Raw genomic sequence first — 72,089 nt, 5'->3', positions numbered from 1 at the left:
ACACTTATGGCTTATTCCTCCTAACTCGATCATACGGACCATGAACTAATGCCTCGAGACCCATCCTAGGATGCTATGACACTTATTCAAACTCAAACAAACGCCCCAAAACAACTAGCATCATAAACAACGCAACCCAATCCATGAACTCGACATTTGACACCAAAATGCATCTTTCGACTTCTATTGCAACCAAGTGCCTATCAATGCGATCCGACACACCAAAAACCATACCAACATCATAATCAACATACTTAAATGCAACAGCGATCACCCATTGATCTCCAAAGAAGCCTGCAACAATAAAACTTCAAGAACACATCAAGAACGCATTTTCAGAAAATCGCAGTTTGAGCAGTCCCACGAAAACAATCATAACTCACTCATTTCTTATCCAAATATTTCACATTTACTGGCAAATCGAAGGTATCAAAAAGTTCTACGTTTTATATGTTGAAATCTTTTCCATAAAATCGACCGAAAAGTCGCAGTATTTAAAATGACAGCAAATTTTGAGTTTTCAGATCTAAAATCGTTTCAAAACCGATCCAACAAATTTTTGCTCAAACTTTTTACAACATATATGGATTTTTATGCATAATAAACATAAAAACATATAATATAACAAGATCGATGCAGAAACAAAAGATTATACATGCCTTTTAATATTTAAAGTTACCGAAACGACGACACCGAAGCGGGAAAGATGCGAAGGTTGATCCGGGACGAACGTGGCACGATTTTCTTGAAGAAAACTCAATGAGAATTTCTTGAAAAATTCAGAGGATAGGGGCGGCTGCTAGAACTCCAAGAACCCTAGGTTTTTTGCTCTCAAAAAATTTGAATTGATGGAATAAAAATGTGTGTGTATGATGTCGTGTGAGTGTGTGTGTTAGGAAATAAATTAGGGAAATGATTTGCTAATTACTCAATTAACAATGCTAATTAATGTGCTGATTAAAATATTAATAAAAATTTTAATTCCCACTACTAAGCAAAGTCCCCTAATTTAAAATAAAATACACATGTGCTAGACTTTAAACGTTTAAAATCTTAAAATCACTTAATAAATTAAATTAGGCTTTTAAAACGCTAAAAATTAAATAAACCTTTTATAATGCCCGAAACCAACTTGAAATAAAATACCACATTTTAAAAATTGCCAAAATCGTCGCCGGTCTCTTTTCCTCGATCCCGCATCGAATAATCTCCTAAAACATGAAACTCAAGAAACATTTTAACGTGTATCACATAAACATAAATAATTAAAATAATGTAATTTAATAAATCACGCATCGCTAAAAATCATTTTAAATTTAAATAAATAATTTAACAATTAAATAAATGTATGTGTTTTATGTGCACTGAATTTGGGCTCTACAAGATCTCTTAACTACTTGTTGGTTGAAAGAGACTTCTACAAAAAAAAGGGATGGATGACTTATTGTTACGATGCATTGGGTTTTTTGAAGCAATGGAAATTATGAAGCAAGTTCATGAAGGAGTGTGTGGTGCTCACCAATCGGGTATCAAAATGTGATGACTTGTTATGAGACATTGATATTATAGGCCATCATTGTTGAAGGATTGTATCAAATACTCCAAAGGGTGTCAACCATGACAAAAACATGGCAACATTCAAAGAGTTACTGCATATGAAATGCATTCAATCATTAAACCATGACAATTTCGAGGGTGGTCTATGGACTTAATCGGTAGATCTACCCATCATTATCAAAGGTTCATAGTTTTATAGTTGTGGGCACCTAATTCTTCACTAAATGAGAGAGACATACCATTAAAGAGAGTGAAACAAAAGGACGTGATTGGTTTCATCAAGGAACACATTATACATCGGTTGGGATCCCGCAGTCCGTAACCACAGATCAAAGAACTATGTTCGTGGGATCCAAAGTGAAAGATTTTGCAGCAGACTATGTCATCAGATTAATCAGTTCCTCGCCTTATTATCCCCAAGCTAATGGTCAAGCAGAGGCTTCTAACAAAGTGTTGATCAAGATCTTGCAGAAAATGATAGAGGAGATTCTAAGAGATCGGCCTCGATTGTTATTCGAGACCCTATGGGCAAATAGAACTTTGAAAATGAGCGCTACAGGAGTAAGTCCTTTTACATTGGCTTTTGGGCACGAGGCTGTATCACCAATGGAAATCATGGTTCAATCTCTGAGGGTAGCCATGCAAAGCTAGTTAATTCCAGAGGTATACAATGAGTCTATTGGGTAGCCATGCAAAGCTAGTTAATTCCAGTGGTATACAACGAGTCTATTATCACAGAGTTGGAGGACCTAGATGACCAAAAGGTACAAGTGCTCAACAGACTCTTGATTCAAAAGTAGAAGGCGGCTCGAAGTTACAAGAAGAGAGTAAAGAGAAATTCGTTTCATGAATGAGAATTGGTGTGGATGGTTATATTGTCTCTAGAAACCAAAGACAGGGAGCTCGGGAAATTGTCTCCCAATTAGGAAGGACCATCAAAGTTCATCACGTGTTGGAAGAAAATGCATATTGATTGGCAAATATCGACGGGAAACCCCACAGAAGGTACATAAATGACATGTACTTAAAAAAGTATGTTCCCAGCTTGCAAGAAGGAACATGGCGGGGAACTATGGGGTATTTGTCTGAATTCATGTATTTTTTTTACTCAATGCTAATATAATGACCTTGTAAGAGATTTTCTAGGCTTTTTCTAAGTTATGACAATGTTGTTTCAGGAATATGTCCATGCATATTGGCCCGTTTGGTCAACAGCCTGCAGGCAGAATTTGTTTGGCCTAAACATATATTATTTAATTAATTTCGAGACCAAATAATTAATGTCTAATTTGTTTATCTGAATGATAGTATTCAGCAGTTCGATTCTTATTTCAAGTCGAAAAAGTCAAGGAACTAGCTCGGAGAACCTTGGGTACTCGAGGAACCAACCGGAGACAAAGCAGAATACCAAATCAAAGCAGTTGCAAGTTAGTGGAGTAGGACACTTGCGGAACCATCTTGAGGAACCAAATCGAGAAAGAGAAATAATCTTTTCCAGATTTCAGCACTATTTTCAACTTATATTTCTTAGTTCCCTTAAATTTCCAGCAACTTATTTCAATTCTTCTTATTGTAAATTTTATGCATATTTCCTTTCTAATTAATGACGAAGCCAATTCAATTGTCATTATTGATATTTTCAATTTTATTTTCATCACTTTTACAAATTAGTTTCCTTAGTTTTTGACGCCTAACCGGAGAGATTACAATTGACGGTTGATCTGGGGCTCCCAATTGCTTGAATTCGAAGTTAGATTTTCAATTTTTACTGATTTTGGCACGTCGCGTGCCGGGTACGATACGCCCGCAACACTCACTCGCCAATTTTGTGTGCAAACACGGACCAAAAAACCATTTTGATCTCTCCAATATGCAAAATGTACCTTTCTTTTCGTTAATATTAATTTGGTGACCAAAAACTTCTAAAAATCGAAAGTGTATTTTTTCTATGTCGTAAAATAAGATAAGCCGGAACGATTTTGACATGCTCTTCAAAAATATAATTCGAGGCTTTTTTCCTTTTTTTTTTTTTTTGAAAATTATGTTTCACAATTTTAGATGTAATGGCGCAAGAAAAAAATAAAAATAAACTGTACGCTATTTAAGCCTAACCATGATTCTAAAATCTACGGTTACATTTCCTAATTCTGAAACTGAATCCGCTTGAATATTCTTTTAATTCCGGTACCTAATTAGCAGTTTCGGTTTCGATTTAATCATATTTGAATTGAAATTTATTTATTTATTTTAGTTTTGTAGATCAGGAAAAAACAACAGTAAGGTTTGTTTTTAAATAAATAAAAGTTAATCATTTAATAGTTTTATCATGAAAAAGTAAAAATATTCAACTTTTTGTTAAAAAAAATACAAATAGGTGTTAAATACCCTTCCTTCTCTGATCCATTCGACACGTGCAATTTCTTTTCCATTGATACGTCCTGCAATTTGTACTTGGATCCCTTTTATATCTGCTTGTTCAGTTAATTCAATAGCTTTTTTAATTACTTTTCGAAATGAAACTCTATATATATTATCTATGTATATTATAAGATTTAAAATTTAAGATTAATATATAGTTTTGGTCAAGGTTTTCACATTTTGAGAGACAATTTTGATTTCAGTTCACGGTTCCAAATAAATCATTAGTTTTACCACGAAATTGGGGTGAGTTGAAAACATATCAAATCGTTGGTTTTTAGTCGATCACGATTTGAATTTATTTTAAAGAAAAAGTTTGATTAAAAATCTAAATCAAACCGATTTTATGAATATATATATATATAATTTTTTTAATCATATATATTATTTCATTTTTAGTTTATATCATATCATTAGTATTATGAAAAATTGATAATATATGTTAGTTTTATAAATTTTTGGCTTTTCAATAATTTAAAATGAAGTTGAATGGACATAGAAGATAAATGTTTCTCATTTTTAAATGTGAGAGCACATAATGATAAAATAATTTTTTTAAAAGATGAACCACTTTCATTTTGAGAATTTATATTTTTTGACAAGAAATTTGTAATGTTATTATCCTAAATTATAGTATATATATGTAGTCATATTGATATTTATCTATTATATTTGTTGAAAACTGAATTTCGGAAGTTTGACAAACTGAGCATTTAATAGATTGAATTAAATGATCAAGAATACTGACAGTAACTGATCTAATATACGCAAACTATCAGTTACCTAAAACTGAAGATTAATGCAAAGACAATTGAAGGCAACTAAACCAGCTGACTGAACTACGCAGACAACTGACTGATCAGTTGGAAACTGATCAGTTACTACAAACAGTTGTGAGCTTATCATCTATATTCTATCAGCTGATCTTTCAGCTGAACACGTCATCAGTGAAAAGGACTTAGCTCAACCACCAACAGATTGTACAGCAGGAACGCCGCATTTCAGAAATGCTACAGTGTACGACTGTCAGATGAACGTTGACGTGGAAAAAAACGGATAGAAAGATTCAAATCACATTCAATATTATCGTTGGAGGCAAAGCCTATAAATAGCAGAGAAGAGCATCTAAAAATATACTGAACACTATTCTATTAACCGAGCTGTTACTCTGCTGAAATCTTTGCAAGCCTTCTATTCATATTCTAAGGATTTCAAAGCTCACGCTTATCATATACACTCATAGCATTCTAGGCTATACTTCGAGCTTATTAGCACAAACTGTCATTGTTGTAATACTCGATCTTGAAAAGATCAGTTGTGCTAAGTTATTTCAGTTCAGTTGAGTAATTTAAACAGTGTTGTGACTAAGAGTTTCAGTTTGGCATTGTTAAGTCCAAGACTGAAGTGGTTCTGTACAACTGTTTGTATTGATCGGAGTTTTTTAGTGAATATCCCATCTCCGCGATAAAAAGGGTGACGTAGGAGTGATTGAAGTCTCTGAACATCCGTAAAATCTTGTGTGTTCTTATTTCAGTTTTTATTCTACCTATCAGTCAGTTTATTTCCGCAATATTACTATTAACTGATTGATATCGACTGACAAGATTTCCGAGTTTCAGTTCATCACTAAACGGACTCATCTATATTCGAAAAGGTTGTGAAAATCATGAGTATTTATTCAATCCCTCCCTTCTAAACACTCTTTCACCCACTAACCGATCCTATCAAGTGGTATCAGAGCGGTTGAATCTTGTCCCTGAATATATACAAACTGATTACCATGTTTTCATTAAAAAAAATTCTAATGTTCTCCAGAGAGGATTTCGGTGATTGGAAAATCAGAATGCAGGCTCATCTAGCTGCACAAGACGATGACATGTGGTACGTTATTACAGACGGACCCATGAAAATATTGAAAGCTAATACTGCTATTGCTATAAATGACGGTGCACCAAACCGTATTGAAAAGCCCAGAGATGAGTGGACAGCTGAAGACAAGAGAAAAGCCAACTTGGACAACGTGGCTAAAGACATTCTGTACAAAACACTGGATAAATCCACTTTCAGCCAAATAAAGATGTGCATAACTGCTAAGGAAATATGGGAGAAACTGATTCGGTTATGCGACGGCAATGAGCAAACTAAGGAGAATAAACTATCAGTTGCCGTTCAAAAATTCAAAAATATCAAGATGAAGATTGGAGAATCCATGCACGACTATGATGAAAAAATCAGTGGAATAATCAATTAACTGAATGCACTTAGAAATGTGTATTCAAATAAAGAGGTAGCACTGAAAGTAGTGAGAGGTCTTCCCAAAGAATGGGATGTCAAGACCATGGCAATGCGAGAATCAAAAGACCTGAACAAGGTCGAACTTCATGATTTATTTGCATATTTAAAAGCATATGAGTTTGAGTTGCGAACCAGAGAAGGGGAACCTTCTACACCAGCTCCTACAACTGCCCTAACTGCTGTCAAACTGGAACCAACTGGTTCAGTTGAAAGATCTGTTGATCAGTTAAGCAATGACGCAATGTCATTTTTTGTCAAAAATTTGGAAGATTTATGAGAATAAATCAAGGAAAATTTGAAAAAAAAAATCAGAAAAATCACTCCAAAGAGGAACTTAATGCTTGCTACAATTGGGTTCCTAAAGGACTCATCAGTTTAGGACCTAAATATATATGGGTACCAAAATTATATATTGTGCGTGATTGCAGGTGACAGGTACAAAAAAAGAATCAACCTGGTATCTGGACAGTGAATGCTCGCGACATGTGACAGGGGATGCAAATTTGCTATCCCAACTGATCAAATACACTGGTCATAACATCAGTTTTGGAGACAACTCCAAAGGTAAAACTGTGGGTAAGGATAAGCTTATCCATGGTAACATTACAATCAATGATATATTGCTAGTTGAGAATTTGAAGTATAACTTGATTAGTATCAGTCAGTTATGCGACAATAATTTCTTAGTTCAGTTCGACAGACACACTTGCTCAGTTAGAGACTCAACTGATGAGGTCATCCTAACTGGTAATCGTTGTGGGAACACCTACAAAGTCAGTTGGACTGATCAACCTCTGGCACCAGTTTGTTTTATTGCATCCAAATCTTCTAAAAACTGGTTGTGGCATAAGAGGTTGAACCATCTAAACTTTAAATCTATTGCCTATCTGAGTAACCATGATCTTGTAACTGATTTGCCCAAAAATAGATTTTTCAAAAGATAAAATTTGTTCAACGTGTCAGTTTGGTAAGCAAGTAAGATCTTCATTTAAAATCAAAGGTTGCAAATCATCTTCCCGATGCTTAGAACTGCTACATATGGATCTTTTTCGTCCTATAATAGTCATGAGTTTAGGGGAATGAAATACATCTTAGCAGTCGTGGATGATTATTCAAGATTTACTTAGGTTATCTTTCTTAAATCCAAAGACCAAATTGCTGCATAAATGATTAAGCTTTTCAAAAGATTATTAAATGAAAAATCAGTTGGGATTGATCGAATAAGGTCTGATCATTGGACTGAATTCATCAATAAAAATCTTTCACAATTTTTAGAGAATAATGGGATCAATCACGAGTTCTCAGCAGCAAGAACTCCTCAGCAAAATGGTGTAGCTGAGAGAAGAAATCAGATTCTTAAAGAAGCCGCTAGAACAATGATTGCTGATTCTGGTATTTCTCAAAGATTTTGGACAGAAGCAGTAAACACTGCATGTTACACTCAGAACAGATCAATGATTAATAAGAATAATTTGAAAACACCATATGAGATCTGGCATGGACGCAAAAGCGTGGTTTCTTATTTCAAAATATTCGGCTACAGATGTTTTATTTTTGACAATGACAAAAATCATTTAAAATCTTTTGATGCTCAATCTGCAGAGGGAATATTTCTTGGGTATTCTTCAGTTAGTAAAGCTTACAGAGTTTTTAACAAATGCAATTTGAATGTAGAAGAGTCTATTCATGCTGTATTTGATGAATCTATGCTAACTGATAAGCCAACTGACCCAGTTGAGCTAGTTAATCACTTTATAGATATGAGTTTGGAGGATGATAATGAAGAAGAGAATCACATTATCGAAATATCCTTCAAACACCAGAACCATAAGTGCTGGATCAATCAGTTGAACAAGAAATTGTTACGGATAGTCAGTTGGTGGAGCAAAATGATAATATTCAGTTACCAACTGATAAAACACCAACTAAAATTGAAGAAAATATTCAGTTGCCCATTGAAGCAGTTGCTAATATGGATGCAACAAATACTGAGTACAGATGGAAGAAATCACATCCACCGGAATTGGTAATAGGTAATCCATCTGATCCGGTAAGAACTCGGAATCAAATGTTTAATTTATTTATTCATTCAGCTTTTGTTTCCCAACTGGAACCAAAGAAAATTAATGAAGATCTTGCTGATCCTAACTGGATAAATTCCATGCAAGAAAAGCTAAATCAATTTACCCATAACAATGTCTGGAACTTAGTTCCAAGGCTAGTTTCTAAAACTATTATAGGTACAAAGTGGGTATACAGAAACAAATTGAACGAATATGGTTCAGTTGTGCGCAACAAAGCAAGGCTTGTATCACAATGATATATGCAAGAAGAAGAAATATATTACGATGAAACTTATGCACCAGTTGCAAGACTGGAAGCAATTAGAATGTTCATTGCCTATGCATCATTCAAATACTTTAAAGTCTACCAGATGGACGTGAAGAGTGCATTTCTTAATGGCCAGTTGCAGGAAGAAGTATATTTTGAACAACCACCAGGTTTTATCAATAACTCTCGTCCTGATCATGTTTATCATTTGAACAAATCCTTATATGGTCTTAAACAAGCTCCAAGAGCTTGGTAAGAAACTCTTTCAAAATTTCTAATTGATTATGATTTTACTGTTGGATCAGTTGATAAGACTCTCTACAAATTTTCAAAGAATGATTACATCTTACTTGTGCAAATATATGTTGATGATATAATTTTTGGGTCAACTAAACCCAAATAATGTGAGAAATTTTCCAAGTTAATGCAGGAAAAATTCGTGATGAGTATGATGGGTGAACTGACATTTTTCCTCGGTCTGCAATTAAAGCAACTGGAGGCTGGTACCTTTATCAGTCAGACCAAATATACGAAGAAATTGCTTAAGAAATTTTGCATGGAAACATGTTCAGCTGCAAGTACTCCCATGAGTTCATCAATCAAACTAGACAATTATCAAGGGGTAATATCAGTCGAGACGACATTTTGCAGATGTTTAATAGGTTCATTATTGTACCTAACTGCTAGTCGTCCTGATAGAGTATTTGATGTCTGTATGTGTCATAGATTTCAGGCAGATCCTAAGCAATCGCACTTTTCAGCTGCCAAACGCATTTTTAAATATCTTAAAGGCACACAAAATGTGGGCCTATGTATGCTAAGGACTCTTCTTTCACTTTAGTTTGATATTGAGATGCAGATTATGCAAGATGTAAGCTAGATTGTAAAATCACCAGTGGATCATGTCAGTTTCTAGGAGACAGACTGACTTCATTGTTCAGCAAGAAGCAAACATCCATAGCAACTTCCACAACTGAAGCAGAATATCTTGCTACTGGAAGCTGTTGTGCCCTACTGCTCTGGATTCAGCAACAACTGAAAGACTATGGATTCATTGCAAAAGAATCATCAATCTTTTGTGATAATACAAGCACGATTGCAATAACATACAATCCAGTTCTTCACTCAAGGAACAAGCATATCGATGTCAGGCATCACTTCATCAGAGATCATGCTCAGAAGAAAGCAATCAGACTGGAATACATACCAACTGAACAACAAGCAACAAATATCTTCACAAATCCATTACCCGAGACTAAGTTTTCTCACTTTCGCAACATTATTGGCTTAATCAACTTGTCTTAATATAATTCGCTTTATGTTATTATCTTGGTGTTTATTCAGTTGTCACCAGTTAGTATGCAGAAAATAAAAAGGCAGTAAGAGTAAGACCTCAATAAAACATAATAATAATTTTATTTATTGTAGGAGGAGCGTACATGGATGATTTTTTTTAACTCCGAACCTCCAGAAGGTCAACCACATGGTTAATCCTCCAGTAGAGGTCCTTAGGAAGTCATCTGAGGAAGTAATCTTCCTCAGAGTCCTTCGTTCCTTGAGGAGGAGCAGAAGGTAGACACCTTCATCTATGAACATGTCCACATTATCAGCGACGCGAAGGCGCCGTCGATCTTCTTCAATGTTGCCACCTTTTTAGGGGTAGCAACCTCTCCCTCCTCAAAGGAGATTTGGAGCTCCTGGATTTTTATCCAGAGCTTCAGTATCTTTTCAAAGATACTATCCTCCATCGCAACCTTCCTAGCAGCAACAACAAACTTCATGAACTCCTCCGTGAGGTATGGCTGTGTGGAACTCCCTGCTTTGTCCATTGCTATTCACTTGTCTTGCTTTATCTGATGATACTTGATGTCTAACTTTTTCACTCTTATTTATAGCTGAGATGTAAGGCATCTGAAGAGACACAATCATTATTCCGGACAATTCATCTTTGAGAATAAGATTTCTTTTATGTTTACGCATCATTATTATAACCGTCATTCTATTTTTCATATTAAAATATCCATTTATTTAGGGGAAATGACGAATTTAAATGGTTAACTGATAAGACAATAGTCAGTTGATCTTTGACTAAACTGACTCAGTTTTCAACTGATCACTCAGCTGCTGATCATACTGATCTTATCCAATAAGTTAACAAATTATTCGATATATATTCCAAATTAAGTGATGTGATTGATAATTACGCATTTAATTGATGTCTTTCAATGAATAGTAATTTGAAACATGGTCCCTTGTAGTCCATTTAACTCTTACACACGCTTTCATCACACGAACACACGTTTTTACTCAATCTTTTACTGGACTGACACGTGTCCAAAAATTTGAACAGACACATACATAAGTACATCAACCCGCTTCATTTCAGTTCTTCTTCACGAGCATTTCAGTGTACAGAGAAAACCAAAATACATATGTTTCTTTCTCGCAGATAACCAAACTCTCAGAAATGGCAATCAAGTACCAGCATACATTCTGAAGGCTATGGCGATCGATTTTGATTCAGGCCTGTCTGTCCAGGACGAGGACATAAAGAAAATGTTTCTAAAAATAGAAGCTGCTGGATTAAAGACATTTTTGAGACTCTCTTCCCAACAAATCTATCCTAAAGAGATTCAATATCTCTATGCAAATGGATTCATTTACGCTGACAGCAATATCATAACCACCGTCAACAATCAGTTGCTGATAATAGACGAAGACTCTTTCAGCAACATCTTTCAACTGCCAACTGATGGTCTGGCCAATATTTTTGATGTGAAAACTTCTGATGTAGAGGAGATGCAGACTTTCCTATCAGCTGATGGGCGGAAAATCATGGTTTTCGATCCCAAAAAGGAACTGAAGCTAGGAATCCAGTTACTGGCTGACATCGTGGCCAAAGGGCTACTTGCCAAAGCTAGATCCTTTGTTGCTCTCACTCTAGAGAAATTTCAAGTCATGACTGCTATCATGACTGGAACGAGACTGAAATGGAAAGGTATTATTTTCAATCTTCTGAAAAACATGTTTCAGTCTTCAAAGCAATCAAAGGGATTTGTAGTGCAGCTCAACTATCTGCTGATAACCAAGGGCTTGGTGGGTGACCCCTCTGAGAGGTCATCAAAATTCAAGATTTTCAATGCCAAGAGTGTTCAGCTGCCGAAGCTCAAGCTGGACATCTCACCTGAACAATTCATCAAGGTGACAAAGGAGATTGGGATGCAGGGGGCCCCCAAATCAGTCAAGAAAGCCAAATTGTCAATTTAGAAAAAGACAACCAAGCGCAAACTGATTGTCAGTGAAACTGACTCTAAGAAGACCCCCTTTCCCAAAATCGCCAAGAAGCCCAGAATTCTGAAGACCAAACCAGCAGCTATTCTGAGCACCATCCCAACTAAAAAGCTGATAAAATATAGAGCTGAACAGCCAATCAAAGCTACTCCTTTGAGAGCTATACCAGTTGAATCTTCAACTGAGGTTAAATTACCTCCTCCTGCTGCTCAACAAAAGAATACTATCACCGAATCTGGTGATAATCAAAAACTTGCTGGAGTTAAAGCTCCACTGATCACTATATCTGGCCGAACTTCTCTACCATTTGCCAAACCCAAATGGATAGTGATTAGAAAAAGTATTGATGCAACTGCATCAGGGCTGAGTATTCCTCATACTCTGACTGACTCAAAGGGAAAGGGCAAGATGATTGAAGAGCCCAGACCCACTAATGCGATTCAAAATCATTTTGACCTAATTTGGAAAGAGGTCAATGAGTTCTCTGAGACTAAGCTGCAGGCTTATGATGAATGGTTCAAATTTAGGACTGCAGTGTTTGCCAGACAAATGCAAAAGAAATCAGTTTTGAAAAAGTTTATAGCCCTGGAAACCTTAGTCCTGAAGATGGTCAGAGCAGCTTCAGTGGTTCAAGCATTGCAGAGGAAGAAGTACTTCTTTGGTCAAGTACGTGGAAAGAAGTTAAGGCAAATGATTGTTCAGCTACGCCAAAATTTTGATCCCACCAGTCCAACTACCTTTAATGACAAAGCAATTCATGATCAACTGGACGCGGATCTTATCACACTGCAGATGGAGATTAAGCATTGGGAACTGGATCAAGAATTGACTATTCCAGCAGACTCCCACAATCTCTCATCAGAAGAACAAGCTGAACAATCAGTTCAACAGCAAGAGCCATCCAAGAAACCAATTGTTGAATCCTCTGAGCAAGTAACTGCTCCTTCTTCAAAGGATGCACAATCGTCAACTTCTGCTCCTCAATCCTCAACTGCAGAACTGCAACTTTATATGGATGCTGAATTATCTATGGCAAACATCCACGAAGTGATTAAATCAATTGCCACTGAAGTTCAGTTGATTACTACAAAGGCAGTTGAAGAGAAAATAGAAATTGAAGAACCAGCCGAGCAGGACATCTTTCAAACAGCTGAAGAGCCAGCTCAGTTGACACCCACGACTGAACATGCAGCTTTTACAGAAACTGAAAAGGTGCCAGCTGAAGAGCCAACAACAGTTTCAGTTGTTCAACCAACTGAAGAATCAGTCTCTGTCTCAGCTGATCAACAGACTGAAGAGCCTTCAAGCACCACTGCTGATCCAAACCTTCTTCTCCTCCACAGCTTCATCAGGAAGCCATACAAGATGATGTTTCAGAAATGGTCACTCTTGAAACTGAAACAACTGATAGAGCCTTGGTGATCTTCAATCAAGACAACAGAGATCAGGAACCAGAAACCTCTGGAGCAATGTCTCCTAGGATATCAGTTGAAATTGAATCAATGATTGAAGAGATTCAGGCTATTCAGACCAACCTTGTCAATGTGATGACCTCCATTTCTGATATCAAATCGACACAATTTATGCATACGATGAAGCTCGAATTTTTAAAAGAGCACACTCTGGGAAGATTACAGCAAATCACAATAGATGTAACTTCTCTATTTTTCCAAATGGACGAACTAAGAAAATACAAAGCGTCAGGTGAAGGTCACTTCCAAAGTCAGGCCTTGTTCAAAAGATGTCTTGATTTTTCGGAAAGCACTGTATCAAAAAAAATGGATTTGATGCAAGAAATTCTGATGAATGCAATATCAGACCTCTTCTAAGATGTTCGTATGCTATATAAAAAGTTTGATGTGTTTTACAAAAAAAAGGAAGAAGAAGGAAAAGATCAGCAGAAGTAATCTACATAGAGACCTTCTCAACCAACGGAAGGTTTGTGGCGGATTTTTAAAGATTATTTTAGTCAGTTAGAATATTATTTTATTCTTTCATTCTTTGTACGAATCTGTGGATTGAAAGAGTTATCAATAAAAGATTATTTTATCTACAATGAGTTCAGTTGATTAGTTCATCTATTCTAAGTTTTGTCAAATACAAAAAAAAAAGAAATTGTTGGAAACTGAATTTCGGAAGTTTAACAAACTGAGCATTTAATAGATTAAATTAACTGATCAAGAATACTGACAGTAACTGATCTAATATACGCAAACTATCGGTTGCCTACTGTCATGCCCCAAGTCCGAAGCGTCGGCGACATCCGGCATTGTTTAACAATTATATTGCAAACAATAAAGCCTCGTATCAAATCAAACCAGTCTTTTTCATAAAGTATTGTCTTACAATGACAATGAAATAAAATACATCAGAGTTGTGAAATGCAGAAAACTTAAACAAAAGGGATAACTTGATTCTTGCTCTTGATCATCGATCACCAACCCCAGAAAGCTTTCTGTTCCTCCTCATTTATTTGTTCTTCATTTTTATCTGAAATTGTAAGGGGGTGAGTGTTTTTGGGAAAACACTCAGCAAGTGGGGGTCGATCGATTCCAAAAATACATATAGAACTTAATTCTTTAAAACAGTTCTTTAACAATCTTTCAAATCTTATTACCTTTAACTTATCATATCGAAATGAACAAATATGAGACAGATAATTTAGAACGAATCAGAGTTTTCAGAACGATTCAGAAACAGATCAGATTATAACCAACAGAACACTGTTACTCATCTCATTTCCATGGTCAAATTGTCCCCAATATGTTACTCCTCTAAGGGGTGAGGCCAGAACTTTGTTTTATACCCACCGGTGGGGGCCAGACAGAAATGGTTTTATACCCACCATTGGGGGCCAAACGGAAATGGTTTTATACCCACCATTGGGGGCCAGACAGAATCACAATTCTCGTCCCATTTCAAATTGAATCGTAACAGTGTAACAAAGATTTCAGATTTTTATCGAATTGAACTTATCAGAATTTTCGGATATCAGATTTTCAAACGAATTCAGCGGAATCAACGAATTTCGAAACATAGAAGAAACACATAATCGATCGAAATTTTTAAACAGAACATATAGCAATTTTCGAAAATATGAACATACATATAAGCATGTCATATTATGTATATCAAAGTTTAAAAATACAAACAAATATGTAACAAAAGCCCACTTACAGAATTGTGAAGGTGTACTTTGAGTTGCTCAAATTTGGACGTATGAAACTTGTCGAATTCGTACCAGATGCTGACCGAAATTTGGACAGATCCTCCCCACAGTGTTGACAATAATTTCCAGTATGAAAACAACGGCACGAGATTTCCTTCCTTCTTTCTTGCCTTCGGCCGAGATGGTGCCTTATGTAGGGGCCGAAACTTGGGAGACTTTGGAGGGATTTTTGAAGTGTGATTTTTGTGAAGTATGAGATGATATTTATAGAAAAATTTTGGCTTTTGATCTCCCATTCAGCCGAGACTTGGAGCCCAATCATGGGTGTAAATGTGGTCAAAAATTCTATCCATTCCTCAAGGGTCACCTTGGTTTTCTAAAGGGTTATTCTTGCAACATTAATTTGTTCAAACCCTTAGCTCATCCTTTAGCTCCCCTTTTTGGTCTTACTTAGGACAATATTGGTTGAGCCTCATTGAGCTGAAAGTTTGAGTCCTTCAGCTGGGGTTTTATTCCTCTAGTGACGACTCTTCAATGGACGCGATTTCTTGCAGCTTGGCTTCATGTTGGGTTAATCTTCGAGCTTTGAAGCTATTTCCTCGAGTTAAATTAGCTGAAATATAAGTTCATATTTAAGTTCTATAGTTAGAATGAAAGTTGTTGAGCTTAGATTAAGCTAAATTTTAAATTTGTATTCCTTACATGATTTGCTCCGGGTCGAATTTTCCGGGTTCTCACATTCCTCCCTCCTTATTGAAAGTTTTGTCCTCGAAACTTGCATTAGCTTGATCTTTCGAACAGATGAGGGTATTGAGATGGCATTTTCTCTTCGAGTTCCCAAGTTGCCTCCCTTTCGTTATGATTTGACCACTGTACCTTGACATAATGTATTGTCCGATGCCTCAATACTTGGTCTTTTGTGTCCACTATTCGGATAGGGACTTCTTCGTATTTAAGTTCTTCGTTGAGTTTTCCTTCAATCATCAGTGGTGCAACTTTGAGTACATGACTAGGGTCTGGGATATACTTCCTCAGCTGTGAGATGTGGAAAACATTATGTATTCTGGACATATCAGGCGGTAAAGCTAGACGGTAAGCTAAGGTTCCTACCTTCTCCAGTATTTCGAACGGTCCCACATACCTCGGATTCAACTTTCCGGATTTACTGAACCGAACTACTCCTTTCATGGGGGAGACCTTGACATAAGCTTTTTCACCAACTTCTAATTCCAACGGTCTCCTCTTCAAATCTGCCCAGCTCTTCTGTCTATCCTGGGCTGCCTTGAGTCTTTCTTTGATTACGGCTACTTTGTCAACGGTTATTTGAATAAGTTCTGTTCCTGTAACAGCTTTTTCTCCGACCTCGTCCCAATATAGAGGCGACCTACACTTTCGACCATACAAAGCCTCATATGGAGCCATCTCGATACTACTATGGTAGCTGTTGTTATAGACGAACTCTATTAACGGTAATTGTTCATTCCAATTCCCATGGAAGTCCAGTGCGCATGCCCTCAACATATCTTTGAGGGTTTGAATAGTCCTTTCAGTTTGGCCATCAGTCTGAGGATGATAAGCGTACTGAGAGTAACCTTGGTTCCCATAGCCTTTTGGAAACTCCTCCAAAATCTTGATACAAATCTTGGATCTCGGTCAGATAATATACTTGCTGGAACTCCATGTAATCTCACTATGTTGTCCATATACATAGTGGCTAGTTTATCCAAATTATAATTCATCTGTACTGACAAGAAATGGGCAGACTTGGTCAGTCTGCCAATGATTACCCAAATTCCATCGTGACCCTGCCTTGATCTTGGTAGCCCTACAACGAAATCCATGGAGATGTTATCCCACTTCCATTCTGGTATCTCCAATGGCTGTAAAAGTCCTCCAGGCCTTTGATGTTCCGCCTTGACTTGTTGACAGACTAAACACTTAGCAACAAAGACAGCTACATATTTCTTCATACCGTTCCACCAGTAATTATTTTTCGAATCCCGGTACATCTTGGTGCTTCCTGGATGTACTGAAAATCTCGATTTATGCGCCTCGGCCATCACTTCTTCCCGAATTCCATCGAAGTTTGGCACATACAATCGTCTTCTCATCCAGAGTATCCTATTTTCGTCAATTTGAAATTCTGGAACTTTTCCTTCTTGGATTTGTTCTTTAATTCTAAGGATGGAGGTGTCTTGACTTTGCTTCAATTTGATGGTCTCTCGGAGACCTGGTTGTACCGATAATGAAGATAAGTTCACCTTCCCAGGGTTCCTTCAGCTCAACGCATCTGCCACCTTATTTGCCTTACCCGGATGGTAATTAATTGACAAATCATAGTCCTTGAGAAGTTCCATCCACCTTCTTTGCCTCATATTTAATTCCTTTTGAGTGAAAATATACTTGAGGCTCTGGTGATCGGTAAACAACTCACATTTTACTCCATAAAGGTAGTGCCTCCAAATTTTGAGCGCAAATACTACTGCAGCTAATTCTAGATCATGCGTGGGGTAATTCTGCTCATATGATTTCAATTGCCGTGAGGAATAAGCAATTACCTGACCCTCTTGCATAAGCACACACCCTAATCCTCCCTTTGAAGCCTCACTGTAAACAGTGAAATTCTTACCATCCTTGGGAAGAACTAGTACTGGTGTGGATGCGAGTTTCATCTTCAGAGTTTCAAAACTTCTTTCACATGCTTCATTCCAAATGAATTTCGAATTTTTCTTAGTAAGTTTGGTGAGTGGAATGGCTATCGAAGAAAATTCTTCCACAAATTTTCTATAGTAGCCTGCTAAACCCAGAAAACCCCTGACTTCAGTCACTATCTTTGGTTGTGGCCAATCCTTGATTGCCTCTACCTTCTTAGGGTCTACTGACACTCCTAATTCAGAAATTATATGTCCTAAGAACGCCACACTTTTTAACCAAAATTCACATTTCTTGAATTTGGCGTATAGTTCCTTTTCTCGAAGTGTCTGCAAAGTGAGACGCAGATGTTCTCTGTGTTCTTCCTCACTTGGTGAGTACACAAGAATATCATCTATGTAAACAACCACAAATTTGTCGAGGTATGGTTTAAATACTCGATTCATCAGGTCCATGAATGCTGCAGGAGCATTGGTTAGGCCAAAAGGCATTACCATGAATTCGTAATGTCCATATCTTGTCCTAAAAGCAGTTTTAGGGATGTCTTCCGCTTTGACCTTCAACTGATGGTAATTAGATCTCAGATCTAGTTTTGAGAAGACCTTGGCTCCCTTTAACAGATTGAAAAGATCATCTATTCTTGGGAGTGGGTACTTATTCTTTATGGTGATCTTGTTCAACTCCCGGTAGTCAATACATAGCCTCATGCTTCCGTCCTTTTTCTTTACAAAAAGCACTGGGGCTCCCCACGGGGATACACTGGGGCGAATCTGCTTCTTTTCTAGTAATTCCTGCAGTTTCTCTTTTAGCTCCTTTAATTCAGCTGGAGCCATTCGGTATGGTGCCCTTGAAATTGGTGCAGCACCAGGGACCAAATTGATTTCAAATTCTACTTCCCTATATGGTATTTCTCCCGGTAGTTCTTCGGGGAAAACGTCTGGAAATTCTTGAACAATTGGAATATCCTCCAACTTTGGGACTTCTTCTTCTTTGATTTCATTGATCACTGCCAAGTAAATTTTTTCTCCTCCCTTTATAGCTTTCCAGGCTTGTGAAGCCGATAGTAGAGATTTTCTTTCTTTGGATTTTCCGTGATATACGACTTCCCCTTTTGTCGAAGTTTGAAGTCTAATATCTTTCTTTTGACAGTCTACTATGGCATGGTTTTTGGCTAACCAGTCCATTCCAAGGATGATGCCAAACTCAACCATATTGAGTTGAATTAATTTCACTTCAAAAGTTTGATTGCTGATACAAATTTTACAGTTTCGATACACTTTGTGTGTTTCAATTGTTTTGCTGGCAGGTGTTTCTACTCTTAACAGTTCACCAAGAATATCATGCTCAAGTTTAAGCTTTTTAGCAAATCTTCTAGACACAAATGAATGTGTGGCACCGCAATCAAACAAAGCATATGCAGGCATTTTATTGAGTAAGATGGCACCTGCCACCACTTCATTGGTGTTATCAGCTTCTTCTTGGGTTATTGCATAAACCCGAGCATTAGTCTTGTTTTCATGTTTCTTGCTGGGCCCCGTCCATTTGTCCTTGTTGTCTGGACAATCTTTAATTCTATGGCCCATCTTTCCGCACTTAAAACAAGCACCTGACTTTCGATAACATTCTCCGTTATGATACTATTTACAGGTGTCACACCACTTCCCTTCCCTGTTGCCAGTATTACCAGAATTTCTTTGGGAAGGCCCACCTGAATAATTTGGTTTCTTAAACTTGGGACCATTCTGAGTAGGTTGATTGACCATTGGTCTTTTGTTCTTGTCCTCTTCCTCGCGTCGCTTTATATCAGTTTCTGCGCTCATTGCAGCGCCCATCAAATCCGCAAAGCTGTTTGGCTTGAATACTGCCAATGCCGACTGAATTCGACTGTTGAGTCCCTTCTTGAATCGATGCATTTTTAACGTTTCATCCGACATGATCGTTGGGACATAGGTTCCCAGATCGTTGAACCGTGAAGTGTATTCCATCACTGACATGTCCGGAGCCTGTTTGAAGTTTTCGAATTCACCCAACTTTTGTAGTCGAAATTCAGCAGGATAGTGTTGTTTAAAAAATTCTCTCTTAAAAATCTGCCATGAGATCTCTTCCACTTCTGCCAAATATGGCGACACAGTTTCCCACCATTTCCTAGCCCGGTCTTCCAAAAATGGTGTTACAACCTCCACTCTCAGTTCTTCAGGTATTTCCAGTAAATGTAGTTGTGTTTCGACGTTCTTGAGCCAGTTGTGGCTGACTTCTGGGTCTGGGTTCCCATCGAAAGTTGGAACTCGATTCCTTCTGAGAGATTCGTAATGGTACTTAATCCCACGCGGTTGCGGTTCAGGTGGTGGTTGGATGGCGTTAGCCAATGGGTTCACGAATCCTTGTAACGTTGCAGCTACGATAGTAGCTATTGCCATCATATCCTCTTGACTGAGATTCACTCTGGGTGGTGGTGGATTTTCGTTTTGGTTGGCACCACGGGGGTTACGGTTGTTTCGGGGTGGTCTGCCTGCCATTTCCTGTAAACATGTATTTTATTAATTTGTTTGCCACAATATTTAATCAAAGGAATAATTTCATTAAATTGTAAAAATTTTCATACAGCCAAATATTTTTCAAAACTAATGATTAATCAAATATTTCTAGATACAATCGAAGCCTATTCTAGAACTCTCTCTCCCTACTCATCTATTACTTCTCCGTCCCCTACTGCTTCATTAATTTCTTCCTCCACAGGGTTCTCTTCCAGTTGTTCTATGAGTTCTTCCATATTGACCATCTCATTTTGTAGGTGCTCAATGTAATTCTGCAGTTGTGTGTTGTGGTGATCGAGATTGTTTACTTGATCCTGTAGTTCTTGTATTGTTGATTGGCTCACTTTTTCATCGATTTCTTGCTCTTCAATCCGCTCCTGAAGACGACGTTGGGTTTTGAGAAGACTATTTTCCCGAATTTCGAGCGTAAAAATCCTATCTTGCGCTTTCTTCAACTCTTGCTTGGTGATCTCGTGCTGACGTTCTGACTCTAGATGATAAGCCGCGTAACGTCTAACGTCTTCGCGTAGTTTCTTCTCTTCCACTCTGGCCTCACGAAGATCCTCCATCATGCACACGTTATTTCCGTCCAACTGATAGTTATCTCTCTCAAGTTTATCATTCTTTTCTTTCAGTGTTTTAATTTCTGACTCCTTTTCCTGAAGTTGTTTCTGAAGTGCATTTATAATGATTTGAAAGTCCATGTTGGTTTCCTATAAAAACATTTAAATAAGATACTCATCCATTCTTAAATATACAATAAGATAATAGAAAGTTTAAAAATAGTTTGGTACACATATTATTTTCTTAGTCACAAGTTTACTACAATCCAGATACTTTATTATAATGTTAATCTAATCGAACATCTCTCCGCCGTCGCTGTCGCTGGCACTGTCGTCTCCGGCCACCTCCATCGGTGCTACCTCCTCTTCCTCCATGTTCTCTATCACCAAATGTAGGTAGTTATTCTGATCCTGAAGTCTGTCCATAGCGCTGTGGAGCTTCGAAATGTACCGATCCTGCCTGGCGTTGTACTCCTCCTGGCGCTGACGGGCCTGAGCAGCATGTCCTCGCTCTATCTCCACTTTTTCCAATAAATCCCTGTTAAGTGCAACTAAGCGTGTGATGCGAACGGAATCGGTCGGTATCTGCAACAGCTGGCTCTCCGCCAAGTCCAGATGATGAGTCAATCGCTGTACATCAGTCTCAAGTATGTGTCTAACCTCACTAAGCTCTTGTTTCTCCAATCTTTCCTTGGCTAGTTGCGCTTTCAAAGTCGCGATCTCCCTAGTCTGATTATCAATCGTAAGCTGACGCATGCGAAGGGCATCCTGAGCGCGAGTACGTGGAGCAGCCATTTCCTAGGATAAAAATCGATAGCAAAGCATCAGAATTGTATTAAGGATAGAAAGGCACAAATAGTAGAAACAAAGTTGTCGTGGAAAATTTTCGATACTCAGAGTTTGTGGAATGATCGAAGGGATAGATCTTTGAAGTCTATTCGAAATTTAGGAAATAGATGAAGGTTAGACTTCAAGAACGGATGAAAGTTGGACTCAAATTGGGATACACTAGGCTTTTGCCAAAATTTGACTTCGCCAAATTTTGTCTATCAAAATCCCAGTGGGATTATGAACCTGGCGGCTCTGATACCACTTAAATGTCACGCCCCAAGTCCGAAGCGTCGGTAACATCCGGCATTGTTTAACAATTATATTGCAAACAATAAAGCCTCGTATCAAATCAAACCAGTCTTTTTCATAAAGTATTGTCTTACAATGACAATGAAATAAAATACATCAGAGTTGCGAAATGCGGAAAACTTAAACAAAAGGGATAACTTGATTCTTGCTCGTGATCATCGATCACCAACCCTAGAAAGCTTTCTGTTCCTCCTCATTTATTTGTTCTTCATTTTTATCTGAAATTGTAAGGGGGTGAGTGTTTTTGGGAAAACGCTCAGCAAGTGGGGGTCGATCGATTCCAAAAATACATATAGAACTTAATTCTTTAAAGCAGTTCTTGAACAATCTTTCAAATCTTATTACCTTTAACTTATCATATCGAAATGGACAAATATGAGACAGATAATTTAGAACGAATCAGATTTTTCAGAACGATTCAGAAACAGATCAGATTATAACCAACAGAACACTGTTACTCATCTCATTTCCATGGTCAAATTGTCCCCAATATGTTACTCCTCTAAGGGGTGAGGCCAGAACTCGGTTTTATACCCACCGGTGGGGGCCAGACAGAAATGGTTTTATATCCACCATTGGGGGCCAGACAGAATCACAATTCTCGTCCCATTTCAAATTGAATCGTAACAGTGTAACAAAGATTTTAGATTTTTATCGAACTGAACTTATCAGAATTTTCGGATATCAGATTTTCAAACGAATTCAGCGGAATCAACGAATTTCGAAACATAGAAGAAACACATAATCGATCGAAATTTTTAAACAGAACATATAGCAATTTTCGAAAATATGAACATACATATAAGCATGTCATATTATGTATATCAAAGTTTAAAAATACAAACAAATATGTAACAAAAGCCCACTTACAGAATTGTGAAGGTGTACTTTGAGTTGCTCAAATTTGGACGTATGAAACTTGTCGAATTCGTACCAGATGCTGACCAAAATTTGGACAGATCATCCCCACAGTGTTGAAAATAATTTCCAGTATGAAAACAACGGCACGAGATTTCCTTCCTTCTTTCTTGCCTTCGGCCGAGATGGTGCCTTATGTAGGGGCCGAAACTTGGGAGACTTTGGAGGGATTTTTGAAGTGTGATTTTTGTGAAGTATGAGATGATATTTATCGAAAAATTTTGGCTTTTGATCTCCCATTCAGCCGAGACTTGGAGCCCAATCATGGGTGTAAATGTGGTCAAAAATTCTATCCATTCCTCAAGGGTCACCTTGGTTTTCTAAAGGGTTATTCTTGCTACATTAATTTGTCCAAACCCTTAGCTCATCCTTTAGCTCCACTTTTTGTTCTTACTTAGGACAATATTGGTTGAGCTTCATTGAGCTGAAAGTTTGAGTCCTTGAGCTGGGGTTTTATTCCTCTAGTGACGACTCTTCAATGGACGCGATTTCTTGCAGCTTGGCTTCATGTTGGGTTAATCTTCGAGCTTTGAAGCTATTTCCTCGAGTTAAATTAGCTGAAATATAAATTCATATTTAAGTTCTATAGTTAGAATGAAAATTGTTGAGCTTAGATTAAGCTAAATTTTAAATTTGTATTCCTTACATGATTTGCTCCGGGTCGAATTTTCCGGGTTCTCACACCTACAACTGAAGATTAAGGCGCGAAGACAATCGAAGGCAGCTGAACCAGCTGACTAAACTACGCAATCAACTGACTGATCAGTTGAAAACTGATCAATTACTACAAACAGCTGTGAGCTTATCAGCTATAGTCTATTAGCTGATCTTTCAGCTGAACACGTAATCAGTGAAAATGACGTAGCTCAACCACCGACAGATTGTACAAAGAACAGCAGGAACACCGCATTTGAGAAATGCTACAGTGTACAACTTTCATATGAACGTTGACGTGGCAAACAATGGATAGAAATATTCAAATCACATTCAATATTACCGTTGGAGGTAAAGCATATAAATAGCAGAGAAGAGCAGCTAAAAATATACCAAACACTATTCTATTAACTGAGCTGTTACTCTGCTGAAATCTTTGTAAACCTTCTATTCATATTCTAAGGATTTCAAAGCTCAGACTTATCATATACACTCATAATATTCTAGGCTATACTTCGAGCTTATTAGCACAAACTGTCGTTGTTGTAATACTCGATCTTGAAAAGATCAGTTGTGCTAAGTTATTTCAGTTCAGTTGAGTACTGTAAACTTTGTTGTGACTAAGAGTTTCAGTTTGGCATTGTTAAGTCTAAGACTGAAATGGGTCTGTACAACTGTTTGTATTGATCAAAGTTTTTTAGTAAATATCCTATCTTCGAGATAGAATGTGTGACGTAGGAGTGATTGAAATCTCCGAACATCCGTAAAATCTTGTGTGTTTTTATTTCAAATTTTATTATATCTATCAGTCAGTTTATTTCTGCACTATTACTGTTAACTGATTGATATCGACTGACAAGATTCTCGAGTTCCAGTTTATCACTAAACTGACTCATTTATATTCGAAAATGTTGTGAAAATCGTGAGTGTTTGTTCAACACCCTTCTAAACACTCCTCCACCCCCTAACCGATCCTATCATATTCATAATAGCTAATTCAAAATATTTAAATTGTGTTTAAAAATACTCAAAAAAATTATTTGAACAAAATTAAAATTTATCATATGTTGAATCGAACCAAACCAAAACCTAAGTATAAATTCTTTAGTAAGTTTCTTATGAGACGATCTTATATATCTTTATCTGTAAGACAGATAATCTCTATTTATATTTACAATAATAAATAATATATTTGACATAAAATTAATATTTTTTAAAAAACGAATCAAAATCAATAATATTGGATTGGTTTCCGCTTTTATTATAAACCGAACCGATCCGGATTCTGGTGACCCTACTGCTCCCAACGTTGGTACAAGTAAACTTCATCGAAATAAAAAATTAAAGATGCTCTTTGGGAAAAAGGTTATTTGCGGGGTGCTATCTGCCAAAACCCTATCTTCCATCCAAACAATTTGCACCATAAAAATTCCCTCTCGTTCAGCTCGCACTCATCTCCATGACATTGATTCGCTGAGTATGTAAGTTTTCTTCACGATTCCATGTTTGATAAATTTATCGTTTAAATTTCGACAAGTTTTATGGTTTTTATGTTTCATTTAGTTGAGTATCGGCCAGAATGAAGTGAAATAGGGATTTTTAAATGAAAATATGAGGGAACGAAAGTTAGTTTTGGAATAATTTTAAAAATTTTCATCTCATTTGTCTGTGAAAAAGGTGTAATTTGGGAAATAAGGACTGAAATCCGAAGAGGGCTACCATCAGTTTATGATCAATTCAATCGTATTTTCTAGGTTGTGGGATTTTATAGTGATTAGTGTTGAATTTCGATTTGTTTTAGATTTCTTCTGCAAACTTTTATTGATCAATGTACCCATTATAATGAACGAAAGAGTTAACGGGGATAGAACTTTTGCTCCCTAATGTTCTTGCAAAATTTAGTTATTTTCTTTATCATCGTTTATCTGAGTTTTCTACTTGTGTGTGTTTTCGAAGATTTACTTTTCTTGATAATTTGAGGGGAATTGGAAGTATAGGTTTGATAACTGTTAGTTTTGGTTGTTTGACACGTATCCTTCTATTCTGTGAAAATCTTGTCAAATATTTAATATACGGAAAAAGATGAAGGTGGCGACTGATCCTCAAACCTATATGCTTTTTCAATCAATTTCAGGAGTTCATGTGTACTGAAAACAACATTTCTTCTGAACATTCAAGTTCATCCTGGGTTAGCCAAGTCGTTTCACTGTCATATTTATGTTTTCCCAAGAGAAAATGTCTAGTCTAGGGTGTAACATATTAATACAAGCGTAAGGATGACGTGCATTAATGTTTTAGACAGTATTTGACGTGGAACTAAATACTGGCATAATCCAGTTGCCAATAGATGCCTTCTACAATATTTCCTGTGTGATGCACTTGGTTAACTTGGTAGACTTTCTTGCAAGCATTCTAAATATTGAAGAAACACAAGCAATGTAGATTTTAAACATGCAACAGGTAGTAATAGGCTTTACAAGTTGCCTACAGAGAACCTAACTTCTTCTGTGGATTGACTTTAGAGCTGGAAAATTTTTTCCTCGGGGAGGCTAGTTTCTATGAGGAGGTTAGTTTTCCATAGAAACTAGCCTCCAATGCTTGTGAGATGAAAAATTATTCTCTGTAGGATTAACTCCATCTGACTGCGCATTAAAGTATGTGTAATTGACTAGTGTTTATCTTGTTCTTTGGAATCAGGTGACTGGAAACTGCAATTCGCATTGTGAATGTACTCTACTCTACGTGAGAAGATTAATATCTTCCAAGGATAATCCCAATTGTACGAAAAACCATTATATAGCTTCCACCACATTTTGAATTTAGCCTAGAACTCGAACCAGTAAACTCCAGAATGCTATCCTTGATTAAACCTCTCACTTTTTTTCCCTTGAAAATATCATGTCCAATTCAACATTGCCACATTTATTCTCTACCTGTAGGACGACCAATCAGAAGCGCTAGAGATAATGACAGTAACACCACTAGCAGTGACGACGTAAATGCATCACCAACTCTCCCCCCACCCATCACACCACCAGAAACAGTAGAAATACGGTTCAAAAGAGGTTCGAGGAAAAGAAGAAAGCAACAAGAAGATGGTGCTATCAATAAAATGCAATCTAAGAAGGCTTCGGCTCCCAAGGACTGGGAATCCATGAATCTCACTGAGAAGGCAACAGAGCTGTATATAGGTGAGAAGGGTCTATTATTCTGGCTTAACAAGCTAGCTTATGCTTCCATCTTTATAATTATCGGAGGATGGATACTGTTCCGTTTTGTTGGTCCTGCACTCAACTTGTATCAGCTGGACGCCCCTCCGCTGTCTCCAACGTCCATATTGAAGGGTTCATGACAAAATCATTCTAACTCTTTGTAACCTTTTTATTCAAGTGCCAGAGGAGAAACCAAGAAAGCAGTGAGAGGTGAACAGAACCTTGATACTACAATGAAGTTCTGAAGTTTGCCAAATTGTGTATGAGCTTGAGTTGTGAATGACACGACTTAGTTAAAGCTTTACAGTATTTTTGTGTTTTTGGATGAAGAGTAAAAACACTTATCTTTTAGTCGCAAGATCTTTATTCCTGTGTTTTGTTAAAAAAATGGCTTTTACTTGTTTCCTCACCAATCATTTGAAAGTATTTGGATTCATATTGCATCGAGAATAAGAAGATCAATATTATTATTTTTTAATTAAATAATTCATGTAAAAAAAATTCGAGCTAAATTGGATTTAATTTAATTTAATTTTTTTACACAAAAAAATAAAAATAAATTCGTATTCATGATTCAAGAAAGCTTTACAAGAAGGAAATTTTCTAAATTATCTTTTAATATGCGACTTGTAGAATTTAGCCAAAGTGGAAGTGTGTATATTTATATAAAAAGTAGATCTCTTGTGAGACGATATCACAAATCTTTATCTGTGAGATGGGTCAACTCTACTTATGTTCACAATAAAAAAGTAATACTCTTAGTATAAAAAGTAATATTTTTAGCATAAAAAGTAATACTTTTTCATGGATGACCCAAATAAGAGATCCGTCTCACAAAATACGACTCGTGAGACCGTCTCACACAAATTTTTGCTTTATATATATACATATTTGTGCTAACAACTTCATGCCTTCACCTGGATAGAGGAGAGAGATTTCGAGAAGTTTAGGTTTTTTTTTATTGTCTTCTTCTAGCTTTCTTCACATATATAATTATTTCTCTTAAGTTATATTTGTTGCAATATTATGGATGTTAAGATAATCAAAGTTTTAGTAATCGTATCTTTTGGAGATGATAGAGAATCGTAATCAAATCAATTAATTTTGATATCATAATTATCTTATCTAAGGACTTTTTGTACCTATAAATATATCATTCATGTAACCCATTTTATATATATTGAATTTGCTTGTTTTGCTTACTTTTAATTTGTATTTTGTTAGTATTTTGCATTTATTTATAGCATGTTATGAGCACGGTCACACAGATATAGATGTTCATCATTTTTAATTCTTAAATTTCTCAATTCGTGGCATCTCATATACACGTTAACGATTTTGTTTTCTTTCTTTGATCCATATCAACGCATTACCATCTCGTAATATGTTTGCAATTCATGTGGCACATTTTAAATTTTGTGTGTACTTATTCGATTGTTTCTCTATGAATATTATATAAGTTGTTAACTTATAAATTGTTTTATATAGATTTGTTCATGTCAAATATCTCAAAGCTTGAATTTGCCGCTCTTGATATATCCGGCAACAATGATCTCTCTTTGATACTAGATGCTGAAATACATCTATATGCTATGGGCATTGGAAATACTATCAAGGAGAAAAATAGTGAATCACCGCAAAATAGTGCAAAGGTTATGCTATTTCTTCGTCAGCATCTTCATGATAGTTTGAAAAATGAATATTTGATGATAAAAGATCCAGTCAATCTTTGGCGAAATTTGAAAAAAATATATAGCCATCAAAAGACGATAATTCTCCCAAAAGCACGTTATGGTTGGAATATACACTTGCGCTTACAAGACTTTAAATCTGTACGTGAATATAATTATGCATTATTTCGCATCAGTTCACATTTGAAATTGTGAAGAAAAAACAACTGATTATGATTTGTTGGAAAAACATGCTCCACTTTTCATGCCTCTAATGTGCTTCTGCAACAACAATATCGAGAAAGAGGTTTCAAAAAATATTGATTTCATATTTACTTATGACTGAGGAAAATAATGAGTTATTGATGAAAAATCATGAAATCCTTCCTACTGGTGCCAAACCTTTCTCTGAAGTGAATGTGACAATGCATGATGAAAATGGAAAACAAAATCAGACCGAATATGGTCACAGACGTGGACGTGGGTGCCGTGGAAGACATTTTCGTCCATATGGTCGTGGGCATGGAAAACCTCGTAACTACAATGATCGTTATAATCAAAGCAATCGAAAGAATACAAGCTGCCAAAAGTGGGGTAATGACCTAGAGAAGAAAATTGAAAATGGTCGAAATAATAATCCAATGAAATCAGAAAATGAGTGTTATAGGTGTGGAGTAAAAGGGCACTGGTATCATACTTGTCGTACGTCCAAACACCTTGTTGATAACTATCAAGCATCAAAAGAGAACACAAAGAATGTTGTGACTAATTTTATTCAGCAAGGTGAAGATTCAAACCAAGTCCCACCTCTTTCAGCACATTCAGCACATTTTGATGCTTTCGATTTCTTTGAAGATCCGGAAGGGAGAATCAATCATTTGATTTGTGATGGAAGCGTGCAAAATTATTGAATATTTATTTAATAGTTGTGGGGCCCCGGGTCCAACGTTAATACTAATAATTATAAATGTAACAAATCAAACGATTGAGTAAAACACATAATCCGTGGTTCAAAAACCGATATAAACAGCGTCATAATAATTTAAAGGTCTCGAATGTTTGAAATATAAGTTTTAACATGCCAAAATAAACTAGTGAGCTAAAGTAATCCGAAAATCATCAAATAGCTCCTAAGACCCGAGAATCCCACTCTAACTCGTATCTTCTCGCATGGAGCTGGACTCCGGTATCCCAAGCCTCGCCTCACCTACCATCAAGCACATGAAAACAAGAGGTAGTCGACGTGCCGGTGAGTATAAACCCAGTTTGATATAATCAATAACATATGAGAATTAAAATGACAAATAGTTCATATGAATTTCATAAATATGCAATATAATGCAATGCATGATCAGAAGCCGTGGGCTATCACTAAATCTCAAGATCAAGTGAATCATCTGGTCATAGGATATCCAAAGGAAGAGAATCCCTAGCAACATCCACCGACTCATCTGCTTGAGGTGGGGTGCTGTGTTCTACAATCCTAGGACTATGGTGCACCTATAGAGAGTGTTCAGCCCATAGCAACGACCTCTGCATATACTATGACAACTCAACTATAGCCCCATACGTCCAACAAATTAATAAATCAAAGCGACCTCCGCTATATCAAATCTGAATCGAAAAGTGGCTCAGTATGCAATGTAATGATGCAAATGAATATAATTATCTCGATATCATAATAAACTCATTTCAAGACAACAATCATCATCAAATCACAAGTAATTCATCGAGCCATATATTTTCAATTTAAAATAAAAATGATACTTTTACCTCGTATGTTACCGACTCTGAGGCCCGGGGCCGAAGAGGGCGGGGGGTGATCGTTGGCACCATGAGGTTGCACGGACAATGAGCGGCTCATAGCAGGCTTCTAGGTGGAGGGAACATGAATGAACCGATCCCACACCGAAATGAGAAGGATTCCGAGACTGTTCAATGTAATGGACTGTACAGTTGAAGAAGGCTTAAAAGATTTGATATGTACTACTCATATCACGAAGGTGCATCTTCTTTTCGGTAGCTCATCACATAAGAACTTCAAAGTTAAGCGTGCTTGACTTGGGGCAGTTTCGGGATGGGTGACCTCCTGGGAAGTTTCCTAGGAGGCTTGTACACAAATCTGCACTGACTCGGAGTTCCAGACCATTTTTAGTTCAAATAACATATCTCTTTAATTTCTTCCTGGAATAGAGTGATTCAAGAACCAAATCAAGGATAACTTGATGATCTACAAGTTTGATGAAGACCCTAACATCAAAATCCAACTACAACCATCCCATAAACACAAAATATAGAAGGTGTAAAACTGTTTGTGCATAGAACAAGAAACCATGCTCATATCCCTTTTAAATTCAAACCAACTCAAGTACAACATCTCCAACATCTTAATATCTCAAATATCAACTCAAATATCAATTCTAATTTTCAACCCATTTCTAAACTTTAAGAAAATTGGGAAATACTTGCATCATCTTGAAGTCTGTGATGAGAGGATCACAAATCTACCTTCATTTCATATTTTTCTTGAGTGAATCACCCATAAAATGAGGAAGAACTTCGAAAATGGAGAGGAGATGGATGAGGGTTTGCGTTAAGGAGGAGGAAAATGAACGGTGGAAGTCAAATTGGGTTTACATAGTCACGTTTCGCATCTGTAGCGCCTCAGCGCCACTTTCCAGCGCTGCAGCGCCAGAATTGCCGCGGCTCTATCACCTAGGCGTTACTATTCTAGCGCCGCATCGCTTCAATAGTAACCTCATGAACAATAACTTTTTTTAAAAAAAAATTCAGGCATTTCAATTCCTTCCCTCTAAAAATAGATTTCGTCCTCGAAATCAAATCATCACTTTCAAGTCTACGTTGTAATGATCAATACTAAAAGTAAGACCGAGAATAGATGCATACTTCATTTGAATAACTCTGGATATTTATGTCTCATATTGTCTTCTAATTCCCAAGTTGCCTCCTCGACACCATGTCTGTTCCACTGTACTTTAATCAACAGTATCAATTTATTTCTGAGTTTCTTATCTTTTATGTCTAGAATCTGAATCGGTCTCTCAATATAGATCAAAGTTTGATCTAACTCAACCTCGTCGGGTGGAAGTACATGAGAAAGATCTGGATGATATTTGCTCAACATAGACACACGAAAAACATCATGAACACCTGATAATATAAGAGGAAGAGCTAATCTATAAGCCAAATCACCAACACATTCCAAAATCTCATACGGACCTATGAATCTCGGTGATAATTTACCCTTCTTTCCAAATCTAACTGTACCACGGAAAGGAGATATTTTCAGAAAAACTCTGTCACCTTTCTCCTGATGTTTCCATACTTAGCCTACCTAACCTGCACAGCTCGCATATGACTCTGAATCAATTTCACCTTCTCTGTTATATCTCTTATCATATCATGTCCTACAATTGGTGTTTCAGATAAATCGTCTCAATACAGAGGAAATCGACACTTTCTTCCATAAAGTGCTTCAAATGGTGACATTCCAATGCTCACTTGATAACTGTTGTTATAAGAAAATTCGACAAGTGGTAACAAATCATGTCAACCACTACCAAAATCCATCACTACAACTCTCAACATATCCTCTAATGTCTGAATAGTACGTTCTGACTGTCCGTCTGTCTGAGGATGATATGTTGTATTCAAATGTAAACGAGTACCAAGGGCCTCTTGTAAACTATGCCAAAAATGAGAAGAAAACCTGGTATCACGATCTGATATAATGGACTTAGGCACATCATGCAATCTCAAAAGTTCTCTGATGTACAATTTGGCCATCTGATCATGCCTATATGTCATCTGGTAAGGAATAAAACATGAAGACCGGGTTAATATGTCAACGATAACCCAAATTGCAACCCCTCGACGACCTCGGAAATTTCGTGACGATGTCCATGGTGATATGATTCCACTTCCGTTCTGAAACCTTAAGGCTACGCAAAAGACCTCCTGGTCGCTTACTTTCTGCTTTCACTTGTTGACAATTCAAATAACGAGATACAAATTCTGCTATGTCAAATTTCATTCTTTTCTATCAAAATTGTTTCTTCAAGTCGTTGTACATCTTTTTACTTTCAGGGTGTACACTGAACTTAATGCAATGAGCATCACACAAAATCTGTATCCTCAACTCTAAAATATTAGGAACTACAATACATTCATTCAAAAACAAAATACCCTCATTATTGACCTGAAATTCTGATCGATGTCGTGATCTGATGATTTCAACCGAAATCTGAAAGCTTTGATCTAACCTTTGGGCCTTTCTAATTTTGCCAAACAACTCTGGCTCTGCCTAGATCATAAATACTCGTATAGATTGAGTATCTACCACAAAATCCAAAATAGAAAGACAACATTATTATACTAGATCAGATATACTGCTAGTGATCAAGGACATATTGCTTACTTTTCTGCTCAAAGTATCGGCTGGTGCATTAGACTTGCCTGGATAATATTTTATTTCGCAATCACAGTCTTTCAAAAAGTCTAACCAATGCCTCTGTCTCATGTTCATCTCCGCTTGTGAAAAGAGGTATTTCAAACTCTTATGATCAGTGAATATCTCAAATGTCTCCCCATACAAGTAGTGACGCCAAATCTTTAAGGCAAAAACCACTGCTGCTAGTTCCAAGTCATGCACTGGGTATCTAGAATCATGTGGCTTCAACTGTCATGAAGCATAGGCAACCACATGGCCATGCTGCATTAATACACAGCCCAGTCCTCGATGTGAAGCATTAGTGCGCACTGTAAATCCTCTTACACCTGATGGGATAGTCAGAACTGGGGCACTAGTCAATATTTTCTTGAGTTCAACAAAACTAGCCTCGCATTCCAACGACCAAATTAATGGTGCATTCTTTTATGTCAACTGGGTAATTGGCCTCGCAATCTGTGAGAATCCTTCAATAAATCTACGATAATAGCCTGCCAAACCCATAAAACTACGCATCTCAGGAACTGATGTCGATCTAGACCAATTGATGAATGCCTAAACTTTACTCGGATCAACTGATATACCAACACTTGAGATCACATGTCCAAGGAAAACCACTCTATCTAACCAAAACTCGCATTTGGATAATTTAGCATACAACTTTTCAGTTCTCAAAATCTGCAAAACAGCTCTCAAGTGCTCGACGAAGTGAGCTAGAGTTTGCAGGGGTGACCACGTATTTGTGAAAGTAACACCTATGAAGGGTGTTATGAGATATGGCAAGAAAGACAAACTCAGTTCGAGGTTCATAGGACCGTTTGAGATTTTAGACAAGATTGGAACATTAGCTTATAGAGTGTCTTTGCGACCAATGCTCGTTGGAGTGCACAATGTGTGCCATATCTCGATGCTGCAAAAGTACATGTCGAATCCTTCACATGTACTAAATATTGAGCTTCTGCAGTTGACTCCAAATAAGTTACACGAGGAAAGGCCTAAACAAATTCTGTATAGGCAAGAAAGAAGGCTCCAGAATAAGGTTATTCAAATGGTCAAAGTCAAGTGGCTAAATCATTCGGAAGAGGAAGCTACTTGAGAAACTGAGACGGACATGAGGAGTCGCTACCCAAAGTTATTCGGAAAGTCAATTTCGAGGACAAAATTTCATTTAAGTAGAGAAAAATTGTAATGTCCAAAATGCGATAATGTAATCCAACTGGATGCAAATCAAGAAAAAAATGAAAAATGCCCAATTAAATTATTTTAATTGCATTATTGAATGTGGTAGGCATGTTCAAATGTCTAAAATATAGGTTTCTACTAGAATGCATAAAATTGTGTTTTAAAGGTTATCTGAGATGCGATTGAGGAACGGAGACCGTAGACCACAAAAGGGAAAATATTTTTATTAAAAATGATTATTTTTAATTATTTAATATATGATATATTTTAAATGGTATTTTTCGAAAATGGAAACTTTTGAGTTGTTTCTACGTTCCAATTCATATTTTAAATAGTAATCGATTTTTTACAAAAATAGGGACTTTTTGGGACTCGGCTAATATTTTCTAAAACTTTTCTTAAAAAAATAATTTTTCTACTTTATAATGGGCCTATTATTAGGTTATTGAGCCTAGCTGGCTACACAATAGCAAACTTGAAGCTTCCAAACCCTTATTTGCAAGGCAAACTCACGCCCACAACCTAGAAACAATAGGACTCTCTCTCGGCTACAGCACACGCACACACACACACTGAATTTCAAAGGCTTTCAAACCACTTTTGAGGATTTAAACGCAACAAGTCCTCGTCCCTAGCCGCCAACGTTCCTCACATCACAAATTGTTTTTCGTGCGTGAAATACGCAAAGACACGCCTTAATCTTCCTTCACTCATCGTTCATACCATATTATGTGTATTTTAACATGATTGCATGAAAAATATGATACACGTTCTGTAACGCCCGAAAATCAACCACGTAGACCGCATGCGTGAAAATTATTAAATTGCTAAAGTATTTTAATTAAATGATTTTTGATACATGAATGATATATTTTGAGTAAATAAATGATTAATTGGGTAATTTTATTTGATTTCATTATTTAAATATTTTCAGACAAATATTGTTGGTTGGCCGAACGGAGGACCAGAGATAATTAAGGTGCTAAAGATTTAAAAGCTAATTTTTTTTAGTTAAGAATATATTTATTTTAAATGCTTTAAGAATTATTGCATTTTCAAGGTCAAATTTAAATTAATTAGAGGGAGCAATGAATTTTATGTATTTTATAAAGGGATTTTGGAATATGTATTTTTATATCTTTTAATTTGAGGCCTTATGATTTTATAAATATTAATGGGCTTAATTTATTAATTAAAAACTAAGATTAATTAAGCCCATTAATTAAATATTTTGAATGCCTTTTATTATTTATTTTTAAAAAATAAAAGAAAGACTCCTAGACCTACACATACACCTACACGCACACACACATTCACGTAACTTGCGAGTGCAGTGGCCGAAACATATAATTCTTGGGCAAGGAAAGTTTTGATTTTTTTACTCATTCGTTCTTCGAATTTAGTCATCGTTCTTTCTTTCAACACCGATTAGCCGTCTCTCTTGCATCTCAATGTGGGTTTTTGGTGGAGTTTTTGACAAAAAAAAGGGTAGAAAAAAAATAAAAATCGTCATCCGTTAGTCACCGACTTCCACCACTTCACTATTCGTATTTCGAGCATTTTAAATGCAAATGCACGTTTTAAACCCTTCTTTTTGTGCCATTCAAATCATATTATACATGATCAAATCATTTTGCATGATAAACCAGAATTTTATGTTCAGATCACATTTTTATTGATTTTTCTATTATTTTTCAAAGATACTTGCATGTTTTAATGTGTTGCGATTGCCGAAGGATGTTGCTACCATTAGGGGAGTTTAGGAGTGATTTCCAGAGGCTATAAGAAGTGTTTTATGGATGCTAACATGGCCATGAGTCGACTGGTTCAGGCTGGTATGGACCTAGGCTAGGGTTTTGTGAGGCTTAGTGGTCACATTTTTTTAGGGTTCAAGGGGTAGAGGATTGCTGCTTTACTTAGGGCTCTTTGGGATGAATTCTAGAAGGTTTTAAGAGGGTTTGAGTCATGAGAGGAGCCCTCGAACAGATGGGAACCGATTAAGTCATGGTTATGGTTTTTCATGGAGCATAGGGCACGTTTTGGCCGGGTTTTGATTAGGGGCTGTACACAGGCTCCTGGGCTCATACCAGAGACTTGTGTTATGGTCTTAGGGTGTCCTAGTTAGGATGGAGTCATGGTTTAAAGGCCAGAGGGTAAGGACTAGGGCGCAAGGGGGAGGGCGAATGGGTTTGGTGCGATATCTGCACGGCCTGCATTTATGGCTGTGTTCAATATGTAAGATGGCTCGAGGTGGTCCAGTAGGGTCCCTAAGAGGTCTAGTCAGGGTCTGGTCTAGGCTTGGCAGCGGCTGGTTCAAGTTGGAGGGAGTTTAGCTCATGGTTGAAGGAAGTTCTTAGGTGGCCGAGAAGTGTCATAGTGGTATAAGGGTTTTCTGAGTTTTAATTGTTTCATACGGGTTTAATTTAGGTGTTATACGGGTTAGATATGTTTTGATAAGTTATGGTTTGAATTTGGGAAAATTACGTTAAGTTTTGAGTCGAATTCGGGACTTCAGGTTAAGTTTTTAAGTCGACTTGTGAAAATAGGTTTAAAGGCTCGAGTTTATGTCTAAGAAATTTTTAGAAGTCTAATTTAGACTTATATGATGAGTTGGGATAGGCTCGGGTCAAATTTTTAAGGTAAAAAGACAAATCGATAATTTTAGAATCCAAGAGCAAAATGGTCATTTTACGTCTTGGGTAGTTCGAAAGGTCTGACAGTGTCCCGCAGAATCATAACGCATGCTAAATGATATTTTAAAATTTTTGTGATGAAAATATGAGATTTTATGATTTATGATAAAGTTGTGCAATTTTTACTATTAAAATGATATTTTTCGAATGTAGAAAGGAAACGATATATTATTGTTTATTATGAAAATTGCGTGGCGTGCCACACACGTGATCGTGCCAAAGTTGTGAAATGATCCGACTCCTTTAACCAAACTTTGTATGTCTCGATTCGATCGTAAGTTCTAACTCCTTCGAAATGGCTCAAAAACGCAAACACAAAATGAGGAATATGACAAAACTACAGGAGGAATCCAGTAACAACATCAAATATAATTATGTAGTTATGAACTTGATCAACATTTTTACAAGAATGTTGAAGGAATATGTAAAAAAATTCAAAGACTTGACTGCTGGAAATTGAAATAAACGGACATAGAATTGAGATAATTCTTCAGAGATTTGCTGTAGCTTTTGTTGGATGTGTTTGTTGTGTTCTTCTTTCTGATTACTCCTTCACCTTTTGTCACACTCCACGGGGGAGTTTCAACCACATTCCACGATCACTCACGTTAGGTCATGGCTCAACTCCTCGTATCGTGCTTTTCTTGGACCAACTGCCTGCAACTTTTGTCGGATTGGCATCTGTTGGGCTGTGGCTTGGAATTCCATGGGCTTTGGTAACTCTTGTGGGCTTAGCTTATTTTAGGTATAATAAATGCCCCTTGTAGCCAATTTGGCCCTGGGCCAATTTGGCTATATGTGTAATAATTCTAATATATTAGTCCATTTATAAGTTGGGTCCAAATGCTAACACGACATATATGACGAGGAGGAAAATGAGGAGAAAAAAGAAAAGATAGCAGTGTGGTTTTTCTCCTAAACTTCTTCATTGCCTTCTTTCCCCAAAATCCTCCAATTCATCATTGCTTTTCACAACCGATCCTCCTTCACTTTGAGACAACTAATCAACTGCTCTCAAAGATTCCATATCCCATATAACCGTCGATTATATCACTTTTGTGATGTCATCCAAGTTTCTGAAAATTTCCATCGTTAAACTCCTTCGCATCAAACCAGACTTTCTCAAGGTAGGTATATTTCACCATTTTTCTCAATCCTCCATCATAAAAACATTGTAGAATATGTCACATCTTTATGCTGCACTCGAGGTTTTTGTGAATATGTCTGAATGAGTTTTTTATGAGTAACACCTTGCAACACCCACTGCTTGCATCTCAACAGGACGGCTCCCTTGGTGTGCATATTCAGAGCTCGGCCTATAGCTGGTGAAACTTCTGTAATCGTCCATGTGCTTATAAGAAATGCACCAGCACAAGGAATAGTGATGCTCCACCAAATTCACTGAGGATAAGATAGCATTTTCTGGAATCTTGGCAAGCCATAAATTCAAAAATGTCAATATTCATTCCATCTCACAAGAATTGACACATGCCACATCAATGACAACATATAGCGAACGCAAAGCGTAGTTTTGTTGATCAATACTCCATTATTTCTCATGTGGTTCTCATTTATTTTTCAGGAAACATGGTTGGAGAAATCGAGCATTTGAGAATCTCAGAAGCCAATGCAAGAAAGTACCTTAAAAACAAATAGAAATGGAAAATCCTCATGGTAGTGGGCCAATCCGAAAGAAAATTACCAAGATTTAATGAATATCTCTGCAAGCGGCTGAGCATATACGTATGGAGTGTCATGCACATTGAGAAGAAATAAAATACGTAGGCTAGGGACAATAGGTGTACTTTTTGCACTTGTTTGCCATGATTTGGCTTACCTTGTTTTTGTTTCGTGAATGTTGGAAAATAGCTAAAAAGCCCAACTTTGCTTTTAAAATACATTGTCGTCTTTGTATATGTTGTTTGGGATTTGTTTGTAGGCTTTTCTATTTTTGACATATTACATTTACAAAGGAAACTCTGCTAAATTTTCTAAAAAATTGAGCACCCTAAATATTGACACAAATACCACAAGTCAACATTTTTCATTGATTTGGCCAACTAACATAACAAACATTCTACCGAAAATTTATTAACTACAGTGAACTCCATGAGCCAGTATTTTTATTTATTTACAAATGCTCCATCATTATTTACAAAAAACTTCAGCAAGGAATGGCTTAAAAGCCTATTCCTCACATATTTAAAGAATTTTCTTATGAGTCAATATGACAAGACTAACCAAAGTGGCCATCTAGCCTGCTTTGTACAATACTTCTCATCTATTCCATCTTTATGAACCATTTGTTTCCATCTGTCGATCTTTCATCTGAGCCGGAGCTGAGATTAAATCCTCCATTTGTAACTATTCTTCCTCGCTACCTCTACATTCCTCCTCAAATATTACTTCAGCTCCATCGATATCCCACAATTCTTGAGACTGCACTTCGTTCACCAGCTAATGCATTTTGGCTTTCTTATCGGAAGTTGCAGCGACTTCCATCTCTTCTTTAGTGAACTCAGTCATCGACCTCTTCGATAATAGGCCGGACCATGGGTCTAGGAGAGACCATGGCAGTGGGTTTGAGAACTTTTTCAACTGCTTCTCTCACTTTTTGAGTATCCATGTAGATTGCTCCTTGTCAATTCACCTTGTAGTCACGAATTTTAATAGGACTAAAGGATCCTTCATAATATCTTGCCTCTACTGCATTGGAATTAGATTGATACGGCTGCGAATCAGCCTGTACCACTTCCACCTCATCCCATTTCCACATTAACAGTAACTGGTGCATGGATGATGGTACACAATGATTGGAGTGAATCCAATCCCTCCCTAACAAAGCATGAGAGCTAGCACTGGAATTGACCACGAAAAAAGCTGACAGCGAGGATCGAGACCCCACAGTAAAATTTGCATGCAACACTCTCAATGTTTTTGTAGATTCCCCAGTAAAAGCCGCAACGGAGACTTTGGTAGGAATCAAGTCTTCCACATTCTTCCCCAACTTCTGAAGGATTGCGTATGGTAAAATATTCACAGCAGACCCATTATCTATCAGTACCCTAGAAAATGGCTTCCCATTAACATGTGTTATAATATATAGTGGTTTGATATGTTTAGCCATCTAATTGGTAGGTCGCTTTATCAATACTCTTTCCTCTTCATCAACAAGTACACCAACGCAATCATTCAAAATATTGGTTTGAACGGGTTTCGTAATACTTTGGTTTCCAGTGGATACATTGGATTCAAACATCCTTTCACGTTCAAATTCCTCTGGCAACATTAACGAGCCAGTAGCACACTCGAATGAAACGAAAATTTGTCCCACCTTGAAAGTAGCCTTCTTGACTAGTTCACTCTCTTCCTCTGATAACAAGTCGTCACCTTCTTCCTCATTATCTTCAGTAGCCTACCTCCCAAATTTTTTCTTCTCTTTCAATGACTTCTCTATCTTAGATCTGCGCTCAACAGCTTTTTCTCTCAACACGCGTCTTTTTTGGGTCTGAGAAAGTGGTTTTAGGAAACTTTGGATGTTCTACCCTCTTCCATATACCGTCAGGGGTTGCTCTGGGAGGAACAACAAAATGAGGTTTCCTTTCATAATTTTTTATCAGAGCCTAGAGGTGCTGGCCTCTGTATTATCTTCTGTAATAATTGTGGGTAGCTTCTTCTCTCACTAGCCACCAACCCAGGAGACGAGTTCCTTCTGAGGTACTGGTTCTCTGGCCTTTTGGCCATAGATTCCCTATCATACCTCATATTTCTCCCACCATAATGCACACCACTCCCACTGTAATAGCAGTCTTTTTCATGAAAAATTTATGTTTTCTTCCCCTTAATCTCAAATATCATTTTCCGAAGCACCCAACATTTTTTTATAGTAATTCCTGGCCTAATGGACACATCCTCCATTCCACTCCTTCTCCTCTCATTGATTAAGAAATGCTAGTCGGTACTGCCCACGTTTACATTGGCTACCGGGGGAAAAGGATCTTCATCTACTATCATTGTTTCTTTTTTCTCGGGAAATTTCAGGACTCCTTTGTTGATTCTTTCCTGCAAAACATTTTTTAGAGCCCAACAAGGATTAGTATTATGGTTGAAATAATCGTGATACTTACAGTAATCTATTCCTTTCATCTCCTTCCTGGTGGGTAGCTTATGATCTGGGGGAAACATTATAAACTTTTCCTTCACCAAGTGGTCAAATATTTCTTCCGTCTTTGATGCATCGAAAGTATGGTTTTTGCACTAGAAGAATGTTTTTCTTGAAAATTTCTTCGCACTTGCGTTTCATGAAAGGGACAGTGCATGATCCGGAATTTACCACTTCTGCCAATGTGACTTCCTCCACCTCTTGGAAGTAAGAGCTCACTGTAGATTTTCTTTTATGACTTTCTTCCAGCAACAATTCCTCATATTCCGATACTTTGGCAGAAAGCTCAAAAAAATCACGGAATTCCATCCCTTGGAACTTCTTTCTGAGTTCAAAATCCAGCCCTTGCTGTGCCATCTTCACATATTCTGATTCGGGAAGGAAAACTCAACATCTACTTCTCACTTTTTTTAATTTACAAATGAAATCATTAGCGGATTCCCCCGGTTTCGGACCACCCTTGACAATTACGCTATACTAATCTCAAGTACTATTCTGAAGAATTGTGTATGGAATTGACGTTCCATATCATGCCAAGTCATAATATAATTTCGAGATAGCATCGCATACCAAGTGAAAGCAGTGCTAGTCAAAGAATTGGGGAACAATCGTAACTTATAATTAGAAAAATTCTCCAAATTTGCTAACTCTCCACATTGGATTGTAAACCTTGCTACATGTTCCACACTAGATTGAACATCTTCCCCAGAGTATAAAGTGAAGTCTGGAATGTGGTATCCTCGAGGATAAGGGTTGTCACGATCAACAATGTCAGGATATGGTTTGTGAAACTCTGGTCGGTTAATTGGCCTCACTCCTGGGCCATACAGCTCTTGAATAACATCATGTACCGTGTCAAAATCCAACAATGGAGTTTGTTGTAACTGATGTGGGGAATAGATTGCCCCCTGGGTTTTATTCCCAATATTTGGAACTGCATACCCACGCATTCCCCCATCACCATACATCCCTGATGCAAGTTAGGAGACGTCACGAAGAATATATTACCGGTCACTTGTTTAATGTTACTGCAATTTTGGTATTTCAACCCCAATTCCTCATCCTTTTTGTGCGGAGGAGTGTACCTTCCTTCCCTGGCATATTCAGGAATCGGTGCTTCTCCCAAGCGGCGATTTTCACCTGCTTGAGAAATCTCTTTCCTTGGCCTTGATCTTTAAACAGTTTAGTATTAGCTTCTTGAAGTTTATCATTTTCTGGTGTAATAATCTCACCTTTTTGCAGACTTTTTCAATTCCTTTACTTCTGTCACAAATTCTATCATTATAGTAGTGAGAGCTTTGGTCATTTATTTAAGATCACTATGGATATTTCTCTCCATGGTCAACATTAAGTTTGTTGAAGCCACATCGCCACCAGAAACTGCAACTCCTTCCTTCACAGCCTCTTCTTCGAACTGGTGTACGAGTCTTTCAACCGTTCTTCCATCTGCATCAGTTTTTTTTTCTTGTGAGCGAGGAACTTTCCCCTGTGATGGAGGAATTCCTTCATTCTTCTCAGTACGCTTTGGAGGTATTTGGTCCCACTAGGCGTGCCAATTTGTTTCTCACAAAAATTGCGGGGCGTGCCAGGCACGTGATCTTGCCAAGGTTGTGAAATGATCCGACTCCTTTAACCAAACGTTGTAGGTCTCGATTTGGTCGTATGTTCTAACTCCTTCAAAATGGCTCAAAAATGCAAATACAAAATAAGGAATATGACAAAATTACAGGAGGAATCTATTAACAACAACAAATATAATTATGTTGCTGTGAACTTGATCAACATTTGTACAAGAATGTTGAAGGAATATGCAAAATATTCAAATACTTGACTGCTGGAAATTGAAATAAACACACATAGAATTGAGAGAATTATGCAGAACTTTGCTGTAGCTTTTGTTGGATGTGTTTGTTGTGTACTTCTTTCTGAATACTCCTTCTACTTTTGTCACACTCCACGGGGGAGTTTCAACAATATTCCACGATCACTCACGTTGGGTCATGACTCAACTCCTCGTATCGTGCTTTTTTTGGACCAACTGCCTGCAACTTTTGTGGGCTTGGCATCTGTTGGGCTGTGACTTGGAATTCCATGGGCTTTGGTAACTCTTGTGGGCTTAGCTTATTTTAGGTATAACAATTATGAATGAAAAGAAAAGGAAAAATATTTTTAAGGATGTGAATTGACTATAAAAAAAAGGATATGATATATGATTATTGGGAATATCGTGAAGAAGAAGGTCCCAGAGGGAACCTGTTTACGGGAGAAGGCCCCAGAAGGAGCCTAACGATCGTATTTCCATTTTACGTAGGTGCCTAGTTCCTTTCCCAATTTGCAACGATGAGCTAAGACTGATCAGTCGGCCACATGAGACAGCTAGTCACTTTGAAGGATCAAACTGCACCTCAAACAATAAATGATGGAAAGCTTTATGATTTGACGATTTATGATTAAATTATGCTTACAAATTTATGCTAGCTTATTTTGAATAAAATTATGATTTTCAATGGATGTGCTTGTATATGTATTATCTGTTACTTATGTTTACAACGTGTTGAGTCATTAGACTCACTAAATTTGAATGTTGCAGGTGAAGATGAGATTGAGGGAGGCGCTGACGCTTGAGTGGATCGAGTCCGGCAGTATACTCTTGAGAGACATTATTTTCCGCATTAACTTGATAGTTAAATTTTAAAGATTTTGTTAAAAGTGATTAGAGATTTTCATGCTTTATTTTGAAGTTTAAATTTAGGAGTATTTTAAGGATGACGTATGATTTTGGTGGTTGACGATTTATGGATTTTTATGCATTAGGAACTTTTTAATGTTGAGTGATTTTAAATGAATGATTCAAATTTATGAGTATAAAAGGAAAAACTTAAGTAGGATTTTAAGGTTTAAAAGTAGTGGACGTTTCACCTTCTTTTATTTTCGTTTTTATGGCAAAATATGAACAAAACTTGAGTTTTTATGTTTCTAAATTCATGATTATGATGCACAAAAGGGCTCCCATGATAGGTCCATGGGAATGGACGTTTTTCAACATGTTAAAGGGTCCATAGATGCATGTATAAGGGCTGGACAGTAGGGATGCAAGAGCTGAACGAAAACTTGGGTTCTAAGGAACTAGGGTTTTCGAAGTTGGATACTAAAAGGGCATGGCTGTGGGCTGCTGTTGGGGCATGTTCGGGGGTCCTAATAGGGTCTAGTCATGGTCCTAGACAGGCTAAGGGAAGGCTAGTGCAAGGGCCCAGGCTAGAGCCGTGAGGCTTGGGCGCGCAAGCCATGTAAGGATTGGGTTGGGGGGCTGTGGGTTGTAGGCTCCTTAAGCTCGATCTAGTAGGGTCTCTAGGGTCGGGCATGGTCATAGGATGGTTGGTGGCCTGGACATGGTTGTTAGGGTCTAGGCTTGAAGGAACTCATGGTTTCTTCAAGTTAGGATTTTCGAAAAAGGTGCAGAAAAATTTAGTAGGTTTTTAGGATTTTCCGAGGGTTCTAAACGACTTGATTTGGGTTCAACAAGGGTTAGTTAGGTGTTAATAAGATATGGTTCAAGTTTGGTTAAATTTCGAGTCTCTTCGAGATAAAATCGGGATGTAGGTTCAAGTTTTAAAACAAATTGGGAAATTAGTTGATGAGCTTAATTTTACGTCTAAAAATGTTTATGGGTGTAGGTTTTATGGTAAGTTTGGATGGATTTGGGTCGTCGTTTTAAGGTCTAAGGGTAAATTGGGAGAGTTAGGGCTTCAGGGACAAAATAGTCATTTTACACCTGAAAAATTTTAGACGTCCTGGCAGTGCCTTGAATACTGTAATGAATGATAAAATGTTTATTTTGAAATTTTATGGGATTTTATGATGAGAAACAATAAATGCTAAAAGATATGTTGTATGATTGGTTTAAAAGAAAATGATATTATTGCATGTATTTTTATAAAGTGATGGAAACGAGGAAAAACATTTGGAAAGAAGTGATTTAATTTTGATGATAAGAAAATGGGGATTCGTGACGGACGAGGCCCAGAGGGAGCCTATTTATGGGAGAAGGCCTCAAAGGGACCCCGACGATCGAATTTTCTTCGAAAGGATATGATGATATGTAAGGCCAAGGCTTAATTGACGGACGAGGATGTCGCTGATATCCCCACCGACTATAGGCCAAGGAACATAATGGAAAAGTGGTTAATGTTGCCTCGCCGCCTGGTACTATAGTTACAGCTGAGATTGATCAGTCGACCGAAGGATAACGATCCGAATTCAGTAAAAGAGAAATTTATACGTATATGATAAAATGAGAAAGGATATGATGAAAAGAAAAATGATTTAAAGTTATGCATGTTTATGAAAACTATTTTATTAAAAGTATCTTTCGTTGTTGCTTGTGAACATATGTGTATTATTTGTTATCATGGTTAAGGTTTGCTGAGTCAATAGACTCACTAGGTGTGATCGATGCAGGTGAGCATGATGTTGTTGATGATGGAGGACTTGATGGTTGAACTAGCTGGACTGATGGTGCATATAACCCGAGGACATTTTCTAGTTCTCCGCATTAAGATTACTTTAAATATTTTATGACTTTATGCTTTTGAGTGGTTTTGAGAGATTTAAGAGTTTATGCTTTATTTTGAAAAATGCTAGTTTTATATTTTGGTTTACGATTTATGATTTTATGTTTTCCATACGTTCTTTTGTATTTTCAAATAATAGATTGATTGGTTTATTTAAAATGCTGCAAAAATATATTAAAGATACATATATATATATTTATATATATAATATACTATACTATATATATATATATATATATGTATAGTATATTTCGACCAAATGGAAGTATAGGAAGGAAAAAAATTCTAGTATATTTTGAAGATAAATGAGTAGTGGACGTTTCACAAATGGTATAAGACTATGATCTTAAGAGTGAGACTCTCATTGCTTTGTGTGATAATTCAAGAAAAAAAGACATTTCAAAAAATACAGTACAAGACTCTTGAACAAAACACACTGACATTAAGCATCATTTTATTCGAGATTTAGTATAGAACGATTTGATTCGTATGGAATTTGTTGGGACTAATAACCAATTGATTGATATATTCACAAAAACATTAGATTTCGGGAGATTTTCCAATCTAAGGAATCTCTCATCATGTGTGAATTCTGATCACTCGCGGATGTTGTCTTGAATGTTACTTAAGACAACACTCAACATGCATGAGCTTTTTAGGACATTAGGAATTATACATCTTTCATTTATTTTGTCCTATGTGAAGTTTGAACTATGCTGGTTAATTTCTGATGTGCTTTCAACTTTTCACTTCTATTTAAATCAACAGACTTGGTAATGAGATGTGCTCTGCCTTAGTCACAAAGTATTCCATGATCGTCTCATGTGAAAAGTGGCTTCAGAAGATTAAGCAATTAAAAAAAAAAAAAAAAGAGGATCAGAAGAAAAGAATGGCAAAGATACTTAAAAGAGTCCAAATGAAGACTGTTCTTTTAGTATGAATGCTACCTTTTCGGAATCAAAAACAGAAATCATACAAAAAAAATTGAAAAAGCTACCTAAAGGAGTCCAATGAATATTGTTCCTCTAGCGTGATAACTACCACTTCTGGATAAAAATAAAGTGGGAATGGCTCTGTGTGTGCAGGAAAATCAATTTGTTTTTTGAGATTGGAAGTGCTCTCGAGAGATGTTGCCAGCGTTAGTGAAAACTTTTCATTTGTGAATACATCACATTCGTGTTATGACATTTCTATTATGTTCCTTTACTTTTTTAGGCATAATTAGGTAATGTATATATATAGATTTGTGAATATTTTCTGCTCAGGAGGTTATAAGTTTTCAACATGGGACATTTGGTGAAAAACACTATTTTTATAAAAATAAATATTTATGATCTCTGATGTTTGAGTGGGTCTTAGTCGACGTGAGTTAATAATTCTTATAAAACTTTTGGAAACAATTATGCTAGATTATTGCCTTACTTTTGTTGATATTTTTCTAAAATTTAAAAAATTCAACCGTTAAATTTTTGTTACTGCTGGTGAGTTCTGTTCAATCTGTTAAGAGATGAAGGACTACTCTTACGCTAATTTTGTTACCGTTGAACAGACTGTTGTTTAACCCTTGCCTATTAATTTCACTTATTCAAATTCTTCTTTGTATTATTCGCTCAGATATTTCTTGTATTCTGATTAACTCTCCGCGTAAATTCTATTGATTAATCTCACTCTCTCCAAATTTATCAATGATAGGAAAGTGTTTTGACTCTCACGATATTCTAAGTGAGATGAGTTATAAGAAGGATTTTATACCCAGTGTGAAAACACCGGAAGTGGAGATCCATACATCAACCATGGAAATTGTTTCCGCACCGGAGATGCCAACTCCTCTTGAAACGATTGCTCCAGGTGAACTCGGGAATGAAATTGATGTTGAAAATCTGCCTGGTTTTTCTGTAGAGAACCAGGTGTTTCCTCCACAGCCTCAAGTCCATTGATCAAAACGCCAAGCGAGATTGTCATATGCTACACCGTTGATAGGTGTCGTTTTCACGTATTTTGTGAGTCGTTAAAGCCTTATTTATGAATATTTTGTTATGTTGATTTGAATTTAGTTATTTTAAGTCCTATTGTGCGTCATGCTCAAATCTTATAGGATTTGGTTTGATTTACAGGTAAGTTGATAAAAAAAAGATGAATTATATTGAGGCAAAAAAATGCGAGCAAGGCGGCTAGGGCGAGTGGATTTACCTACCCCAACACGAAATTTAAATTAGAAGTTATACGAGCTAGGTGTGCTGGATGGTTGTTTTTATCCACCCTAGCACGCGTGAGGAAAATAGTTTGGCCAAGTTGCGAGACATGAGAACTGGGGCAAGCAATTTCAGCCGCCCCAGCGTGAGTAATAAGAAAAAAACATTGTTTGATTTCTTTCCATTCTTTCTTGATGATATCTACTTAGAAAAGCCCTAGCACATTTTTTTGGAGGAGTATCAGTTTTTATCAGCAAGGCAGAGCTGCCGCATACAAGGAGAAAACAACTAGAGTCGAGGAAACTTGAAGAATTCGAGATTTTCGGGCAGCGTGTCTTCCGTTATTCAATTACCCTAGTATTTTTAGTTTAAGAACTTTCATTTAATTATTTTTTTCATATTTTAGTAGCTAAACTCATTTTATTGCTGGGATTCAAGGGAATTCTACCCCGAACGGTTGTTTTAATAAATTTAATCATCGAATTTTGCTGTATTCTTTATTATATTATTATTCTTCTTTGAATTATTGAGGTCTACCTAACTTTGATAATATTTTATATTGAGATTGAGTTAGAGAGAATAAGTTGCAATAGGAAAACATAATATAATCAATGAATTTACAATTTGATAGTCACAGTCCAATAGGTCGAAAGTTAGGAGATTCCATAAATCGTGCATGCAATTCACCTTTGATGACGTTTAATTATTTCATTATGTCAAATTAGTTTAACATAACTTGAGAAAGTGTATTAATTATTTAGGGAATCTTGTCAAATGAAATGAACAATGGTCGAGATTAAGTGTTGAAAATAATGAGAGTAGGTGAACCAAGATTCTCAACAAATTTATTTCTCGTTTGATGTAAACATTCATTTATATTGCTTAGTTAATAGTTGAGCTAGTTAGTTAATTAAATTCCAGTTGTAAATATCTCATTGCAAATTATCATTTGCTAAAGAATATATAATTGAAAATATTATTTGTGTTATACAGTCTGGGTGGAATGCTATCCGTATTTTTTATACTATATTATAACTTGCATTATGCACTTGCGATCACTTTGAGCTTGAATTTTTAAATAATTTTTACTGGGGATTTTTTGTGCAAGAAAATTTTGATCAAGTTTTTCGCACATTTGTTCGGGACTATTAATTCACAATTTTATATTAAGGTATTTATTTTAGTATTATTTTTTATTTCATTTTTCCTGATCTAATACCTCGTTGTTATTCTAAATATCTCTTTCGGTGTATGGCAAGATCACTTGACGTCGAATTTGATCAGTTTGATCCTGAGATCGAAAGAACTTTTTGCAGAATAAGACAACAACATCGAATCAAAGACATAATGGACAGGAACGAAGATGAAAAGGAGCATAATGAAGAGCAGCGCATCGAAGAGCCAAGACGCATACCCATATTAGAGTATGCACAACCTTCCCTGGATGGGAGACGCCCAAGCACAGTACGACCGACTGTGCGGGCAAATAAGTTTGAAATCAAGTCAGCCATCATCCAATGATTCAGAATACGGTCCAATTAGGGTAAAATGCACTGGATGAGCCCCAACACTCACATAGCGGATTTTCTTGAAATTTGCGATATTTTAAGCACAATGGAGTTTCTGATAATGTTATTCATTTACTCTTATTCTCTTCTTTGTTAAAAGACAAAGCTAAAGCTTGGTTGAATCGTCTGCTTGTAGGTTCAATAACAACTTGTGAAGCCATGGCCGAGGCATTCCTCATTCAATATTTTCCTCCATCGAAGACCATGAAGTTGCGAGCTGACATTACTACCTTCGCCCAATTTGAGCAGGAGTCACTCTATGAAGCATGAGAGCGCTACAAGGATTTACTGTGGAGATGCCCACATCATGAGTTGCATCTTAGATTAGTAGTACAAACTTGGGATACAATTATGTATTTATAAATATGGTATCAAGGGTTGATAAAAAAATAACAGAGTTTGCAGACAAATACACACAAAAAGTTCACCAAAATTATCCCCCCTTCCAAGAAACCTTTCAGCTACCTTAAAGAATTTTGAGAAAAATTTCGGCCAAGAGTAGCTTCCGCCGCCGGCTCTGCACCGACTCCGGATTTCCAAAATTTTGGGGTTCCCACTCTCAACTCAAAATTTTTGCGATTACTAGTGCAATCCAAACAAAGAACACAGTCTCTAGACGATCAAAATGCATATATCCATTCGGAAGGAGATATAAGAAGGGCCATGTCTGCTAATCTCGGATTGGTTTAGAGACCATGTTTAAAATGCACAGGTATACAATCTAAATACCCTAATGATGTTTGAATAATATACGACACTCAAAAAACGTTTCGAGCGTCGAAACTAAAAATTTAAATTTCTCGTACACCAACAATACAGTATAGCTAGCTAGCATCCTTAGATTCCAGAAATGCACAAGATTGTTTGCAAATTTTCACTGCCACTTCCAAGAAAAAATTTAATTTGATGTGGAAGATTTAGTTTGAATTCACTAAAAAGCTTGAATTTTTCTAAATCTTCTTTGACTGGTTGTCAGCAGGTTATCGTATCCATCGCCGCTCGATTAAGAAACCGTTGTTGAAGTATGGTGACTATGATTTTGCGTTTGATCAACTTGTTCTGGAATGATACTAATCAAAGATAGAGAGAAAACAAGGAAGTGCCAATCTGGATTCATCAAAGATAATGAATCAAGTTATTGTTTTATTTCTTCACACTTTAACAGCTTATAAATCTAACCATTTTCTCATATAATATAGTCCATAGTTTAAGGGATACCATGTACATGTGTAAATACGCATTCCATGATCAAATAACACTTTCGATTAAAAATTATTATCAGAATCAATGTCACGTCTTCGATTAGCGTACAATTATTGAGAAAAGCTAACGTACAATTATTGGGTAAAGAGCAATAAATTTGTCTCGCTGAGAATGCAACCAAAACATAATGCTTGAGAACTATGATACGGTTCAAAATAATATTTGAATCACGCTATAAACAATTTATCAGTAGTTATTTTTTGGTAAAATGGCATACTTCAGATACCACGGCTGGCCATTTCCTCCTCCGCAATTGTCAAGATTTACACACATCATCATATCAGAATATAACGGCCTCGATGTCTTCCTATAATGCAGCTTAAAACCATTTTGACAATTTCAAACTTCTACATTTATTTAGATTGTAAAAATATATTCCTCCCATACGGGTAAATAAGACAAGAATAATCATAAGATGATCAAACCCACAAACCATGATTTCATCCAACAACGTGAATTCGACGCAAAAAACGACAAAATACAACACCATCACCCCACCCCAATGTTGTAATGAAAGAAATTATACAAAAAAGACACGTCCAAAAAGTTGAATCTACCTCTTGAATCTGATCAAACAACTTCTACAACTGATTATGTAAACAAGATCATATCCACCTTATCTCACATAAAATTAAATTCTGGAAAAAAACAACTGTAAATATCAATTTTTCACCTATATTACAAACCAAATGCAAAATCTTTACGCTCCAATTACAGATAAAAGCTTTAAAGCTACAATCTTGGAGAAAGAATTCATCTTGGTTTCTGATATACATCTGATTTTCACTTGTTGGTCAACTCTAACCAATGTTAAAAGTATAATTTCTGTAAAAATTACTTCCAGCTTCTCTTTGGCCTGAAATTTTCGTATAAAAAAACGAAATAACTACGTTTATTAAGTTATGATGCAGAAGTTCACTATCATCCTCATTATAGTCAAAAAAATCGCGGAATTCCATCCCTTGGAACATCTTTCTGAGTTCAAAATCCATCCCTCGCTGTGCCATCTTCACATATTCTGATTCGGGAAGGAAAACTCGATATCTACTTCTCACTTTATTTAATTCACAAATGAAATCATTAGCGGATTCTCCTGGTTTTTGGACCACCCTTGACAAATCCGCTATACTAATATCAGGTACTGTTCCGAAGAATTGTGTATGGAATTGACGTTCCATATCATGCCAAGTCATAATAGAATTTTGAGATAGCGTCGCATACCAAGTGAAAGCAGTGCTAGTCAAAGAATTGGGGAACAATCGAAACTTATAACTAGAAAAATTCTCCAAATTTGCTAAACCCCAACATTGGATCGTAAACCTTGCTACATGTTCCACGCTAGATTGACCATCTTCCCCAGAGTAAAAATGAAGTCTGGAATGTGGTATCCTCGTGGATAAGGGTTGTAACGATCAACAATGTCGGGATATGGTTTTTGAAACTCTAGTCAGTTGATTGGCCTCACTCCTGGGCCATACAACTCTTGAATAACATCATGTACCGTGTCAAAATCCAACAATGGAGTTTGTTGTAACTGATGTGGGGAATAGATTGCCCCTCGAAGGTTATTCCCCAAATTTTGTACTGCATACCCGCGCATTTCCATAATCACCATACATCCCTGGATGCAAGTTAGGAGACGTCACAAAGAATATATTACTGGTCACTTGTTTATTGTTACTGCAATTTTGGTATTTCAACCCCAATTCCTCATCCCTTTTGTGCGGAGGAGTGTACCTTCCTTCCCTGGCATATTCAGGAATCGGTGCTTCTCCCAAGCGGCGATTTTCACCTGCTTGAGAAATCTCGATCCTTGGCCTTGATCTTAAAACAGTTTAGTGTCAGTTTCTTGAAGTTTATATTTTTCTGGTGTAATAATCTCGCCTTTTGCAGACTTTCTCAATTACTTTACTTTTGCCACAAATTCCATCATGAAAGTAGTGAGAGCTTTGGTAATTTATTTAAGATCACTGCGAATATTTCTCTCCATGGTCAATATGAATTTTTTTGAAGCCCCATCGCCACCAGAAACTGCAACTCCTTTCTTCACAGCCTCTTCTTCGAAGTGTACGAGTCTTTCAACCATTCTTCCATCTGCATCAGTTTCTTCCTCTTGTGAGCGACGAACTTTCTCCTGTGATGGAGGAATTTCTTTATTCTTCTCAGTACGCTTTGGAGGCCTTTGGTCCCACTGGGCGTGACAATTTATTTCTCACAAAAATTGCGAGGCATGCCAGGCACGTGATCGTGTCAAAGTTGTGAAATGATCCGACTCCTTTAACCAAACGTTGTATGTCTCAATTCGGTCGTAAGTTCTAACTCCTTCGAAATGGCTCAAAAACGCAAACACAAAATGAGGAATATGAAAAAATTACAGGAGGAATCCATTAACAACATCAAATATAATTATGTTGTTGTGAAATTGGTCAACACTTTTACAAGAAAGTTGAAGGAATATGTAAAACTTCAAATATTTGACTGCTGAAAATTGAAATAAACAGACATAGAATTGAGAAAATTCTTCATGACGTAGCTTTTGTTGGATGTGTTTGTTGTGTTCTTCTTTCTGATACTTCTTCTGCTTTTGTCACACTCCACGGGGGAGTTTCAACCACATTCCACGATCACTCACGTTGGGTAATGGCTCAACTCCTCGTATTGTGCTTTTCTTGTACCAACTGCCTGCAACTTTTGTGGGCTTGGTATCTGTTGGGCTGTGGCTTGGAATTCCATGGGCTTTGGTAAATCTTGTGGGCTTAGCTTATTTTAGGTATAACAATTATGATTAAAAATAAAATGAAAAATATTTTGAAGAATATGAATTGACTGTAACAAAAAAGATATGATATATGATTATTGGGAATATCGTGAAGAAGAAGGTCCCAGAGGGAACCTGTTTACGGGAGAAGGCCCCAGAAGGAGCCAACGATCGTATTTTCATTTTACGTAGGTGCCTAGTTTCTTTCCCAATTTGCAACGATGAGCTAAGACTGATCAGTCGACCACATGAGACAGCTAGTCACTTTCAAGGATTATACTTCACCCAAAACGATAAATGATGGAAAGCTTTATGAATTGACGATTTATGATTAAATTATGCTTACAAATTTATGCTAGCTTATTTTGAATAAAAGTATGATTTTCAATGCATGTGCTTGAATAAGTATTATTTGTTACTTATGTTTACAACGTGTTGAGTCATTAGACTCACTAGGTTTGAATGTTGCAGGTGAAGATGAGATTGAGGAAGACGCTGACGCTTGAGTGGATCGAGTCCGACAGTATACTCTTGAGGGACATTATTTCCCGCATTAGCTTGATAGTTAAATTTTAATGATTTTGTTAAAAGTGATTAGAGATTTTCATGCTTTATTTAGAGGTTTAAATTTTGGAGTATTTTAAAGGTTCACGTATGATGTTAGTGGTTGATGATTTATGTATTTTTATGCATTAGAAACTTTTTAATGTTGAGTTATTTTAAATGAATGATTCAAATTTATGAGTATAAAAGAAAAAAATTAAGTAGGATTTTAAGGTTTAAAAGTGTTTGACGTTTCACCTCCTTTTATTTTCGTTTTTATGGCAAAATATGATTAAACCTTGAGTTTTTATGTTTCTAAATTCATGATTATGATGCACAAAGAGGCTACCATGATAGGGCTTTGGGAAGGGACGTTTTTAAACATGTTAAAGGGTCCACAGATGCATGTACAAGGGCTGGACAGTAGGGATGCAAGAGCTGAACGAAAACTTGGGTTTTAAGGAACTAGGGTTTTGGAATTTGGATACTAGAAGGGCATGGATGTGGGCTGCTGTTGGGGCATGTTCACCTGTCCTAATAGGGTCTAGTCATGGTACTAGACAGGCTAAGGGAAGGCTGGTGCAAGGGCTTAGGCTGGAGCCGTGAGGCTTGGGCGCCCAAGACATGTAAGGATCGGGTTGGGGGGCTGTGGGTTGTAAGCTACTTAAGCTCGATCCAGCAGGGTCTCTAGGGTCGGGCATGGTCATAGGATGGTTGGTGGGCTGGACATGGTGGTTAGAGTGTAGGCTTGAAAGAACTCATGGTTTCTTCAAGTTAGTGTTTTCGAAAAAGGTGCAGAAAAATTTAGTAGGTTGAGGACTTTCCGAGGGTTCTAAACGACTTGAATTGGGTTCAAAAAGGGTTAGTTAGGTGTTAATAAGCTATGGTTCAAGCTTGGTTAAGTTTCGAGTCGATTCGGGATAAAACCGGGATGTAGATTCAAGTTTTAAAACAAATTGGGAAATTAGTTGAGGAGCTTAATTTTACGTCTAAAAAATATTTATGGGCGTATTTTAAGGTGTTATGGTAAGTTTGGATGGATTTAGTTCGTCGTTTTAAAGTCTAATGATAAATTAGGAAAATTAGGGCTTCAGGGACAAAACTGTCATTTTACACCTGAAAAATTTTAGACGTCCTGGCAGTGCCCTGAATACTGTAATGAATGATAAAATGTTTATTTTGAAATTTTTGGGATTTTATGATGAGAAACAATAAATGATAAACGATATGTTGTATGTTTGGTTTAAAAGAAAATGATATTATTGCATGTATTTTTATAAAGTGATTGAAACGAGGAAAAATATTTGGAAAGAAGTGATTTAATTGTGAAGATAAGAAAATGGGGGTTCGTGACTGACTAGGCCCCAGAGAGAGCCCATTTATGGGAGAAGGCCTCAGAGGGAGCCTGGCGATCGAATTTCCATCGAAAGGATATGATGATAAGTAAGGCCAAGGCTTAATTAACGAGTGAGGATGTCGCTGATGTCCCCACCGACTATATGCCAAGGAACATAATGGAAAAGTGGTTAATGTTGCCTCGTCGCCTGGTACTATTGTTACAGCTGAGATTGATCAATCGATCGAATAATGAAATTATGGTCACAATTAACGATCCGAATTCAATAAAAGAGAAATTTATACATATATGATGAAATGAGAAAGGGCATGATGAAAGGAAAAAGGATTTAAAGTTATGCATGTTAATGAAAAGCTATTTTATTAAAAGTATCTTTCACTGTTTCTTATAAACATAAATGTATTATTTGTTATCATGGTTAAGGTTTGCTGAGTCAATAGACTCACTAGGTGTGATCGATGGAGGTAAGCATGATGTTGTTGATGATGGAGGACTAGATGGTTGAACTAGCTGGACTGATGGTGCATATAACCCGATGACATTTTCTAGTTTTCCGCATTAAGATTACTTTAAATATTTTATAACTTTATGCTTTTGAGAGATTTAAGAGTTTATGCTTTATTTTGATAAATGCTTGTTTTAGATTTTTGTTTACGATTTATGGTTTTATGTTTTGCATACGTTCTTTTTGGATTTTCAAATAATAGGTTGATTGGTTTATTTTAAATGCTGCAAAAGTATATTTAAAAATACATATACATATATATATATGTGTGTGTGTGTATATATATATGTATAGTATATTTCGGCCGAATGAAAGTATAGGAATAAAAAAAATTTCTAATATATTTTAAAGATAAACGAGTAGTGGACGTTTCACAAATGGTAGAAGACTATGATCTTAAGAGTGAGACTCTCATTGCGTACTGTGATATTTCAAGAAAAAATGACATTTCAAAAAATCCAGTACAATACTCTTGAACAAAAACCACTGACATTAAGCATCATTTTATTCGAGATTTATTATAGAAAGATTTGATTCGTATGGAATTTGTTGGGACTAATAACCAATTGATGGATATATTAACAAAAACATTAGATTTCAAAAGATTTTCCAATCTAAGGAAATCTCTCATCATGTGTGAATTCTGATCACTCACGGATGTTGTCTTGAATGTTACTTAAGACAACACTCAATATGCATGAGCTTTTTAGGACATTAGGAATTATACATCTTTCATTTATTTTGTCCTATGTGAAGTTTGTATGATGCTGGCTAATTTTTTATGTGCTTTCAACTTTTCACTTCTATTTCAATCAACACACTGGGTCATGAGATGTGCTCTGTCTTAGTCACAAAGTACTCCATGATGTGTCTCATGTTAAAAGTGGCTTGAGAAGATTAAGCAATTAAAAAAGAAGGAGGATTCAGTTCTCTATCAGAAGAAAAGAATGGCAAAGATACTTAAGAGAGTCCAAATGAAGACTGTTCTTTTAGTATGAAAGCTATCTCTTCGGAATCAAAAACAGAAATCATAAAAAAAGAAAATGGAAAAAGCTACGTAGAGGAGTCCAATGAATATTGTTCCTCTAGCGTGATAGCTACCACTTCTGGATAAAAATAAAGTGCGAATGGGCTCTGTGTGTGCAGGAAAATCAAATTTTTTTTTTTTGAGATTGGAAGTGCTCTCAGGAGATGTTGCCAGCATTAGTGAAAACATTTCATTTGTGAATACATCACATTCGTGTTATGACATTTCTATTACGTTCCTTTATTTTTTTAGGCATAATTAGGTAATGTATATATATAGATTTGTAATATTTTCTGCTCAGGAGGTTATAAATTTTCAACATGGGAAATTTGGTGAAAAACCCTATTTTTCTAAAAATAAATATTTATGATCTCTGATGATTGAGTGGATTTAAATCGACGTTAGTTAATTATTCTTATAAAAATTTTGGGAAACAATATGCTAGATTATTGCCTTACTTTTGCTGATATTTTTCTAAAATTTTAAAAATTCACCCGTTAAATTTTTGTTACCGCTTGTGAGTTCTGTGCAATCTGTTAAGAGATGAAGGACTACTCTTACGCTAATTTTGTTACCGTTGAACAGATAGTTGTTTAACCCTTGCCTATTAATTTCACTTATTCATATTCTTCTTATATTATTCGCTCAGATGTTTCTTGTATTCTGATTAACTCTCTGCATAAATTCTATTGATTAATCTCACTCTCTCCAAATTTAACAATGACAGGAAAGTGTTTTGACTCTCACGATATTCGAAGTGAGATGAGTTATAAGAAGGATGTTATACCCAGTGTGAAAAAACCGGAAGTGGAGATCCATACATCGGCCAAGGAAATTGTTTCCGCACCGGAGATGCCAACTCCTCTTGAAACGATTGCTCCAGGTGAACTCGGGAATGAAATTGATGTTGAAAATCTGCCTGGTTTTCTGTAGTGAACCAGGTGTTTCCTCCACCGCCTCAAGTCCATTGATCAAAACGCCAAGCGAGATTGTCATATGCTATACCGTTGATATGTGTCGTTTTCACGTATTTTGTGAGTCGTTAAAGCCTTGTTTATGCATATTTTGTTATGTTGATTTGAATTTAGTTGTTTTAAGTCCTATTATGCGTCATGCTCAAATCTTATAGGATTTGGTTTGATTTATAGGTAAGTTGATCAAAAAAAGATGAATTGAGGCAAAAAAATGCGAGCAAGGCGCGCTAGGGCGAGTGAATTTACCTACCCCAACACGAAATTTAAATTAGAATATATACGAGCTAGGTGTGCTGGATGGTTGTTTTTATCCACCCTAGCACGCGTGAGAAAAAGAGTTTGGCCAATTTGCGATACATGAGTACTGGGGCGGGCAATTTCAGCCGCCCCGGCGTGAGTAATAAGAAAAAAACATTGTTTGATTTCTTTCCATTCTTTGATGATATCTACTTAGAAAAGGCCTAGCACATTTTTTTAGAGGAGGATCAGTTTTTATCAGTAGGGGAGAGCTGCCGCATACAAGGAGAAAACAACTAGAGTTAAGGAAACTTGAAGAATTCGAGATTTTCGAGCAGTATGTCTTCCGTTATTCAATTACTCTAGTATTTTTAGTTTAAGAACTTCCATTTAATTATTTTTTTTGCATATTTTAGTATAGATTTTAGTAGCTAAACTCGTTTTATTGTTGGGATTCAAGGGGATCCTACCTCGAACGGTTGTTTTAATAAATTTAATCATCGACTTTTGCTTTATTCTTTATTATATTATTATTCTTCCTTGAATTATTGATGTCTAGCTAACTTTGATAATATTTTATATTGCGATTGAGTTAGAGAGAATAAGTTGCAATAGGAAAACAAATATAATCAGTGAATTTACAATTTGCATAGGCATATGAAATTGAATGCACGTTGATAGTCACAGTCCAATAGGTCGAAAGTTAGGAGATTCCATAAATCGTGCATGCAATTCACCTTTGATGACGTTTAATTATTTCATTATGTCAAATTAGTTTAATATAACTTGAGAAAGTGTATTAATTATTTTGGGAATCTTGTCAAATGAAACGAACAATGGTGGAGATTAAGTGTTGAAAATAGCGAGGGTAGGTGAACCAAGATTCCCAACAAATTTATTTCCCGTTTGATATAAACATTCATTTATATTGCTTAGTTAATAGTTGGCTAGTTAGTTAATTAAATTCCAGTTGTAAATATATCATTGCAAATTATCGTTTGCTAAAGAATATATAATTGAAAATATTATTTGTGTTTTACAGTCTGGGTGGAATGATATCCGTATTTTTTTAAACTATATTATAACTTGCATTATGCACTTGCGATCACTTTGAGCTTGAATTTTTAAATAATTTTTACTGGGATTTTTTGTGCAAGAAAATTTTGATCAAGTTTTTGGCACATTTGTCCGGGACTGTTAATTCACAATTTTATATTAAGGTATTTATTTTAGTATTATTTTTTATTTCATTTTTCTTGATCTGATACCTCGTTGTTATTCTAAATATCTCTTTCGATGTATGGCAACATCACTTGACGTCAAATTTGAGCAGTTTGATCCTGAGATCGAAAGAAATTTTTGCAGAATAAGACAACAATAACGAATCAAAGACATAATGGACATGAACGAACATGAAGAGGAGCATAATGAAGAGCAACGCATCGAGGAGCCAAGACGCATACCCATATTAGAGTATGCACAACCTTCCCTGGACGGGAGACGCCCAAGCATAGTAAGACCGACTGTGCGGGCAAATAAGTTTGAAATCAAGTCAGCCATCATCCAATTATTCAGAATACGGTCCAATTAGGGTAAAATGCACTGGATGAGCCCCAACACTCACATAGCGGATTTTCATGAAATTTACGATATTTTAAGCACAATAGAGTTTCTGATGATGTTATTCATTTACTCTTATTCTCTTTTTCATTAAAAGACAAAGGTAAAGTTTGGTTGAATCGTCTGCTTGTAGATTCAATAACAACTTGTGAAGCCATGGCCGAGGCATTCCTCATTCAATATTTTCCTCCATCGAAGACCATGAAGTTGCGAGCTGACATTACTACCTTCGCCCAATTTGAGCAGGAGTCACTCTATGAAGCATGAGAGCGCTACAAGGATTTACTGTGGAGATGCCCACATCATAAGTTGCATCTTAGATTAGTAGTACAAACTTGGGATACAATTATGTATTTATAAATATGGTATCAAGGGTTGATAAAAAAATAACAGAGTTTGCACACAAATACACACAAAAAGTTCACCAAAATTATCCCCCCTTCCAAGAAACCTTTCAGCCACCTTAAAGAATTTTGAGAAAAATTTCGGCCAAGAGTAGCTTCCGCCGCCGGCTCTGCATCGACTCCGGATTTCCAAAATTTTGGGGTTCCCACTCTCAACTCAAAATTTTTTGCGATTACTATTGCAATCCAAACAAAGAACACAGTCTCTAGACGATCAAAATGCATATATCCATTCGGAAGGAGATATAAGAAGGGCCATGTCTGCTAATCTCGGATTGGTTTAGAGACCATGTTTAAAATGCACAGGTATACAATATAAATACCCTAATGATGTTTGAATAATATACGACACTCAAAAAACGTTTCGAGCGTCGAAACTAAAAATTTAAATTTCTCGTACACCAACAATACAGTATAGCTAGCTAGCATCCTTAGATTCCAGAAATGCACAAGATTGTTTGCAAATTTTCACTGCCACTTCCAAGAAAAAATTTAATTTGATGTGGAAGATTTAGTTTGAATTCACTAAAAAGCTTGAATTTTTCTAAATCTTCTTTGACTGGTTGTCAGCAGGTTATCGTATCCATCGCCGCTCGATTAAGAAACCGTTGTTGAAGTATGGTGACTATGATTTTGCGTTTGATCAACTTGTTCTGGAATGATACTAATCAAAGATAGAGAGAAAACAAGGAAGTGCCAATCTGGATTCATCAAAGATAATGAATCAAGTTATTGTTTTATTTCTTCACACTTTAACAGCTTATAAATCTAACCATTTTCTCATATAATATAGTCCATAGTTTAAGGGATACCATGTACATGTGTAAATACGCATTCCATGATCAAATAACACTTTCGATTAAAAATTATTATCAGAATCAATGTCACGTCTTCGATTAGCGTACAATTATTGAGAAAAGCTAACGTACAATTATTGGGTAAAGAGCAATAAATTTGTCTCGCTGAGAATGCAACCAAAACATAATGCTTGAGAACTATGATACGGTTCAAAATAATATTTGAATCACGCTATAAACAATTTATCAGTAGTTATTTTTTGGTAAAATGGCATACTTCATATACCACGGCTGGCCATTTCCTCCTCCGCAATTGTCAAGATTTACACACATCATCATATCAGAATATAACGGCCTCGATGTCTTCCTATAATGCAGCTTAAAACCATTTTGACAATTTCAAACTTCTACATTTATTTAGATTGTAAAAATATATTCCTCCCATACGGGTAAATAAGACAAGAATAATCATAAGATGATCAAACCCACAAACCATGATTTCATCCAACAACGTGAATTCGACGCAAAAAACGACAAAATACAACACCATCACCCCACCCCAATGTTGTAATGAAAGAAATTATACAAAAAAGACACGTCCAAAAAGTTGAATCTACCTCTTGAATCTGATCAAACAACTTCTACAACTGATTATGTAAACAAGATCATATCCACCTTATCTCACATAAAACTAAATTCTGGAAAAAAACAACTGTAAATATCAATTTTTCACCTATATTACAAACCAAATGCAAAATCTTTACGCTCCAATTACAGATAAAAGCTTTAAAGCTACAATCTTGGAGAAAGAATTCATCTTGGTTTCTGATATACATCTGATTTTCACTTGTTGGTCAACTCTAACCAATGTTAAAAGTATAATTTCTGTAAAAATTACTTCCAGCTTCTCTTTGGCCTGAAATTTTCGTATAAAAAAACGAAATAACTACGTTTTTTAAGTTATGATGCAGAAGTTCACTATCATCCTCATTATAGTCAAAAAAATCGCGGAATTCCATCCCTTGGAACATCTTTCTGAGTTCAAAATCCATCCCTCGCTGTGCCATCTTCACATATTCTGATTCGGGAAGGAAAACTCGATATCTACTTCTCACTTTATTTAATTCACAAATGAAATCATTAGCGGATTCTCCTGGTTTTTGGACCACCCTTGACAAATCCGCTATACTAATATCAGGTACTGTTCCGAAGAATTGTGTATGGAATTGACGTTCCATATCATGCCAAGTCATAATAGAATTTTGAGATAGCGTCGCATACCAAGTGAAAGCAGTGCTAGTCAAAGAATTGGGGAACAATCGAAACTTATAACTAGAAAAATTCTCCAAATTTGCTAAACCCCAACATTGGATCGTAAACCTTGCTACATGTTCCACGCTAGATTGACCATCTTCCCCAGAGTAAAAATGAAGTCTGGAATGTGGTATCCTCGTGGATAAGGGTTGTAACGATCAACAATGTCGGGATATGGTTTTTGAAACTCTAGTCAGTTGATTGGCCTCACTCCTGGGCCATACAACTCTTGAATAACATCATGTACCGTGTCAAAATCCAACAATGGAGTTTGTTGTAACTGATGTGGGGAATAGATTGCCCCTCGAAGGTTATTCCCCAAATTTTGTACTGCATACCCGCGCATTTCCATAATCACCATACATCCCTGGATGCAAGTTAGGAGACGTCACAAAGAATATATTACTGGTCACTTGTTTATTGTTACTGCAATTTTGGTATTTCAACCCCAATTCCTCATCCCTTTTGTGCGGAGGAGTGTACCTTCCTTCCCTGGCATATTCAGGAATCGGTGCTTCTCCCAAGCGGCGATTTTCACCTGCTTGAGAAATCTCGATCCTTGGCCTTGATCTTAAAACAGTTTAGTGTCAGTTTCTTGAAGTTTATATTTTTCTGGTGTAATAATCTCGCCTTTTGCAGACTTTCTCAATTACTTTACTTTTGCCACAAATTCCATCATGAAAGTAGTGAGAGCTTTGGTAATTTATTTAAGATCACTGCGAATATTTCTCTCCATGGTCAATATGAATTTTTTTGAAGCCCCATCGCCACCAGAAACTGCAACTCCTTTCTTCACAGCCTCTTCTTCGAAGTGTACGAGTCTTTCAACCATTCTTCCATCTGCATCAGTTTCTTCCTCTTGTGAGCGACGAACTTTCTCCTGTGATGGAGGAATTTCTTTATTCTTCTCAGTACGCTTTGGAGGCCTTTGGTCCCACTGGGCGTGACAATTTATTTCTCACAAAAATTGCGAGGCATGCCAGGCACGTGATCGTGTCAAAGTTGTGAAATGATCCGACTCCTTTAACCAAACGTTGTATGTCTCAATTCGGTCGTAAGTTCTAACTCCTTCGAAATGGCTCAAAAACGCAAACACAAAATGAGGAATATGAAAAAATTACAGGAGGAATCCATTAACAACATCAAATATAATTATGTTGTTGTGAAATTGGTCAACACTTTTACAAGAAAGTTGAAGGAATATGTAAAACTTCAAATATTTGACTGCTGGAAATTGAAATAAACAGACATAGAATTGAGAAAATTCTTCATGACGTAGCTTTTGTTGGATGTGTTTGTTGTGTTCTTCTTTCTGATACTTCTTCTGCTTTTGTCACACTCCACGGGGGAGTTTCAACCACATTCCACGATCACTCACGTTGGGTCATGGCTCAACTCCTCGTATTGTGCTTTTCTTGTACCAACTGCCTGCAACTTTTGTGGGCTTGGTATCTGTTGGGCTGTGGCTTGGAATTCCATGGGCTTTGGTAAATCTTGTGGGCTTAGCTTATTTTAGGTATAACAATTATGATTAAAAATAAAATGAAAAATATTTTGAAGAATATGAATTGACTGTAACAAAAAAGATATGATATATGATTATTGGGAATATCGTGAAGAAGAAGGTCCCAGAGGGAACCTGTTTACGGGAGAAGGCCCCAGAAGGAGCCAACGATCGTATTTTCATTTTACGTAGGTGCCTAGTTTCTTTCCCAATTTGCAACGATGAGCTAAGACTGATCAGTCGACCACATGAGACAGCTAGTCACTTTCAAGGATTATACTTCACCCAAAACGATAAATGATGGAAAGCTTTATGAATTGACGATTTATGATTAAATTATGCTTACAAATTTATGCTAGCTTATTTTGAATAAAAGTATGATTTTCAATGCATGTGCTTGAATAAGTATTATTTGTTACTTATGTTTACAACGTGTTGAGTCATTAGACTCACTAGGTTTGAATGTTGCAGGTGAAGATGAGATTGAGGAAGACGCTGACGCTTGAGTGGATCGAGTCCGACAGTATACTCTTGAGGGACATTATTTCCCGCATTAGCTTGATAGTTAAATTTTAATGATTTTGTTAAAAGTGATTAGAGATTTTCATGCTTTATTTAGAGGTTTAAATTTTGGAGTATTTTAAAGGTTCACGTATGATGTTAGTGGTTGATGATTTATGTATTTTTATGCATTAGAAACTTTTTAATGTTGAGTTATTTTAAATGAATGATTCAAATTTATGAGTATAAAAGAAAAAAATTAAGTAGGATTTTAAGGTTTAAAAGTGTTTGACGTTTCACCTCCTTTTATTTTCGTTTTTATGGCAAAATATGATTAAACCTTGAGTTTTTATGTTTCTAAATTCATGATTATGATGCACAAAGAGGCTACCATGATAGGGCTTTGGGAAGGGACGTTTTTAAACATGTTAAAGGGTCCACAGATGCATGTACAAGGGCTGGACAGTAGGGATGCAAGAGCTGAACGAAAACTTGGGTTTTAAGGAACTAGGGTTTTGGAATTTGGATACTAGAAGGGCATGGATGTGGGCTGCTGTTGGGGCATGTTCACCTGTCCTAATAGGGTCTAGTCATGGTACTAGACAGGCTAAGGGAAGGCTGGTGCAAGGGCTTAGGCTGGAGCCGTGAGGCTTGGGCGCCCAAGACATGTAAGGATCGGGTTGGGGGGCTGTGGGTTGTAAGCTACTTAAGCTCGATCCAGCAGGGTCTCTAGGGTCGGGCATGGTCATAGGATGGTTGGTGGGCTGGACATGGTGGTTAGAGTGTAGGCTTGAAAGAACTCATGGTTTCTTCAAGTTAGTGTTTTCGAAAAAGGTGCAGAAAAATTTAGTAGGTTGAGGACTTTCCGAGGGTTCTAAACGACTTGAATTGGGTTCAAAAAGGGTTAGTTAGGTGTTAATAAGCTATGGTTCAAGCTTGGTTAAGTTTCGAGTCGATTCGGGATAAAACCGGGATGTAGATTCAAGTTTTAAAACAAATTGGGAAATTAGTTGAGGAGCTTAATTTTACGTCTAAAAAATATTTATGGGCGTATTTTAAGGTGTTATGGTAAGTTTGGATGGATTTAGTTCGTCGTTTTAAAGTCTAATGATAAATTAGGAAAATTAGGGCTTCAGGGACAAAACTGTCATTTTACACCTGAAAAATTTTAGACGTCCTGGCAGTGCCCTGAATACTGTAATGAATGATAAAATGTTTATTTTGAAATTTTTGGGATTTTATGATGAGAAACAATAAATGATAAACGATATGTTGTATGTTTGGTTTAAAAGAAAATGATATTATTGCATGTATTTTTATAAAGTGATTGAAACGAGGAAAAATATTTGGAAAGAAGTGATTTAATTGTGAAGATAAGAAAATGGGGGTTCGTGACTGACTAGGCCCCAGAGGGAGCCCATTTATGGGAGAAGGCCTCAGAGGGAGCCTGGCGATCGAATTTCCATCGAAAGGATATGATGATAAGTAAGGCCAAGGCTTAATTAACGAGTGAGGATGTCGCTGATGTCCCCACCGACTATATGCCAAGGAACATAATGGAAAAGTGGTTAATGTTGCCTCGTCGCCTGGTACTATTGTTACAGCTGAGATTGATCAATCGATCGAATAATGAAATTATGGTCACAATTAACGATCCGAATTCAATAAAAGAGAAATTTATACATATATGATGAAATGAGAAAGGGCATGATGAAAGGAAAAAGGATTTAAAGTTATGCATGTTAATGAAAAGCTATTTTATTAAAAGTATCTTTCACTGTTTCTTATAAACATAAATGTATTATTTGTTATCATGGTTAAGGTTTGCTGAGTCAATAGACTCACTAGGTGTGATCGATGGAGGTAAGCATGATGTTGTTGATGATGGAGGACTAGATGGTTGAACTAGCTGGACTGATGGTGCATATAACCCGATGACATTTTCTAGTTTTCCGCATTAAGATTACTTTAAATATTTTATGACTTTATGCTTTTGAGAGATTTAAGAGTTTATGCTTTATTTTGATAAATGCTTGTTTTAGATTTTTGTTTACGATTTATGGTTTTATGTTTTGCATACGTTCTTTTTGGATTTTCAAATAATAGGTTGATTGGTTTATTTTAAATGCTGCAAAAGTATATTTAAAAATACATATACATATATATATATGTGTGTGTGTGTATATATATATGTATAGTATATTTCGGCCGAATGAAAGTATAGGAATAAAAAAAATTTCTAATATATTTTAAAGATAAACGAGTAGTGGACGTTTCACAAATGGTAGAAGACTATGATCTTAAGAGTGAGACTCTCATTGCGTACTGTGATATTTCAAGAAAAAATGACATTTCAAAAAATCCAGTACAATACTCTTGAACAAAAACCACTGACATTAAGCATCATTTTATTCGAGATTTATTATAGAAAGATTTGATTCGTATGGAATTTGTTGGGACTAATAACCAATTGATGGATATATTAACAAAAACATTAGATTTCAAAAGATTTTCCAATCTAAGGAAATCTCTCATCATGTGTGAATTCTGATCACTCACGGATGTTGTCTTGAATGTTACTTAAGACAACACTCAATATGCATGAGCTTTTTAGGACATTAGGAATTATACATCTTTCATTTATTTTGTCCTATGTGAAGTTTGTATGATGCTGGCTAATTTTTTATGTGCTTTCAACTTTTCACTTCTATTTCAATCAACACACTGGGTCATGAGATGTGCTCTGTCTTAGTCACAAAGTACTCCATGATGTGTCTCATGTTAAAAGTGGCTTGAGAAGATTAAGCAATTAAAAAAGAAGGAGGATTCAGTTCTCTATCAGAAGAAAAGAATGGCAAAGATACTTAAGAGAGTCCAAATGAAGACTGTTCTTTTAGTATGAAAGCTATCTCTTCGGAATCAAAAACAGAAATCATAAAAAAAGAAAATAGAAAAAGCTACGTAGAGGAGTCCAATGAATATTGTTCCTCTAGCGTGATAGCTACCACTTCTGGATAAAAATAAAGTGCGAATGGGCTCTGTGTGTGCAGGAAAATCAAATTTTTTTTTTTTGAGATTGGAAGTGCTCTCAGGAGATGTTGCCAGCATTAGTGAAAACATTTCATTTGTGAATACATCACATTCGTGTTATGACATTTCTATTACGTTCCTTTATTTTTTTAGGCATAATTAGGTAATGTATATATATAGATTTGTAATATTTTCTGCTCAGGAGGTTATAAATTTTCAACATGGGAAATTTGGTGAAAAACCCTATTTTTCTAAAAATAAATATTTATGATGTCTGATGATTGAGTGGATTTAAATCGACGTTAGTTAATTATTCTTATAAAAATTTTGGGAAACAATATGCTAGATTATTGCCTTACTTTTGCTGATATTTTTCTAAAATTTTAAAAATTCACCCGTTAAATTTTTGTTACCGCTTGTGAGTTCTGTGCAATCTGTTAAGAGATGAAGGACTACTCTTACGCTAATTTTGTTACCGTTGAACAGATAGTTGTTTAACCCTTGCCTATTAATTTCACTTATTCATATTCTTCTTATATTATTCGCTCAGATGTTTCTTGTATTCTGATTAACTCTCTGCATAAATTCTATTGATTAATCTCACTCTCTCCAAATTTAACAATGACAGGAAAGTGTTTTGACTCTCACGATATTCGAAGTGAGATGAGTTATAAGAAGGATGTTATACCCAGTGTGAAAAAACCGGAAGTGGAGATCCATACATCGGCCAAGGAAATTGTTTCCGCACCGGAGATGCCAACTCCTCTTGAAACGATTGCTCCAGGTGAACTCGGGAATGAAATTGATGTTGAAAATCTGCCTGGTTTTCTGTAGTGAACCAGGTGTTTCCTCCACCGCCTCAAGTCCATTGATCAAAACGCCAAGCGAGATTGTCATATGCTATACCGTTGATATGTGTCGTTTTCACGTATTTTGTGAGTCGTTAAAGCCTTGTTTATGCATATTTTGTTATGTTGATTTGAATTTAGTTGTTTTAAGTCCTATTATGCGTCATGCTCAAATCTTATAGGATTTGGTTTGATTTATAGGTAAGTTGATCAAAAAAAGATGAATTGAGGCAAAAAAATGCGAGCAAGGCGCGCTAGGGCGAGTGAATTTACCTACCCCAACACGAAATTTAAATTAGAATATATACGAGCTAGGTGTGCTGGATGGTTGTTTTTATCCACCCTAGCACGCGTGAGAAAAAGAGTTTGGCCAATTTGCGATACATGAGTACTGGGGCGGGCAATTTCAGCCGCCCCGGCGTGAGTAATAAGAAAAAAACATTGTTTGATTTCTTTCCATTCTTTGATGATATCTACTTAGAAAAGGCCTAGCACATTTTTTTAGAGGAGGATCAGTTTTTATCAGTAGGGGAGAGCTGCCGCATACAAGGAGAAAACAACTAGAGTTAAGGAAACTTGAAGAATTCGAGATTTTCGAGCAGTATGTCTTCCGTTATTCAATTACTCTAGTATTTTTAGTTTAAGAACTTCCATTTAATTATTTTTTTTGCATATTTTAGTATAGATTTTAGTAGCTAAACTCGTTTTATTGTTGGGATTCAAGGGGATCCTACCTCGAACGGTTGTTTTAATAAATTTAATCATCGACTTTTGCTTTATTCTTTATTATATTATTATTCTTCCTTGAATTATTGATGTCTAGCTAACTTTGATAATATTTTATATTGCGATTGAGTTAGAGAGAATAAGTTGCAATAGGAAAACAAATATAATCAGTGAATTTACAATTTGCATAGGCATATGAAATTGAATGCACGTTGATAGTCACAGTCCAATAGGTCAAAAGTTAGGAGATTCCATAAATCGTGCATGCAATTCACCTTTGATGACGTTTAATTATTTCATTATGTCAAATTAGTTTAACATAACTTGAGAAAGTGTATTAATTATTTAGGGAATCTTGTCAAATGAAATGAACAATGGTCGAGATTAAGTGTTGAAAATAATGAGAGTAGGTGAACCAAGATTCTCAACAAATTTATTTCTCGTTTGATGTAAACATTCATTTATATTGCTTAGTTAATAGTTGAGCTAGTTAGTTAATTAAATTCCAGTTGTAAATATCTCATTGCAAATTATCATTTGCTAAAGAATATATAATTGAAAATATTATTTGTGTTATACAGTCTGGGTGGAATGCTATCCGTATTTTTTATACTATATTATAACTTGCATTATGCACTTGCGATCACTTTGAGCTTGAATTTTTAAATAATTTTTACTGGGGATTTTTTGTGCAAGAAAATTTTGATCAAGTTTTTCGCACATTTGTTCGGGACTATTAATTCACAATTTTATATTAAGGTATTTATTTTAGTATTATTTTTTATTTCATTTTTCCTGATCTAATACCTCGTTGTTATTCTAAATATCTCTTTCGGTGTATGGCAAGATCACTTGACGTCGAATTTGATCAGTTTGATCCTGAGATCGAAAGAACTTTTTGCAGAATAAGACAACAACATCGAATCAAAGACATAATGGACAGGAACGAAGATGAAAAGGAGCATAATGAAGAGCAGCGCATCGAAGAGCCAAGACGCATACCCATATTAGAGTATGCACAACCTTCCCTGGATGGGAGACGCCCAAGCACAGTACGACCGACTGTGCGGGCAAATAAGTTTGAAATCAAGTCAGCCATCATCCAATGATTCAGAATACGGTCCAATTAGGGTAAAATGCACTGGATGAGCCCCAACACTCACATAGCGGATTTTCTTGAAATTTGCGATATTTTAAGCACAATGGAGTTTCTGATAATGTTATTCATTTACTCTTATTCTCTTCTTTGTTAAAAGACAAAGCTAAAGCTTGGTTGAATCGTCTGCTTGTAGGTTCAATAACAACTTGTGAAGCCATGGCCGAGGCATTCCTCATTCAATATTTTCCTCCATCGAAGACCATGAAGTTGCGAGCTGACATTACTACCTTCGCCCAATTTGAGCAGGAGTCACTCTATGAAGCATGAGAGCGCTACAAGGATTTACTGTGGAGATGCCCACATCATGAGTTGCATCTTAGATTAGTAGTACAAACTTGGGATACAATTATGTATTTATAAATATGGTATCAAGGGTTGATAAAAAAATAACAGAGTTTGCAGACAAATACACACAAAAAGTTCACCAAAATTATCCCCCCTTCCAAGAAACCTTTCAGCTACCTTAAAGAATTTTGAGAAAAATTTCGGCCAAGAGTAGCTTCCGCCGCCGGCTCTGCACCGACTCCGGATTTCCAAAATTTTGGGGTTCCCACTCTCAACTCAAAATTTTTTGCGATTACTATTGCAATCCAAACAAAGAACACAGTCTCTAGACGATCAAAATGCATATATCCATTCGGAAGGAGATATAAGAAGGGCCATGTCTGCTAATCTCGGATTGGTTTAGAGACCATGTTTAAAATGCACAGGTATACAATCTAAATACCCTAATGATGTTTGAATAATATACGACACTCAAAAAACGTTTCGAGCGTCGAAACTAAAAATTTAAATTTCTCGTACACCAACAATACAGTATAGCTAGCTAGCATCCTTAGATTCCAGAAATGCACAAGATTGTTTGCAAATTTTCACTGCCACTTCCAAGAAAAAATTTAATTTGATGTGGAAGATTTAGTTTGAATTCACTAAAAAGCTTGAATTTTTCTAAATCTTCTTTGACTGGTTGTCAGCAGGTTATCGTATCCATCGCCGCTCGATTAAGAAACCGTTGTTGAAGTATGGTGACTATGATTTTGCGTTTGATCAACTTGTTCTGGAATGATACTAATCAAAGATAGAGAGAAAACAAGGAAGTGCCAATCTGGATTCATCAAAGATAATGAATCAAGTTATTGTTTTATTTCTTCACACTTTAACAGCTTATAAATCTAACCATTTTCTCATATAATATAGTCCATAGTTTAAGGGATACCATGTACATGTGTAAATACGCATTCCATGATCAAATAACACTTTCGATTAAAAATTATTATCAGAATCAATGTCACGTCTTCGATTAGCGTACAATTATTGAGAAAAGCTAACGTACAATTATTGGGTAAAGAGCAATAAATTTGTCTCGCTGAGAATGCAACCAAAACATAATGCTTGAGAACTATGATACGGTTCAAAATAATATTTGAATCACGCTATAAACAATTTATCAGTAGTTATTTTTTGGTAAAATGGCATACTTCATATACCACGGCTGGCCATTTCCTCCTCCGCAATTGTCAAGATTTACACACATCATCATATCAGAATATAACGGCCTCGATGTCTTCCTATAATGCAGCTTAAAACCATTTTGACAATTTCAAACTTCTACATTTATTTAGATTGTAAAAATATATTCCTCCCATACGGGTAAATAAGACAAGAATAATCATAAGATGATCAAACCCACAAACCATGATTTCATCCAACAACGTGAATTCGACGCAAAAAACGACAAAATACAACACCATCACCCCACCCCAATGTTGTAATGAAAGAAATTATACAAAAAAGACACGTCCAAAAAGTTGAATCTACCTCTTGAATCTGATCAAACAACTTCTACAACTGATTATGTAAACAAGATCATATCCACCTTATCTCACATAAAACTAAATTCTGGAAAAAAACAACTGTAAATATCAATTTTTCACCTATATTACAAACCAAATGCAAAATCTTTACGCTCCAATTACAGATAAAAGCTTTAAAGCTACAATCTTGGAGAAAGAATTCATCTTGGTTTCTGATATACATCTGATTTTCACTTGTTGGTCAACTCTAACCAATGTTAAAAGTATAATTTCTGTAAAAATTACTTCCAGCTTCTCTTTGGCCTGAAATTTTCGTATAAAAAAACGAAATAACTACGTTTTTTAAGTTATGATGCAGAAGTTCACTATCATCCTCATTATAGTCAAAAAAATCGCGGAATTCCATCCCTTGGAACATCTTTCTGAGTTCAAAATCCATCCCTCGCTGTGCCATCTTCACATATTCTG

The 72,089-nt window shown here is 36.3% G+C and overlaps 4 protein-coding genes and 2 pseudogenes across 7 annotated transcripts; 3 read left to right on the top strand and 3 right to left on the bottom strand.

The window, feature by feature from the left end:
• The first annotated feature begins 1,896 nt into the window (after positions 1-1,896).
• Positions 1,897-2,208, top strand: LOC142521943 (uncharacterized). Its single transcript, XM_075625115.1, has one exon. The coding sequence runs from the start codon at positions 1,897-1,899 to the stop codon at positions 2,206-2,208; it is 312 nt and encodes a 103-aa protein (XP_075481230.1).
• A 22,643-nt stretch (positions 2,209-24,851) lies between these two features.
• LOC142522941 (uncharacterized) lies at positions 24,852-27,138 on the top strand. Of its 4 annotated transcripts, XM_075626543.1 has the most exons (3): positions 24,876-25,003; positions 25,657-25,710; positions 26,220-27,138. In XM_075626543.1, the coding sequence occupies exon 3, from the start codon at positions 26,374-26,376 to the stop codon at positions 26,872-26,874; it is 501 nt and encodes a 166-aa protein (XP_075482658.1). In that variant the 5' UTR covers positions 24,876-25,003; positions 25,657-25,710; positions 26,220-26,373; the 3' UTR covers positions 26,875-27,138. The 4 variants fall into 4 exon arrangements, with proteins under 4 accessions (XP_075482656.1, XP_075482655.1, XP_075482658.1 ...); XM_075626541.1 differs by lacking the exon at positions 25,657-25,710 and having other exon boundaries at positions 24,852-24,999; XM_075626540.1 differs by lacking the exon at positions 25,657-25,710 and having other exon boundaries at positions 24,852-25,003.
• Positions 27,139-28,742: 1,604 nt separating this feature from the next.
• On the top strand, positions 28,743-29,315 carry LOC142521942 (uncharacterized). Its single transcript, XM_075625114.1, has one exon. The coding sequence runs from the start codon at positions 28,743-28,745 to the stop codon at positions 29,313-29,315; it is 573 nt and encodes a 190-aa protein (XP_075481229.1).
• Positions 29,316-39,388: 10,073 nt separating this feature from the next.
• LOC142521941 (uncharacterized) lies at positions 39,389-39,874 on the bottom strand. The gene has a single exon (XM_075625113.1). The coding sequence runs from the start codon at positions 39,872-39,874 to the stop codon at positions 39,389-39,391; it is 486 nt and encodes a 161-aa protein (XP_075481228.1).
• Positions 39,875-49,455: 9,581 nt separating this feature from the next.
• On the bottom strand, positions 49,456-49,554 carry LOC142523555 (small nucleolar RNA R71; annotated as a pseudogene).
• Positions 49,555-70,019: 20,465 nt separating this feature from the next.
• Positions 70,020-70,118, bottom strand: LOC142523554 (small nucleolar RNA R71; annotated as a pseudogene).
• Between the last annotated feature and the right edge of the window lie 1,971 nt (positions 70,119-72,089).

This window comes from Primulina tabacum, chromosome 13, assembly GCF_025594145.1.
Source record: "Primulina tabacum isolate GXHZ01 chromosome 13, ASM2559414v2, whole genome shotgun sequence".
NCBI classification, from domain to species: Eukaryota; Viridiplantae; Streptophyta; class Magnoliopsida; order Lamiales; family Gesneriaceae; genus Primulina; species Primulina tabacum.
The sequence above is the reverse complement of the archived record's forward strand: the minus strand, read 5'-3'. Positions and strand labels throughout refer to the sequence as shown.

Coding starts and splice junctions, on each gene's coding strand:
- LOC142521943 (XM_075625115.1), top strand. CDS start 1,897: ATGTTCGTGGGATCCAAAGTGAAAGATTTTGCAGCAGACTATGTCATC.
- LOC142522941 (XM_075626541.1), top strand. CDS start 26,374: ATGCTATCCTTGATTAAACCTCTCACTTTTTTTCCCTTGAAAATATCA.
- LOC142521942 (XM_075625114.1), top strand. CDS start 28,743: ATGACTGAGGAAAATAATGAGTTATTGATGAAAAATCATGAAATCCTT.
- LOC142521941 (XM_075625113.1), bottom strand. CDS start 39,874: ATGGCTAAACATATCAAACCACTATATATTATAACACATGTTAATGGG.